Raw genomic sequence first — 71,264 nt, 5'->3', positions numbered from 1 at the left:
TTTGCAGAGAACCTGGGCTTGGTTCCCAGGATGCACACTGGGAACTCAAGTCATCTGTAACTCCAGTTCTAGGGGAATCTGATGCCCTCTTCTGGCTTGTACAGGCACTGCATACGTGTGGTACACCTAAAGACATGCAGTATGCAAAACAAAACAAACAAAAGAATTCCTTGGCCACATTTGGTAATTCAGAATTAAGTATGTGTTTCAGAAAGCTGTGATTTGATTGGATTGCATTAGATATGATTGCCTACAAATCTCTCTTAAAGGTCACCATTGTTGTGCTGTGTGTGAAAGCTTGCATGCTATGACAATGTGGAAGTCAGAACAAGTTTGTGGAATTAGTCCTCTCCTTCCACCTTTATGTGAGTTCCAGAGGTTGAACTTAAGTTGCCAGTCTTGCGCAGCAGGCCCTTTGTTTGTTTGTTTGTTTGTTTTTGAGACAGGATCTCACAATGCAGCCTTGGCTGTCCTGGAACTCACTATGTAGATCAGGCTGCCTTGGACTCATGGAGATTTACCTGCCTCTCCCTTTTTAGTGCTGGGATTAAAGGCATGTGATGCCATGACTGGCTATAAATTTTACTGGTCATCTGCCTTAGGAACTTGCACATCTCTCTGTGTGTTTAGAGTCTTCTTATGTCCTTTTGATTACATTTTGTACATTCCTGTGAAGAGATTTGTGCATCTTTGACTATATTACTGATATTTGATATTTTGTGGTGTTATTGCAAATGGGATCTTTGTAAAAAAAATCTCCAAGTAGATGTCTACCATATGCAAAGCCTTGGGTTTGATTTACAGTACAACAGAAAAGTGGAAGAAAAATCTGCTTTGTGTTGTCCTACAGAAGTGACATAGGTATTTACGTTTTAAAATAATGATTTTTTTTTATAAAGCATTTCTCTGTGTAGCCCTGTCTGTCCTGGAACTTTTTCTGTAGACCAGGATGGTCTCAAACTCATATATTCACCTATCTCTGTCTCCCCAATGCTGGAACTAAAGGTGTACACCACCATACCTGGTTGCTAAGCCTACTTATTAATTTTGGTCTGTAGATTGCTCTGATTTCTTATGCAAGCAATTGTATTATCAGTGAGTAGGGAGTTTTGGGCTCTTCACTGGTAATTCTCATCATGTGCCTCCATCTGTACAGTTCCTTCCAAGACCTCCTGTGCAATAATTAAGGAGCAGTGGTAATAACAGTCTTTGTTGAGTTCCCAGAGTGAAAGCAGACACGATTTCTATTTTACCAGGAAACATAATTTTATTGCGGGTTTCTATGACTCCTTTCAACAGTTTAAGTTCCTGTCTACACTGATTTGTCTAATGCATTAAAATGGGTTTATTTATTTTTATTTTCTGTGTAATAGCACTTCACCTGCATGTGTTTCTATGCACCACATACATGCCTGGTGCTTACTGAGGCCAGAAGAGATTGCCAGATTACCTAGAACTGGAGTTAGAAGCAGCTGTGAGCTGCTGTGTGGGTGCTGGGAATTGAACCTGGATCCTCTGGGAGAGCAGCCAGGGCTCTTAATTCTTGAGCCATTTCTCCAGCCCCCACTAAAGCATTTTAAAAAAGCATGAGTAGACAATCTCATTAAATATGTGTTTTGTGCCTATGAAGATGATTGTGTTTTCTCATTTGTTCTGTTAATGTTTTGGGTTATACTGACAAATACTTGCTGTTAAACTAATTATATATTTCTGGAATAAATCCATATGATTAGGGTATGTTATCTTTCCCAATATTGTTAGGTTTGGTTGAATAATATTTTGTGTAGGCTTTTTGTGCTTGTTTTTATTGGCCTACATTTTATATTTTTATAATGTCCTTGTCAGATTTAATTAGAAGATTATGCTTACTCATGAGTGGTTGGATAGATTCCTTTTTTTCCCCTGTTCTTTGGAAAAGTTCTTGTAAACTCATATTATTTCCATCTTAAATGGTTGGTAAAATTCTCTGATAAAGCCATCTGGACACTTGGACTAAGACACTCTTTTCCTTAATGTGAAAGTTTCAAATTACAGAGTCATTTCTTTAATAGTTATAAACTGTCAAACTGTTCTTATATTTTCTTAAGACAATTTTGTTACATTCTTTCCTAGGAATTTTTCTGTCTTACTCAGATGTTTAAATTTGATGGTGTGTGGTTATGTGTACTCTGTGTCTCCACACCCTTCTCTTTCTGTAGTGATAGCCCCTGTGACTCCTGGCATCTATAGCTTATGCTTCCTTTTGTTGTCATTGTTGTTTTTAAAGACAGGGTTCTCTGCGTAGCCCTGGATGTCCTGGCACTCACTGTGTACACCAGGCTAGCCTTGAACTTACAGAAATCTGCCTGACTCTGTTTCCCAAGTGTTGGGATTAAAGGCGCATGCCACCACTGCTTGGTGCTTCTTTCTTGATCAGATTTGCTAGGGATTTCTTTCTTTCTTTCTTTCTTTCTTTCTTTCTTTCTTTCTTTCTTCCTCCCTCCCTCCCTCCCTCCCTCCCTCCCTCTCTCTCTCTTTCTTTCTTTCTTTCTTTCTCAAGACAGAGTCTCACTAAGTAGCCCTGGATGCCCTGGAACTCACTATATACACCAGGTTGTCTTCAGTATCACAGAGATCTGCCTGCCTCTGTCCCCTGAGTGCTGGGATTAAAGACTTATGCCACTATGCCTGGCTTTATTAATATTTTTAAAAGACTATATAGTATACATTTAGTTTTCTATTTTATACTCTTATTATTTAATTTCTCCTAATTTTGGTTAATTTTTATTTTAGAAATTATTTAAAAATTAACAAAATAAGTTTTACTTATATATATGTGTGTGCCTGACTATATGTGAACCATGTGCACACAGGTGCCTGTGGAAGTCAGGAACACACAGAACTGGAGTTATAGGTAGTGTTGTGAGCTACCCAGTGTGGGATCCAAACCCAGGCCTCTGCAAGAGCAGCAAGTGCTCATAATCACTCTAGCTCCTTTTTAAATAAATTCTTGAGGTTGGTGTATAGCTTACATATTTACAGCTTCTTTCCCTCTCCCTCTTCCTTCTCCACCCCTTCAACCTTTTCGCTCTCTTCTTTTCCTCATGACTGCACATTGCCTCTGGGTTTCACCATGGTAAGTTTTGATGTATTAAATTGTCATTGTTGTTCTAGTTGAAATACGCTCCAAAATTTCCAAGCACATGTTTTTCTGCTTACCTCAATGTTAATGACATTTAGTTTAAATGGGTTGTGTTAGGAGACTGTTTGGAGCTGGGCATGGGTATGGGCATGTGCATGCCTGTAATTTCAGCATCAAAGGCAGGAGGATCAGGAGGCAAGTCTTGGCTACATAGTGAGTTCGACGACAGTCTGAGGCATCTAAGACCCTATTTTAAAGACATTCTCCAAAATTAAAAAAATATTTTATTTTTATTTATGTATATGTATGTGTGCCTGATTGTATGTGAACCATGCGTATGCAAGTATATACCAGAGGGAAAGCCAGAGGGAGAGGGAGAATCAGAGAACACCTGAAACTTTGTTTACAGCTTAAACTCTGCTCTAGTGTGGTACGTGATCTGAGTGTTTTTTGTATGTTGTTAATTTCAAACTTAGCTGAGCACAGTTTTCAGTTTCTATGTCTTGACTTTAGTCCTCTCCTCTCCCCCATTCCCCTCTCTTGTCCTCTCCTCTTCTTTCCTTTCTCCCCCTCCCCTCCCCTCTCCCATCCCTCTCTTCCCTTCCTCTCTCTCTTCCTATTAAAAATTGATTAATTTTTAAAATTTCTTAAGTGAGTGTTTGCTTGCGCCTCTGTCTGTGTACCACGTGTGTACTTAGTGCCAAGGAGGCCGGAAGAGGGCGTCTGAACCTCTGGAACTGGAGTTACTGAAGTTAGTGAGCACCATGTGGGTGCTGGGGATTGGACTCAGCTCCTCAGTAAAAGCAGCCAGTGCTCCTAACCGCTGAGCTTCTCAGCACGGCCCCTCTGTCTTCCCTTTTGTGAGGTAAGATCGGTTTACACAGATCAGACTGGATCCAAACCTACAATCTTCTTGCCTTAGTCTTTCAAGTGCTGGGATTACAAGCACGCACCGTCACGAATGGTTAGTCTGCTTGTCTTTTGCTGCTGAGAAGGGTATGCAAAAACCATCCACTGTGATTAGAACTGGGTAGCTCCTACTCAGAGTCTACCACGATGCATTACTTATAAATGTATAATTTTCAACTATAGTATTTCCCTATTGAAGTCATCCTCTATCTTTATGAAATACATTCTTTCATGAATCTGGGGAAACACTTCATGTTTTTAATATTAATAATACATTTTAATTAATAAAACATTTGTTTTCTAGGTGAGTTTTGCTTTCATTTTTTAAAAAATATTATTTATTTTATGTGTAGGTCATTTTGCCTGAATGTATGTAATGTGTGCCTGGTGCCTATGGAGGTCACAATTGGGTGTCAGATCCCCTGGAACTGGAGTTACACAGTTGTGAGCTGCCACATGGGTGCTGGGAACTGAACTTGGGTCCTCTGCAAGAACAGCCCCTGTTCTTGACCGTTGAGCCATCTCTCCAGCCTCGTCATGCTTTTGTTTTTAATTCTTCAACTCCTTTGGTTCACATTTCTTGTAAATAGGTGTGGTGATTTGAATAAGAAGGGCCCCTATAGTCTCATATATTTGAAAGCTTGGTCATCAGGCAGCAGCGCTACTTGAGAAGAATTAGTAGGCATGGCCAAGATAGAGTAGATGTGGGTTTGTTGGAGGAAGTATGTCACTGGGGTTGAGATTTGAGGTTTCCAAAGCCCAAGCCAGGCCCAATGTCTCTCTCTTCTTGCTGCCTGTGGATCCAGATGTAGAACTCTCAGCTCCTTCTCTAACACCAGGCCTGTCTTCATGCCATCATGCTTCCTGCCATGATGGTACTGAACTAATCTTCTGAGACTGTAAGGCAGCCCCAATTAAAAGCTTTCCTTTATTAGTGTCATGGTGACTCTTCACAAAATGGAACACTGAGTAAGATAACAAGGTATGTAGATATTGATAAGGATGTAAGACTCTGCGTGACCATTTTTGCACTTGAGTCACAGTATTTTCCCCCATTTACATTAAATATGTATTCCAATGAATACATTTGCCCTGGACTTCTGATGCTTAACAGTCCTGGTGCCACCCCTAACCAACCCTGAAGCTCAAGTCCAGTGGCTTCAACTAAACACTGGGGAGGATAGAACATTTTGTGGAAAAAACATGGTCACTTAGTTCATTTCCCTACTTAAGTTGACATTGCCCTCTGCAGATGTCTCCAGATGTCACTGTGGGCAGCTTCCCGACCAGGCTTGAAGAAGGCCAGACAGGACAATGCATCTTTGTCCCAGCTGGCCAGAGGCATAGGGATGATATACTACCATCTTCCTCTGAGGCCTATGCTCAGTTGATTATTTTTGCTTCAAGGACATTTCTCTGGCAGCTAGCTCACAGAGCCTGCAAATTGGGGTTAGAGTTATTCTCTGACTCTGTGGCTTTTTTTTTTTTTTTTTTTTTTTTTTTTGGCATCTCTCCAGCATTCTGGTGAGAAATCCATGGCTAGGTGGTCCTGGGCTCCCTCTGGGTGATGTGTATGTGTGTGAGTTCTGAAACATCATCTATCTTTCTAGGAGAAGCTGGGCTGACTTCAGGGTGGGCTATCTCCTCCATAATGTCCCTAGGTGAAACCTTGGCCTATATCAGTACCCACCTCTAACTTCTTGCTTTCTAGAACTAGGGTGACCCCATGGCGTCCACAAAGTCTCCCAGCCTCTTCTAAGAGAGTACATCAACTAGTGTCCAGGTGACCAGCTTCATGTTGGATCCTAGGAAATTTTGTGGTGTCTAACTGCTCTCTCGCTTTCTTTTCATCCCATGTACCTGTGAGTATGTGGACATCCCTGCCATGCAGGGTGGGAGATGCTGTGTGTGAGGACCTGTAGGGTGAGTGGCTTGACAGCCAGTGCAGTAGTGGAGAGGAGTGGGTTCAGCAGGCCCTACAGGCTTAGGACTCATTATGAGATCAGGCACCCTGAACATGGCCAAGGGCCAGGTCTCAAAAAATACTCATGGTCTTGCTTCTGCTTCCAGGGTGATCATTATGCCAAGACATATCCATCGTCCTGTGGTTACACCCAGTGTCTCACTACATGAAAGCTAACTCTGAAAGTCTGAACCACGGTGTGCTCCTTTGCTCACTCCTTTCCATCCCATGCTTCTTCTCCTTTTACTGTATAGAAGCTTTTTATTTTCCACTGCCTGTCTTTTGGTGCCATGTTCCAGGTAGTTTTTAAAAGGATAAGTGACACACATGATACTGAATGCAGGAAAAGTGTTCAATGTGATAAGTTTGATGTGTGGCTGCACCACCATATGAAGGGATGGGTCCATTCCTAGATTCCCAGTGTCCTTTGCAGGCCAGATCCTCCCAGCTCTCCTGGAGGAGTGGGATTCCCTGAACTGTGGTGATTCTTGCTTGTACAAATAAAGCTCGTCTGAAGATCAGAGGGTGGAACTTGCCACTAGCTAACCATATCAAGCAAGATGTCACTACAGGGAACAGTGAGTGGGATGGTAGCGGATGCTCCGAGACGGAGGGTGTGGGATGGTAGCCGATGCTCCGAGACGGAGGGTGTGGGATGGTGGGCAGCAATGAGAGCTGAAAACAGGGTGAGTTTGGCCACCTGTCTTTTCTGGTTTCACCTGCCCTCAAGAGGGGTTCTCTCATTAGCCCCATCCTGTGCAGGCCACGCCTCCTCCCAGCACAGGGGAACTGCTGAGGGTACCTGTGGTCATGTATTACCAAATGACTCTGTACATCTCTGACACAGAACCCTATTTCTACCAACTTGATGGAGGAAAATTTAACTTGGCTGAGTTTGAGCCTTTCTACTTCTAATCCTGGTGACTCCCGTAGAGGGTACATTCTGGTGACCCTGGGCACCTGCTCTGGGGCATCACTTTCTTCTCATCCTCAGTGTTCAGAGTCGGATTGTTTCTTCCCACCATTGCACAGTGATATTTTGTTTGTAATCTCGCAATTAAAGCTTGCCTGAAGATCAGAGTGCAGAGCTAAGCCACTAGTTAGCCTAGTTAAGAACTAAGCCACTAGTTAGTCATACACACACACTAAGAGACTAGTTAGCCACACACCTAAGCCACTAGTTAGCTATAGAAGACAGGCAGTGGTGGCCACATCTATAATCTCAGCACTCAGGAGACAGTAGCAGATGGATCTCTGTGAGTTCAAGGCCACCCTGGACTACATGAGAGTGAATCAGTCTAAAAGAGAAACAGAGCTCACACCTTTGATCTCAGCACTTGGGGTGAAACACCTTTAATCCCAGCACTAGAGAGGGATATAAGGCAGGAGCTCAGTGCAGTCTCATGGCAGTCTGAGGTTTGGTGGAGAGCCTGTAATCACACTGAGAACAGGATTGCCCCCTTTGGTCGGAGCCTGGCTGCTTTGCTTTTCTGATCTTCAGCTTGAACTCCATTATCTATGTCTGGGTTTTATTATTTGTGCTACATCTGAATGCCATCTTTCCTTCCAGGCTGTGATAAGTGACACTGGGTAGATTTTTAACAAGACTGTCAGATGCAGGTATTGCATAATTGAGTCACCCAAACTGTAACAGTATCATACTGTCTAGAAACCCTGTCCCTCATCTGCCTCCCACCCTGGGTCACCTGCCTGAAATAGCCTCTGTCCCAGATCCTCTTCTAAGACACCTCTCATGGTGATGCAGATGATGAGGATTCAGAGACTCCAGGCTCAGCTCCCAAAAGCCCTGACTGCACTCACTCCCTCCCAGAATACAAAGACAACGCGCTAGTGGAGATCACCCACTGTTCCAGGGTACCAGAAAGGTGAATAAGGTGAATTCTGATGGTGATACCCATCCTGCTGTGTGCAGGCCATGTCCCTTGTCCTGCTGGCATCCTCTCTGAACACTTTACCACTGCAACCCACCAGACTGCCTCTGTTTGTGGGAGTCTTGGTACACAGGGCTATGTTCCTGTGACGGGCCAGGAGTTCTCTTTAAATGAGACATGGGCATGAGAACTCCTCCTACTGTCCCTGGTGAGTCAGCTCTTTTTACCTTCCCTCTCCAGGCAGGTAGATTTGGTCTGAGGACAGGCCAAGGACATTTACTGTCATGCAAGGGCCTGCCATCTGGGTGTCTTGCTGCTGTGTTCTTGCTATGGTCTAGATAGGTGTGCTTAAAAGTCCATGTGTCAAAGGCTTGTTTCCCAATGAGTGCTGTTGGGGGGTTCGCTATGCATCTGTAGGAGGGGTCCTTGTGAGAGGAGGAGCCATTAAGTCATTGGGCAGGTTTTAAAGGGGATGGTGGGCCTCTGGTCCTTCTTCCTGGTGTGATCTATACTGTTTGCTCTTCCATGTGTTCCCCAACATGTCTGTTGATGCTGTCTGGTTACCCCCTACCAAGAACCCAAAGCCACAGTCTCCTGGTGCTAGATCAGATCCTGCAAACCACACATCAAACCAAGCCTTTTCTCTCTGAGTCAGTGTGTTACAAGTCACTGTCCTGTTAGAACAGCCATGGGGACTGATTCACAGGCCTAACTGTAGTGTTGTGCCCCACCCCCCACCTCAAGGGTCCATGGCTGGTTGTGGTTGGAGTTTGAATTGTGGGGAGAGGAATGCAGTATCACAGTTGTGTTTATTTATGCAGAATCTAATCATGGAGACGAGGTTTAAAAGTAATGTTGATGCTCTGAGCACCCACATCAGTACTGGGTGAGTAGCCAACCAGGGGCCCATGGTCCCAGATGACCCACTGGGACACCCCAGGATGGAGGTAATCCAGTGCATGTCTGGGCCTTGGTGAATGGAAAGAATGTGGTGTGCATCCGTGGGAGGCTTGGACAGGAATCCCACAGCAGTGGGAATTGGCTGACTGGGTGCTAACTCCATTTAAGCTCTGTGTCTGGGATCACAGGAGCCAACCCAAAGGGGCATGAGATAAAGAATGGTCCTCACTATAGCTTCACTGGCCACTGTGAAAACATCGGATACTAGTGTGGCCCCAGGGATTTGCCTTTCTCACATGCCTGGATCTCAGGACCTTCCTGCTCCATCCATCCTTCTGGCTAACTAAAGCACACGGGGCACCACACATTTGTCTCAGATGCCATTTCACTTGGTTTCTCTGTCTTCTACCCCAGAAGCCTCACTGGGTCCAGCCTCTGCCTAAGCCATGTGTCCAGTGTTCCTCCTGTCTCTTTTCTCCCTAGCTTCTGTCCCCACCTTACTGGGCACATCCTGTGCTTCCGATGCAGAGCTGGGCTGCAGTTTTTGGTTCCAGTTGTAATAGTAACATGTGACATTTTTGGTGTATAGTAAATCACACAGACCTCACAGAGGAGAAAGTATGATGGGGGATACCCTGGGGGTTGTGGTCCTTGCAGAGAGCTCTGCTGATCTCAGAGCCTATCCAGAAACACTGAGAGTCAGAGGACAGGTAGGTAGGACTTGAAAGACTGCCCCACTGTTAGGGACACCTCTGCCAGGCACTACTAAGAGATGCCTGGGACTACCTGCTCCTGCAGAAGGATCCATCCACAGGTCCCCAGCCAGGGCTGCTCCCAGACCCACACCCCTGACAGCCTCATTGCATCTTCTAGCTGACTTTTCTTTGAAGATGGAGCCAAAGTCTCCATTGTTTCTCCATGTTTCAGTCTCATCTGACTGTTTCAGGCCACTGGAATGTGTATCCCATCTCATCTTCTTTCTGGTAGCTTCAGGGGCCTCTCAGTTGCTCAGAGCCCCTGCAGAGGTGAGTCATTCCTAGATCTGAGAGGTGTTCTTGATCTGCCTAGGCAGCGCCAATACCTCAGCAGGCGGATGTGAGATTGTCTGGCTGTGGAGTGACCCATGGGAGACACAGCAATCACTGCTGGTCTCCAGGCATGCAGAGCCTCTGTAGCTAGACTCACTGCAGAGGTGATTAAAGTTATCACAGCATCTCTGTGTGGTGAGGATAGAAACTCATGAAATACTTAGCAGTGTGGGGAGGCCAGGGAGAGGGGTGGGGTGTGTCTCATTCTCCCTTTGTGAAGAGCACACACAGAGATACATGCACTACACACACACTCCATGACTCCGACGATCGCCCACTCACAACTCACACAGTAATACTACAAGCATGTGCACACTCACAGTAATGTGCACACTCACAGCACACCACCTACATGCTGGCCATGTGCATTCTCATGAAAGAAGGAAGGGTTATGACAAAGGGAGCCTGCAAAGCTAGCAGAGACAAGTTTCACAGTCTAAGGGAGGTTGGTTAGGAAGTGGGAGCTCTAAGAAGCAGGTATGCTATAAATCACTACAGACATACTGGAGTTGGCTGCAGTATTGGTCCAAGTGGACTCATGACTCTAAATCAATGTTGAAGCACAGCAAAGTTCAATATTTAATGCTGAATTTCTTTGGTTGGATGAAGAGGTGTCTCTGATCTCCCAGAGGCACCATGGAAGAAAAGATGTGACAGGCAGGCCCAGAGGAGCAGCCTGGATGGTGTCCCAGACTCTCCCGCACTGTTCTTCCCTGTTAAGACTGAGAAACACACACGAATGCTATTGACCAGCCCGAACAAGGACAAACAATGTAAAACACTGTATTTTCCTCTGGATGGTCTGAATCTACAGTACACACACAGCATGGTTGGTTCTGCACACATCAGCTACGCAAGCAGGTAAAGAAGCCCGGTAGTGAAAAGAGCTGGAACAGCCTGGTGGTCCCTGGCTACCCATCTGGAGGATGGGTGCAGAACGCTGCTTTAAGGGATAGCATCACAGAGGAGCCTGTAAATGTCAGCTCTGCCTGTTAGTCTGCTTACTCAGATACTGAGTGTCTGCCTCTAGATGGCACTGCCCACCATGGGCTGCAGAATGTGCCGCCTCCAATGCTCTAGGAACGCAGCGGTGCCATGTTCTCTGAGAGGAGATTGTCAGCAAGGCTAAGCTCTGTGAAGCAAGTCACAGAGACTTGTTCACATCCGCAGGGGCCCAGTGCTCAGGGCTATGAAACGCACTCATTATTTGTGGGTGCATATGAACACCAGTATGTCTATATGTCGGTATTGCAGTATGTATGCATATGCGTAGTGGTGTGCAGATGTGTGCACATGCATGTTTGTGGTGAGCAGATGTGTGGGTGCACATGTCTGTGGTGTGCATGGTGTCACTGTAAATGTGTATAAGTATATGTGTTTACACATGTGCAGTGTACATATATGTGTGTGCATATATGGTATGTGTGTGTGTACATGTGTCTGCATATGAACCACAAATTGGAAAGAGAAAGATAGAATGGAAAGGTGGACAGTCTTATAGGTTGGCATCTCTAGACACATGGGCTCTCACCTCTGCGAGGACCTCTCCTAGGACTAGACATTTGCTTTTACAAAAGGCTCATTGTTGACATCTATTTTTCGAGGTGGGGCTTTGTACCTAAATGTTCATGAAGATGACAAAAAAAGGAAAAGAAGCTTTCACCTGTGATAACCATCACACCCCGGTTAGTCCCTCCCTGTGGGATAGAGAACTGGATTACTACATGCTCACATTGGAACAGAATCCTCTCTGATGGCAGCTGACTTTCAAATCCAGGTCTCCACTGAAAAGTGTGTCCGTGTCTTTCCAAAGCATAGGCTCAGAGAGACTGGAGCCAGCTCTGAGGACCACAGCCATTGGCTGCTTCCTCTCCCATAGTTCCACAGCAGGCCCATTCTTAGCACCCAAGATGCCCTCAGGCTAACAGGCCAGGGCCATGTCCCTTCTGGATGCAGGTGGTGAGCAGGCAGAGGGGCCAGGTGGCCCCCAGTGAAGATGCAGGTGTGAGGTGACAGGAGGATAGCAGGGGACGGGAAACTGCCCAGTGTGAGCATGCTCTAGAGGCCACTGCTGTGGTCCCTAGAGTAAAACCTAACACACATATACCAAAGGCAGGATCACCAGCTGGAGTCTTTGTGGAGGTCTCCCAGCTTCCCTCCTAGCGGCAAGGGAAGGCGCTATAAACAGAAAGCAGGTGACAAGCTTACGGAGAGTTACCTCCCGCCTTGGAACCAGTGGCGGTATATGTGGCTCAGTGTTCTCCAGATGGGTTCTTTCTCAATAAAAGAGATATGGCTGAGGGGCAAGAACCACTTCTGAGCCACTTGGTCATTTGATGACCCTCCCAGCCCATTCAACCTCACAGAGCAGAGTATCACTCTGTGCTCTGAAGCTCCTCCAGGGACAGGACACATGTTGGCACTGGTGAGGGAGTTGTGTTCCCAACCTGGTTACACTGTAGTTTCATTTTTCCAGGGTCCTGTTCGGATGTTCCCTGTCCCATCAGTGCCATATGGCAGGCCTTCTCGAACATCACTCTGGAGCAGCCCATTCTGGCTGGGACCCCCAAAAGGCAGGGACTGTGTCCTTCGTAGCATCTCCAAGTGGGCAGGGCCTGGGGACAGCCGTGGGGGACAGCCATAGAGCCCAGGGCTCATGTCTCCACCCTCAGGCTGGGTGACCATGGGGAAGGGATCGGCCTGGGCACAGCAGGCCAATGTATGCACCCCTACTGGTCCCTCAAGAGAGCTGGGAAGGCTGTCTGTGCGTGAGCTGTGGGGGCTGCCATCCAGGCTGGAGGGGATGTGGTAGGCATATTCCCTCTCAGCTGCAGCTGCCTGGTGCCGGCTGAAGTAGTGGGGCTTAGTTCTGCCCTTGAGACACCTGTGCAGGTGAGGGTCATGCAGGTGGGGATCATGTGGGAAGGCGTCCTCCTCAGCCATGTGCATGTGGGCCTCTTCCTCCATTAGTTGCTCACAGTGCATCTTGGCGCAGCAAGGGGTGGCAGGTGACAGACAGCTGACATGGCCCTGGGCAGCCTGCAGGTTGGTCATCTTGCAGTGGCTGGCTGGTGGATGGCCAAAGCCTCTGAGTTTTCCAGGGCATGGTGAGTCCTGCAGGCAGGCTGTATGGGCCAGTGCATCCCCATTGGCATCGAGTGTAGGGTGGGCACTGGGCTTGCTGGCGGAGGTATCTCCTCGAGAGGGGCAGCATGACCACCAGCACTGCCATACATCCTCCCGCTTGGCACAGTGATGGATAAGTACGAAGAGTCCCAGCGTCACACAGAAGGCGCCATACAGACAGCTGAAGATCATGTCCAGGAAGTGGCCCTGAGACACAGCCAGGGCCCCAAAGGTCCATGTGGCTGTGAACAGGAACAGCGTGAAGGCAGCGGCACGCAGCTGGGCTTTGAAGGAATGCTCATTCTGCAGCTGTGAAGCAGCCAGGGCATCACAGGTGGGTGGTGGTGTGCCAGGGCGTACCCCACGGCGATGGCCACTCTCAGACACTGCCAGCCGCTGCTGCTCCTCAGTGCGCTCTCTGAGTTCATACCTGCGCTCTGGGTGACGTCGCAGTTGTACATATGTGAAGAGGAAGTATACACAGGTGACCAGGGCAATGAAGGCAGCTGGCCCATAGAATGCACCCAAGCTGGGTTCCCAGGCCATCCAGCAGCTGCAGGGAGAAATAGGTAAGTGTGGGTATGTGGCTGGAGTAGCTTGCCTCCCACCTGCCCATCAGGACTGAATGGGATTTCCTACAAGGGAGTATTTTAATTGTGATAAGGATACTGGAGCCTGGTCAGACATGAAATTTGGGTTGATGTGGACAGAGGTGCAATCTAGATGAGTGTTTGGATCCAGATGGTTGGTTAACTCTATGTGTTAGTCTTCAGGAGGTGGGTGGGGGTGGGGCACAGGCAGGTCTGGGGTGGATGGGGCAAGGAGGTCCACTAGGGGGCAGGAAATTGTCCTGGGTAAGGAGAAGTGGGCAGAGACAGGTTCTGATGGGTGGGGCATGGGGTCCACTATGGCTTGAGTGAGGGCTGAACATCCTGGGATCCTGAGGAGATACTGAGAATGATGAAGGTTCCCACTAGGGCTTTGGGCACCTATGGGGGAGGAGGTGGGCCTGTATCTGTTCCAGGGGTATGCCATGCTTAGCTGACCTATCTGGTCCCAGACCATAAAAAAGGAAGGCCTTTGGTGTTTGAGGAAATAGAATGGTATGCTGAGGTGTTGGGAGAAGGGCTCTGCTCACACAGAGGCTGGGGAGACATGACCCCAAGTGGTTGTCTGAGGCCTGAGGCTTTCTGTTCATCTCAAGGGCTTGCCTTATTACAGGTGTCTTGGAGGACAGTCACCAACAAAGGTTGATTATCACATGTCTGTGGGAACTTTCTCTGCCCTCCCCAGACCCAGACACATACAAAGTCGGCAAATTCCTAAAGTGTCTGGGATGACCCAGGAGGAGCTAGCTGGGCGGTGCCTCCAACTTTTCACTGGCCCACAGGTAGGAAGTACTCACTATGCCACGTCTTCATCCTCGGTCCCATAATTTCTGATGTTTGTGGCAGCTGTGACCCCACAGATGATGAAAGGAACCCCTCCGCTGATGAGGTAGAACCTGCCAGAGATCAGAAGGCTGACTTCCCAGAAATGGCCCAAATCCTCCTAGAGAAATGAGACCATCCTCCCCCTCCCCTGATGCAAAAGGGAGAGGGATTCCAGGGCCATGCCACCCTTTAGTAGACAAGCACGTGTCCAGCGGGGCGCCTGCTCTGTTCCCACTTGGTTCTGGCTGTCAGGGGCTCATGGTGAATCTGCAGACTCAGTGGGACCTTGTGGAGCCTGGGCTGGGAGCAGGACTGATATGAAGAGGAACAGCCAGTATATCCATAGGGCAAGCAGGTTATGGAAGGCGTTGGGTGGGGCATCCCTATCCTAAAGTGGTATGCTGAGTGGTGGCCCAGTTGGATTCCCTTTCGGCCTGTATTTAGCCAGAGCCCAGCTCATACCCCTCCCTGTCAGCAGTGCCCAGTGATCAGTGGACCAGTGTATTATTAGACCTAGTTTTAGGGTGAGGAGCCTGGCTCACCTTTGAGCTATCTATCCCTGGAGGGACAGCTGATCACCCTGTGGTAGGAGCAGGCTGTGACGTGGACTGACCTCCCCTCCTCGGGTCTCAGATGGTAGTTCACTGAGGTTGATTCAGCCACTGGATACCTCCTATTTGAGTTCCTTGACACAGAGCATGTGTGTCCTATGCTTAGCCTGTGCACACACTGATTCTGACATCCCAGGCATGACTGTCAGCTTCCTACTGTGTGGAGCCATGTTGGGGCCACCTCAAGGCCAGCTCAGAGAGGATTTCCTTGAGAAAGTGGCTGCTATTACAGACACCCCGAGTGGACAGTATGGCACAAGTTTGAGAACAGCCTGGGCCACCTAGCAATTAAGCTCCAGGCAAGCTAGTGCTACATAGAGATGCCTTATCTGAAAAGAGGCAAAAACAAAAACCAAAACACAGGTGCAGCAGGGTTGCTCTCTCTCAAAAGAATAACAGAGTTTGTCCTTGGGTGAACTACATAGGAAGGAAGGTCCCATGATGTTCCTCAGGGTAGTGGCATGCTACGTTGAAGGGAGCTGGTCACCAGGAAGGAAGAATACAAGGGATGCAAGGAATACTAGGGTTAAGGAAACTAGATAAGATTTGCTTTCTCTTTAATTTCTTCAGAATACAGATGAGTATCAAAACAGAGAAGTTGGACACTTTGTGAGTTCATGAATAATACAGAGGGTGATACATGTAGCATTTGTGACATAAAAGATGAGGTGGTCATGAGTTATAAGATATCTCTGGATGTTTTATGTGATGTAGCACAACTTTATTTTACTTAGCTTGTGAACAGGCTGGGCATTTTAATCTCTAAGGAGGCTGCAAGACCACTAACAGGGTAAAGCTAATATATTGAATTTGAGATAAAAACATTATAACAACACAAAAGTAGGAAGAAAGGGAGGAAGGAAAGAATAGAAACCACACCAAAACAACATCACAGAAGAGGCAGAAAAAGAAAAGAGAGTAAAACGGAGACAATCTAACTAAGTGGAAAAATTAGTTACATTTTAACAGTCTAAATATTCTCCCTCAATGCAGAATTTGTTTGAATAGAGAAAAAGAAAGACCCAGCTGGGGACAGTGTAGAGTAGAAGAGCTGGGAGTGGGGCTGGAAGTGGATGCATGGGAGGAGTCATGCCTCAGTCCTTACATGCCTGTAAGCTAACGGTGGGTCACGACCTGTTTGGGTTCAAATGACCCTTTCACAGTGGTTGAATGTCAGGTATTTATATTATAAAAATTACAGTTATGAAATAGCAACAAAAACAATTTTATGGTTCGGTAGGTGACCACAGATGAGGAACTGTAGTAACAAAGTGTTGTGGCATTAGAAAGGTTAAAAACCTGGGATGTAAATTAATTGTATGTGTGTATGTATGTATGTATGTATGTATGTATGTATGTATGTATGTATGTATGTATACTGGTATGACATGATATTTGCTTTGCCAGGGAGGCAGCATAGCTACCAAGCAGACACCAATAGATGGTTCAAAATACCAGAACAAACATTGTCAGATAGAAAGGAAAAGTAGCAGTTCCTAAATTATTAGTGCTATTAAATTTCCCTCTCTCAGTAAGAGATAGAATAACTAACCAAAAGTCTGTGAGGAAACAGGCCATGAGCATAGTATTTGAAGAAGTTGACCTCAAGGCTCCTTGTAACATATCTCATCCCACAGTGTCAGCTCCAGTGATGGTAGCTTGTTCACCATGACATCAGTGACATTTACACATTGTTATCCAGAATGTGTGGCTTGTTCACCCAAGTGAGAGTAGTGCCCACACACCTTCATTCAGGGCATGTGGCCCATGCACCATGGTGACCATAGCATCTATACATCTTCCAGTGTGTTTTCACTATGTCAACCGTGATATCTTCACATTCTCCTCTGCTCTGTGTGACCTGCTGTGTGGTATCTCTGCGTCCTCCTCCAGAGCCTGTAGCGTGTTTCCCGTGAAAACTGGCATCTACAGTAAGCACCCATTTTCCTCCACTGATCACCATGGCAGCAGTGACATCCTATCTCATTGTATGTGGCCTATTCACCATGTTAATAATGGCATTCATATACCCTCCTTCACTGTGTATGTGGCTTGTTCACCAGGGCAACCACAGTATCCATACATCCCTCTTCACTGTGTGTGTGTAGCTTGTTTACCATCACAACATTGGTACCCTATATCCTTCATTGCCTGTGGCTTAGTCACTATGACAACAATGGCATTCATTCTTCAGTGTGTTTGGGCTCTTCACTAGGTATATGCCTAGTATACGAAAGACTGACTTAAACATTCAGCAAATTTGAGACCATGCGAGTATACTCTAGAACCACGAATAAATTAGATGAAAAGTTGACAACAATATTATAACCAAGATACCGTAAACACTGTGGACTTAACCACACACTTATAAATCATTCATGGAACAAGGAAGAAATCATAAAGGATCAGGAAGTACCTTAAGCAATACCAAAGAAAATATGACATACCAAAATTTTGTGGCTGCAGATACAGCAGGGCTGAGCAGGAAATTTATAGTTTCCAATCTTCCATTAGAAAGAAGAGAAAGATCTGAAATTTGGTGATCTAAAATACTACCCCAACAAGGTAGAAAAACAAAAGCTCAAGGTAGGCCCAAGGTAGCCACATGATCAAAATGATAAAAATCAGAGGAAAATGTTGAAAATTTTCTCCTCCACAGCAAAGCCAGTGGCTACAAACTCTGAGACTAAGAAAGAAGCGCTGAGGAGATGGCTCTGTGGGCAAAGGGCCTTGCCCTGCAAGCACAAGCTTGATCTCTAGGGCCCAAATAAAAGGGGAGAGAACCAATTCCTTGTTGACCTCTGACCTCCACACACATACCGTAACTTGTAGACCCCCCCACATTGTGAACATACAATAATGATAATATTCTAACTAAAAAGACTGTTTGAGAAGATTCATTCCCAGTCTTAAGAAACAGTTATTATTATGCACCCTGTAGATATATTGCAAGAATCAAAGGTATATATAGTGAATAATTGTATGCCAACAGATTCAGTAACTTGGGAAAATACATACATTCTTTGGGGAAAAATTGATACCTGAAGGCAACTGGAAAATCAATGCTCTCCAATAGAGTGGTTCTGGGTATATCAATCATACTCAAGGCAGCCTCTTATCTAAGAATATATTGTTGGTCAACACAAAATATCATGTTTTTGTTTGTTTGTTTGTTTGGTGGGGGTGAACTTTTTGTTTAATTTTGTTTTGGCATTTTTTTACAGCCTTATTGAAGTTGGGAGGGGAAAATTATGATCAAAATATATTTCACAGAGAAAAGAAAAGAAGATCTTGTGGGGCTTGATGGCACATACCTCCTCTGGGAGGCAGAGACAGGAGGATCTCTGAAAGTTCAAGATTAGCCTGGACTAAATTACAAGATGTTGTCTTAAACCAAAATACAGCCTTCTCAACCAACCAACCAACCAACCCAACCAGCCAACTAACCAATCAATTAACCAACCAATTAACCAACTATTAACCATCTAGCCAATTGAATTAACCAACCAACTAACCAACCAACTAAAACGAAACTAAACAAACTTATTGTGCTATGTCTAAAAATAATAAGTGCTGCCTCTCCTCAGTGTGGCTGGAGAACACATGCTTCCTACTGAACTCCGATACTCAGTGGGTTTGCTGGTAGATTATATATGCTTGTTCAGATGGTAAAGTGGGAGAGGTGGGCAGGAAAATTTTCCTCAGATTTGAGGCCAGTGAGATCTGATGTCAGAATCAGACACAGACATTGAAGAGGTCAGCAAAGTACTTGTAGTACTTTGCAACTACTCTCTAGTAATGTATATATAAATGAAGCCTTACACTTTATGGAAGTAAGACTGCTCTCAAAACTCAGGGCTGGTTTGTTATTCATATACAGTAGCAAAGTAGTTCAATATATCAGCACTGTGGACAACAGAGTGAGATCATTCATGGGATTCAGAAAAATCATCTAGTGTAAATAGCTTGCATTCATTCCCAAACTCAGCCAACCCTTGTCTCTTAAAGTCACCTGGGAAAAACTTGCCCCAGATGAATTTGAAGGGACATGTTTCTGTTTGTAGATGATGAGATGGGCTACACGAGAAATCCTGCAGAATCTAAGAATGTGTGTGTACATTTAAGAAGGTGCAGGATTCACACACAGACACACATTTTTATATTTGAGTGAAAACAGGAGACCACTGAGGGGGGAAAAAAAAAGAAAGAAAGAAGTCATTAAATGGCACAAATGCATCCCAGTCACAGCCCCAGAAGATTTTCTTCTTGTAAAAGTTGGAAAATTGGGGGCTGGAGAGATGGCTCAGTGGTTAAGGGCACTGACTGCTTTTCTAGAGCACCTGGGTTCAGTTCCCAGTACCCACATGGCATCTCACACCTGTCTATAACTACAAGATCTGACAACCTCACACAGACATGTATGCAGGCAAAAACACCAATGCACATAAAATAAAAATAAATTAATTACAAAAAAAGTTGAAAATTGAAGTTGGGCCGTGGTGGCCCACACCTTCAATCTCAGCACTGAGTAGGCAGAGGCAGGTGGATCTCTGTGAGTTTGAGGTCAGCCTGCTCTGCAGAGTGAATTCCCGGACAACCAGGGCTACACAGAAAAACCCTGTCCTGAAAAATTAAAAACCAAAAGAAAAAAAGTTGAAAAATTGGTTCTAGAGTTATCTGGGTACATAAATGATTAATCAATTTGAAGGACCCAGAAGAATCCCTGCTACACTCAAATTCCTGACATGACAGATTATGTATCTATCCTCATGGGACATGAATCCAAAAAATTCTGAGCCAACCATGTCTGACTCAAAAGGCTGCACACAGTGGTGAGTTTCTTTTTCTCTTGCACTCTCTTTCTGCCTCTCTCCCTTCCCCTCCCTCTCTCTCTCCCTCCTCCTAACCTCTGTCTCCTTTGTGGTACTCTGAGGGTGGGGTACAAGTTAGGCAAGTGTTCTACTACAGTGACACACTCTAATCCTGAGTGGTCTTATTTATCCCAGGCACTAAGCCAGGCGGAGTTGATGTGTGATGGAAAAATATCCCTCATAGAGGTGCCTAGGGCCAGACATGAGAACACTTTTGGGACTTGGCTGTGAATGTTGTCAAATGCAAAGCAAAATGAATAAAAGCAAGTGAGTAGATAAATAATATAGTAGCAGGTGATTAAGGAGGGCTCACACATGTGCCTGATATGAAAGCTACCATAGCAGATGGCTAGAAGCAAGCTTGCACAGAGGTCACCACACTCCTGTGGGGATGTCCCCAGAGGCCTCAGGCAGCAACACCCTGTGGATTGGTAGCTGAAGGTCATTTATGAGTCTCCATGGATATCACCCCTTTCCTTCCCTTGGCTGCCCTTCCTTGAATATACTCATGGTTTACCATGATATACATAGTCTCCCATAGAACCAGCTCTGCTGGCCACCTAGGTAGATGGTCAAGTTCTCTGCCTGCATCTGCTGCAGCTCACTGAGCATGCGTGAGCACTACTCACTTTAGCGTAAGTTGAGTGGGGGAGCCCTGCCAACAGACACTGCTGAACAGTTTTGTTATATATGTGAGGTCTATAGCATACTAGGAAAAGCACAAAAATAAGGCAGACAGTGGAGGGCCAGGTGTGTGTGTGTGTGTGTGTGTGTGTGTATGTGTATGTGTGTGTAGTGATATATTATTTATGATTTATTAAAGCTTGCTCAAGGATTCAGAAAGCAAAGTCAGTCACAAGCCATAGAAGCCAGGCACACTTTTAATCCCAGCAGCCAGAGCTAGGAGGAGGTGGTACATGCTTTAATCCTAGGACTCAGGATTGGGAGTTAGACCAATCTCTGTGAGTCCAAGGCCACCCAGATCTACACCAGATTGAATCAGTAGAAAAGAGAATTATAGCTTACACCTTTAATCTCGGGACTCATGAGAGGTATCTAAATCGGTATCAGGGTTCAGTAGGAGGCCTTTGTCCTCCAGCCATGCTGGGGAGAGGCAGCAGTCTGAGGCTTGGTGAGAGCTCCTGTGTGGATCAGCCCTTTCAGCCTGAGCTAGAGGCAAGAGCTCGTGGAGGATGATGGACTGTAGAGGGTGGATGCACAGGTGGAGGGCAATAGCCTCGGGAGGGTGACCAGTGCAGGGTGGTACAGCGGGGGACTGGTGACAGGGTAGGATGGGGACAATTGGTTTTCAGCTTTGAACATCCGTGAAGGTTCTCATAAACTATTGGGATGAGGAGGAAGAAGGCCACTGTCCTGGCAGGAAATATTCCCTAGAGAATGTGGACCACACCTGTCATAGTTAGCTTCAGCTGTCAATCTAGACTCATGTGGGAAGAGGAAACCTCAACTAAAGAATTTCTTGGATCAGATTGGCCTGTGGCCATGTCTTTGAGGTCTTTTTTCTTTTTTTTCTTTTTTTCAAGACAGGGTTTTTATGTGTCGTCCTGGAACTAGCTCTGTAGGCCAGGCTGGCCTTGAACTCAGAGATCCACACTTGCCTCTGCCTCCTGAGTGCTGGGATTAAAGGCATGCACCAGCACAACCCAGCTTTGGTCAGTGTTTTACCACAGCAACAAAAGGGAAGTGGAACTCCACTGGACAGCAGGAGCGCCACTCTCCCAGGGACTCATTTGAAGTGGTGATAGCCAATACTGGCAGCATGGGAGAGAGCTACCTGGGGCTAGGTGGGAATCTGGTCTAGAGTGGGGTTCACTGGCCTCCCAATAAATCCTGGTGGGCTGCAACAGGTGGGCTGTGGTTTGGTCCTATCCCATCTCCTGAACCCAATTCCTGTGGCTTTGAAATTTAGGGAACTCACCAGAGTCCACATGGTCTTGTGGTCCCTGCAGGCAGAAGGTACATCTAGAAAGACTCATTCCCTTTAGCCACTAGTCCAGGCTAGACTCATTCCCTTTAGCCACTAGTCTTTTTGTCATTAGTCCAGGCTAAACTCAGCTCCACAGACTCAGCTGGGGATCCCAGCTAGCTCTGGCTCTGGCTTTTGCTCTCCTCTCATGGGGTTCTTCCTCTCCCAGTTTCCTGGTGAACACAGTAGACCTTGTTTATGCTCTACCATCTTGGAAGAGTTGCCACTAGGCAGGCAGCATTAACCATGTTGTCCCGTTTGGTGACTACCTGGCTTCCTGGCCAGCAACACTTAAAGCTTTGTGTAGCTCCTAGGCGGACAAGAGGCCAGTGGGACACCTGAGCTTCCTCCTCTCTGTATGCCTGTGTTCTTGGCCTGCATGGGGCAGGCTTAGCCCCATCTTCTAGAGATAGAACAGGCAAATTCTTCTTACAAAGACCCTGCTCTTCTTGGGAAGAAGTAGGTGGGGTAGGGGTCACTTGGTCAGAAAGTGTCAGGGTTTTTCTTAGGAAACGGAGAACCCCAAACTGTAAAGTAGTGTTTTCAGACAAATGACAAGGCCACTGAGCAGCATGCCTAATAAGCCTGCAGCCCTTCAAGGCTCAGCCCCTGACCCTTTGGAGATCTTCTACCAGCATTTGTAAAGGCTGCTCCCCAGTTGCTTTGCCTCATCCATGTCAAGCTTCCATCTCTATAGTCTTCCCATAATCCCCCTGAAGAATCTGTTCTGCCACACCACTGTTCTATATACAGGTGGAGACGAACCTCACTGACCCCAGACAGCCAGACAGTGCCTCCATGCCGGGGCTGCTAATGGGCAGGTTTGAGTCTATGGTCACATGACTCTCACATTTCTTGGTCAAATTAGTCAGCAGTGGAGACTTGCTACTGGGACTCTGCTGGGTGTGTGACCACGAGGGCTTTCTCTGTGGCTAAATGTGGGCTGGCACCAAGCTAGAACACTAGGGCTAGGGAAGATGTTGCCAGGAAGCAGCCTAATATGTACGATGCTGTCACAGAGTAAGTCTGGCCACCAGCTGAATCAAGGGTCAAAGCAAGGCCAAAAGCTGGGGAGTTGTTCTGGCTTGATGTGGAGGGAAATCTACAAAAATGACCAGATTGTAATCTCAGAAAGCCAAAAGGGAAGATGACAAGACCATGTGGGACTCCTAGCATGTTGGAGGCATCATGTTATGCAGTGACTCATATTAGTGGGCAACTTGATGATAGAAGAGCCCCCTTGTTCATAACAGCAGTAGGAGAGTGAGTGAGCTGTGCTTGGAGATCCACTCAAAGCAGGTTCTGACCACAGCATGCTACTGGGCACTGGAGGCCAGTCTCTGCCTGGCTATCTTGAGCCAGCAGCCCTGACATCACACACAGGACTCTGCTCTTTCTATGGTTGGCGGGGCACAGAAAGCACTGGTTCTGAATGTGGAAGCCTGATAGCATATTCAGAATGGAAAGGCAGTCACATCCCCCATGATGTCTACAGGTTCCGGCCACAAGGGACCACTTGATGTTGCAGACTCCTGGCAGCAATGCAATAAGAATGATAGGTTTTCTCTAGTTAAGGCAAACCTATGGTTTCCTTTGCAGATGCAGGCTTCAGAGGAGCCAGAGAGAAGCAGTGCCCGGAGTCCCAATTATTACTTGGAGATTGGAGGCCCTGCTGTGGTTCCCATTAGGGTCCCTCAGTACTGTCCACTACTGCCTTTGCAGTGTCTGTAGACCTTATCCTAGGAGACTGCTTCTTCTGCTGTCATCATGATCTGCTCAGAGGGAGACAGTATTCATAGTCAGTGGCTGGGAAGGTTGCTCCTCCCCTGCAGAGTTCTGGCTCCAAACCCTCACAACAGCCACAACTTAGTCTTTACTTCCTTCCTGGCTTGCCTGCACTACCAGGTTTTGTCAGCAGAGGGCATCAGAGCCCGCTGCAATTGCCTTTTGTCCAGGCTATGGCTGTTCTTGTTGTCCTTGTATCTATCCATCACCAGGGTGGATGCAGGACTACTGTGGAGCCCCCTCTCACTCAATGTCAGCTGACCTTTGCACCAGTGCCTGTCTTGTCCTCCTCCTGTCCTGGCCGCCATTACAGCTCATGGTGTCTGATTCCTGGCTTACTATGAGGAAGCTCCAGATGCATTCTCCTCTGGAACCTTCTCTTGTGCCATGCCATCCTGATATCATTTCTTGAGGCAGGGAGGCTTCTGTCTTCGGAATGTTTCAGCCCTGACCTACTGTGCCCCGGATGACTCTGGACTTCTTTCAAATCATCAGCCCACCTGACTGACACAGGGCAGGTGCAGCTTGAATTATCTATGGGGGGGGGGCAGTCAGGCCCTCTCTTCTGGTGACAGTTTCCAGGATGGAAGGAGGGAGCTGGGTCTCAATGAAGCCCTGATCAGATCCCAGTATGCCCAAGGAAGAGGGGGAGAGAGCCTCAGAGGGCTAACCTCTGGATGCAGTAGATCAGGGTGATACAGATACAGCCTGAGAGTGTGGGAGGCAGAGGGGCTGGACCAACCTCAGCACCATACAAAACCATTCTGTGCAGTGAGACCAGATGGTGAACCATGTTGCGAACAGTTATGGTAACGAACATTTAAGAATAGTGTGCAGCCTGGGCAATGGTGGCACACACCTTTAGTCCCAGTACTTGGGAGGCAGAGACAGGTGGATTTCTGTGAGTTTGAGGGCAGTGTGATCTACAAAGTGAGTTCCAGGACAGCCAGGACTGTTTTACAGAGAAACCCTGTCTCGAAAAATCAAAACAACCCCCCCCCCACACACAAACAAACGAAAACACAGTGTGCAGGAGAAAAACATGATAAAAAATAAATAGCGAAATCATCCCAGGGTTCCCAGCTCAGGTTCAGGCACACCAGTGTATGTCAACTTGGTTGACAAACCACAGACTGTGGGGCACTCTAAAATCAGGCCAGTGGGACTTGGGGCTTGACAGGCACAGGAGCTCCTCCTGGCGGCAGACCACACACCCCTGCCCATTCATCTCTGAAAATGCTCCCTCATATGCTTGGGGAGAAAAAGAAAAAGAAGGAAAAGATACTAGCCAGTGACGCGTTGGAGCTCCCAAAGGAGGTTTTGTTGGGTAGCTGAGCCTGTCTTCCTGCGCTGCTGAATTCCTTTGTCTTTTGTGGGCCTGTTTGGGGATATTTTGTCAGCTTGACACAAGCTAGAGTCATTTTGCAGGAAGGAACCTCAGTTGAGAGAGTGTCCTTGTTATACTGGCCTGAGGGCAAGCCCGTGGCTCATTTTCTTGATTGATGATTGATTGGGAGGGGGGAGCTTACTATGGGCAGTGCTGGCCCTGTTTTTTTTTTTTTTGTCCAGGGTTCTATAAGAAAGCAAGCTGAGCAAGTCATGAGGAATAGGTCAGTAAGCAGCACCCCTCCAGGGCCTCCACATCAGTTCCTGCCTCCAGGTTCCATATATTGAGTTCTTGTCCTGACTTCCCCAATGATGGGCTACAGGCTGTAAGCTGAAACTGTGTCCTCCCCAAGTTGCTTTGGTAATGGTGTTTTGTCACAGCAATAGTAATCCTAAGACAGCCTGTGTCCCTGCCCTTCCAGTCACCTTGCTGCCAACTGGAAATGGGGTACCTGTTGGAATAAATTTTACTGGAATTCTGAGAAACTATGGAAGAAGGCTCAGATTCAGCCACAATCTTACCACACTCTGTGTTCAACATGAGCCTACCATTTACATGAATGGCACTTGTACATCACACAGTGCACACTTGACATGCATACAGCATAGAAACACAGGCTCATATGCATGTATATATGTAACATATATATATATATATATCTGTTTTTGCATGCACATACAACTTCAACTCATATATATTTATATACTAACACTCTTGTATATTCATTGATTGCATACTTACAAGAGGCAGCAGGCCAGGTCACAAATACATTAGGACATCAGCTAACATATGAGCTGGAGGATGTGAGCAAGAGTCAGGCCCATACCTGGGACATGGTCCAGTGCTAGGACTGTGGCTATTGGGGGGGGACTGAAGGCAGTATTTGGGAGGTCTTGCTATTTGATGAACAGCTAATCCCAAGGCCTTGGAGAGTTTAGACAGGAGAGGACCACTCAGCCTGATGGTTCCATTCCTGACCAAGGAGGAGATCAAAATCCCCAGAAAGCACAAGTGATATGTTGGGGTCATGAGTGTGCTGGGGTTGGTTGTCAAGGAAAACAGCCAGGGTATGGGGTTGATGCTGCCCTGGGGAGTACCGAGCACTTCAGAGATCTTTTGTACGAGGGCAAAGGCAATGAGAACTCAGAAGCCCTAGGTGATGGTTGCTTTCCATTGTCAGTTTGGCAGGATCTGGAATCATTTAGTAAGGAAATGTCAGTGAGAGACTGTCTGGATCGGGTTGGTCTGTGCCTGTGAGAGATTTTCCTTTCATTTTTAGAAAGTTTCCTTTGTTTTTCTTTTATGTGTATGGTGTTTTACCTGCATGTGTGTCTGTGCATCACATGCATGTAGTGCCCTCAGAGGCCGAAGAGGGAGATAGCTTTCTTGGGACTGGAATTACAGATGGTTGTTAGCCATCACATTGGTGGTGGGAATTGAACCCAGCTAGTGCCCTTAACTGATGAATTACCTCCCTGGTCTTTGTGAGGAATTTTCTTAATTGGGTTAATTGAAATGGAAGAACCATGCTGAATATGGGTGGAGCTATTTCGTGGTTCAGGCCTGGACAGGATGAAAAGGAAAGAGGACGCCAAGCCCTTGTTCTCTGCTTTCTAACTATAGATACAACGTGACAAGCTGTCTTGAGCTCCTACTGCTGTGCTTTTCCCACAGTGATGGACTAGTCTGAAATGGTGAGTTAAAACAACCTCTTCTTCCCTAAGTGTCTTTTGTTATGGTCTTATCACAGCAACAGAAAAGAAATTAAGACATTTTGGCTCTGTCCTCTGGGACCTTTATGCCCCCAAGACACAGGATCCATGGAGAGATGTTGGGAAGGATTTCTACACGGCAAGAACTCAGAGAGGGAATTTGAGCTAAGGTACTGATCAGCTCACACCCACTTGTATAAGAAGGCTGATTCAAGCTCCCCAAGATGCATTCAATTCACCAGTGATGTTGGAGGGATATGCTTTAGGTAGGTAGAAGACAGGTGGAAACAAAGACATGGAGATCAAGGGTAGAGTGAGACAGATGCCCCCTGCAAATGTCACTGTGGCATCTTATTGTTTAGAAAAGCGTGTAACAAGACCTACCAAAATATTAAGACACCATTCCTTAGGATTAGGCTATGGGATCATTTTTGCATGACAAGAGCTTATACTGTTGGGTCAAATCTGCTCTAGGATGTATTTCCCATGTGTGAACTCAAGGATTGTTCCTGGATATGGGTATCTGCCATTGTTTCACCTGTCAACCAAGGTTCTGGAATCCCCTGTGTCTCCACAGGGATGCTGAGCAGGCTCTCACAGAAGTGGTGAGTGGGTCCTTGGAATCACCAGGCATCTCTTTGTGGCCTTCCTGCCCATTTGCAGACAATGCAGAGAGTAGGCCAATACCGTGGCCCTTGGACTATCTGGGTGAGGAGACACACTATGGCCAGAGTCTACAGGAGTGTGAATGTGGAATCCAGGATCCTGAAAGCCTGGCTATGGATGGGCACAGGATTCCATGCCTCTCTAACCTCAGTTTCCTCCTTTGGGAACCTGGTCCAGGACCTTTGTGGCCTGGCACCCAAGGATGTGAGGCAGGGTAGCCAAGGAATGCTTTACTGGGTGCTCATCGCCCCCAGCAGGCTCTAGAGGCAGCTACCTTTACAAGCAAGAGTGTCTAGACTCCCTAGCTCTGGATCTTGGCATCCTGTCAGCTCCCCAGCATTCCCCACAGTCTTTAGAGTAGGAGGAGGTTTAGCCACGCCTGTCTCCTGCCTGCATCTGTCTGCCTGCATGAGACCACATCTCACTGCAACACAGTTCTCTTGAAGACTGGCCTCGAGTGTAAGGTCCAAGTGTAACAGAAGCAGGTAGACTTGTGCTGTTGGCCATTTCTAGGGTCCCAAGTTCTGTGTACAGAGCAGGCCTGGCTGGTGCTTAAACATGAGAACATCACAGACCCATGGTAGCCTTCTGAATTTGCTATGGCTGCCCAAGAAAGTGTTCCTGGATGAGGGTTCCAGGGAATCATTCTACTCTTATGTCCATCCTTGGGACTTCAGCAGAGTTGTCCTCATTGGGTGGGAGGAAACAAATGGTCATTTCCCAAAGCTGGCTCTTGAAGCTGACTGCCATCTTCTTGTGGATATTGAGTTTTCTTCCAAACAAAAATACCACTGGTGGGCCTACTGTAATGGGTGCTACTGAGGGAGATGCCACAAGAAGGAGCAGACCAGACCAGACCAGTTAGGATGTAATCACATGCACTAGCCCCTAAGCATCTACAAATAACCCCAAGACATTCTATGGGCCTCAGAAGTGGCTTCCCTCAGGCTGATGGAGGGTGGGAAAAATGTGGCAAGCTGTGTCCATAGAGACATCTCTGAATGAAGGAAGACCATCAGGGTTGGGTGAGAGGTACCAGAGGTGGGCAGCAGGCCTGGTCTCAGCCACAGTCCCCCTATAGTAATAGGTGTATCCTGACAGAGTGGCTGTGTGTCAGGACTATGATCACTGGTCTATCCTTGATCTGTCCTATGATCACTGGAGGACATATGCCCCTGTGTAGGAGATGTTAGTCTCCTGATATCCAGATAGCTAGTTAAACGATGTTAACAGGGAAGTGGGTTGACAAGGCTTTAGGGACAAGGCAAGTCTTGTGTAGCTTTGATGTGAAGTCTTAAGTCTGCTGACTATATAGAAGTGGGGTCTTACTGTACCCCTACTTTGTGTAGGAAGGCACAGTCCAGGAGACAGTATCCACACCTGTATGTTTGGATATTTCTCATCCAGTCTCTATTAACTTCACTCTTCTCACCAAATTTTTAGAGACAGATGGTTGCAGCAGCTTCCTAGGAGAGCGAAGGCCCTGTGTAGTCATGTAGACAGAGATGGAGGAGAGCTGCCAGTCTTCAGGGGAGGACATACACCCTGTGCAGGAGACCTTAGCCCCCTGTTCTATGAGGATAGTTGTGGCAGCTGGCCCTTAACTGGAGTCTGGTTCCTAGTATGATCTATTTAGGGCCATCTTGTGCCCAGCACTGAGTTTGCAGAGCCAGCCCCTCCCAAGGCTGTTTATAGAGTAACAGTGTGTGTGTCAGGTAGCAGTGTATCTCCTAAGGGTCAGGGGCCTCAAGGCTGTGTTTAGACACTACACCCAGAAGAACTTCCAATGGAGCATTGAGCTTGCTTTCCTAGATGGAGACACAACATACTTCACTGCTGGAGGAAGGAGTAAGCCATGGACTCCAGGGAAATTTAGGAGATTGTTGCTAGCTGTTTCCTTTGAATTGAAACATTTCTTACTGGAGGTTAGAGGAAGGGTACTAAGACTCAGTAAGCAAATAAAATTTGCAGGGCTCAGGAAGTTCCTGAAACTGATAAGATTCACAGGCTATATAAACAGTAACAATTACTTAGGAGACTCCAAAGGGGCTGAGATAACTTCTGGTTGTTCAAGGAGGTCTAGAGACCTCCTTGTCACTTATTCTTGGGTGGGCTTTGGTGACATATTTGCCTTTGAGTCACTCATGTTCCTATAAGTAACCTGTGATTCCCCAGGTGACCCTAATAAGCCTGAACATAGGCAGAAGTCCTGATCCCATGTGGGTATTATAAATGAGTGGTGTGTGTGTGTGTGTGTGTGTGTGTGTGTGTGTGTGTGTACTGGAGGGGAGATCTTGGTTCCAGTTGGAGTCAGAAGGGTAGGTAACAGTTGCATGGGGGCATGAAGAGGGCAGTTCTGGTCCTATGTGAATAATGAGGAGGAGGGTCTGGGTCAACATTGACATATGGGGAGATCTTGGTCTCATGTAAACATTGTGGGTAAGTTTCTGTTTTCATGTAAACATCAATGGGGAACAGTCTTGGATACCTTTGGAGGATGTGGACATCCAGATATGGTTTTCTGATCCCATGTGGACATTGTGGGGAGTCTTGGTTCCAAGTAGAATGTGAGGAAAGCCTGTGCCTGAAATCACATTTGAGCTGTGTGGTGGCTTCTTAGAGGAGGCTTCATTAGGTAGCGACCTCTGTGTGTACATGGGTGTGGGAGTTACACTGTTGTGAGCCAATTAGTGTGCTTGGTTGTGGATCTGGTCACAATGCTGTGAGCCAGAGCTCAGGATATCCTGTGTGAGCTGTGGATGTCGTGTTTGGATATGCTGGGTTTCCCCACAGCAGCAGAGGCCTGATGTAGGTGACTGGGGGTGCTGGCCCAGCATCTCCCAGGAGTTGGGTGGACTATGCCCAATCCTGCTATCCCTCTCAACCAGGCAACTCAGCTTTTTCTCAGGCTTTGCATTGCCCCCCTCACCTCTCTTCTCCCAACACAACTTCTCTTCAGTATGTGCCCCATTCTGCCCATATACTAGACTTGTTCAAAGTCACCCTCCCCTCAGTGGCAAAGCCAGATTGTCCTTGTCAGAGACCCCCAGTTGCCTAGTTGAGGTCCTACAACTCTCTTCCCCAAGACTCTGTGCTCCTGGGCTTCTCTAATGCTTCTCTTGGTTGCTAGCGGCTTGTTAACCTACAGAGGCTTGAGATAGGACTAAAGTAGAGATGTGATACCACTAAATCTATAGTTGTGTTTGGACCAGAGAGCCCTATCAAGGCTCTGAGCCTACTGCATGATGCCTGGATGACTTCTGACCAGTGTCCTCAACGCCTGTACTCTCTGGAGGCTGTAGTTCCCACTGAGCACCTAACAACACAGCTCTACCCTCCATGCTCCCTTTCCCTCTCCAACAAAGCAGGAAGTGGCTAGTCTGGGCACAGCCTGGACTTACCTGGGAGGGAAGATGTGCATCACCTACTCTCAGCCCAGTTTTTACCCCTTCCCTGGTTGCAGAGCTACTGGGTACATAGAATTTTCTAAACATGATAAAGGAATGAGATTCTTCTCTTGGTTGTAGCCAAGATCTCCTCACAGAGTCTTAGAAGCTAAAACATCACTCCCCACCTCCTCCCCCCCCCCCCCCCCCCGTGACCAAGTCAGGAATTTCTACATTCCAGTCATCACTAAAAGAAAAATCTCCACAAGTTTCCAGACAGTTTCCTCCATTTTCCTATATCTAACGATCTGTGAAAATAAAGCTGCACCCTCTTAAGTAACCAAAGACCAAGGCAGAAATCCTAAGGAGAACAAGAAACTATTTTGAGATGAATGAAAAACCACACACTATGCCTTGGGGACCTGGAAACACCACACACAGGAAATCTTACAGCCATAAAACAGCCATTTTAATGAAAGATTAACCCCCAATTTCATATGATTAGGAACTAAGAAGATGGACAAAACAAATCTGTTCACACAGAAGAAAGGACAGATCAGTGGCAGGAAAAAATTAGAGATAGTGGATACACCAAAGACTGGTTCTTTAGAACACTCAACAAACATGGCAAGCATGTGCCACACTGAGGGGAGGGAGAGGGCCAATACTGGCTTGGAGTCATGGCCAGAGCAGTAGCCAGATGGGAGAAAAGGAGAGAGAGAGGAAAGGAACAACTCCAACAGGCACGGGAGAAGCACGAATGGCACAGTCATTGCATGCACTCAGCTTGTAGGAATTAACCAAAGCCACCTCTGAAACTGCCAAGAGGACTCATCAAAGCTACAGGAAACAAGAACCACACACAAAATCAGTTGTATTTCGATAGGCAAGCACGGGGTGATTAGAAATGAAAATTAAGAAAATCTCAACTATAATAACTTTAATTTTTTTTTTTTTTTTGAGACAAGGTCTCACCCTGTTATCCCTGCTGGCTTGGAATGCACTATGTATCTCACACTGGTCTTGATAATCCCCCTGCTTTAGCCTCTTGAGTTCTGGTAGTGCAGGCATGAGCCACCACACCTAGCTATAGTAATATTTAAAACGAAAAATATACTTGAGAAAAATGTAAGCAAGGAGGCTCAAGAGGTCTGTGTTGTGAACTACAGGGGATTCTGGGGGAAATGGAAGATTTTCACGCATGGAAAAGAGGCTGTGTCTGCAGAATTGAAACATTAGCCCTGGAAAATGACAAGGCTTCCTTAGAAGGTCTGCGGGCCACATCAGTCTTCACTGCAGGCTGAACTGGAAAGATCTGACAGACTGCCCAAGGCCAGCACTCTTTATCTTTGGCCCAGGGTTATGAGCTTGTGTGAGTGTCTGACCTGTCCCTTCATGGGGTTTTGACCCTTGATAACTTGCCTCTGGAATGTAAGATCCATGTCTGAACATCCACTTGCGTGGCCCCAGCCAGGATCCTGTTGGCAGGAGGGCTGGTCATGCCTTCCTCAAGACACCCCACTGTTGAGGAGACCTGGGTTGCTGCTTTTCCACATACCTAGGGGCCATTCTCTGAGGGCTTGGCTGCCATGGGTTTCTCAGTGAGTCCCTTAGTCGTGTGTGTGTGTGTGTGTGTGTGTGTGTGTATGTGTGTGTGTGTTTGTGGCCATATGCACAGCTAGAGAGTGAGGGGAGATGTCACCAGGTGAATCACCATTTAAAGTCACAGAACTCCCTGCTGAGAGTCTAGTCTTTGTTTGTTGTCATGGAAACTACCAATCTCGATCATGGTTGAGGAGCAAATACTTGGTTTCAACCTTGGCAATGAGGCCCACTCAACTGCTCTCTTCTGGGCCTCTGTGGATCTTTCTCTCTCCTTGAAACAGCACCGACACACATGTGTAGGCCCTAGGGAGTCAAAGCCTCTGTCCTAGTGTTGTCACCCAATGACCGTCTGCATCATACCCAGCGCTCATGCAGAGGGTCTCAGGCTTGCACAGTACTCATTGCCTAAGCTCTATGAATCTTCTGTGGCTGGAGTTTTCTACCAAGTTTCCCTGAGGTGGGTATGTCTCCATCAAGCTGAGCAGGGAGTATATTTAGAATACTGAGACTGTAGTACTGCCTCAAGGATGGGGAGGTTGTTGGAAATGTGGAAAGCTCTAACAGTGTGTCCTAGGCTCTCCCAGAAGCCCATGCAGGCAGCTCTCTTAGTACCTCTTCTTGGAAAACCTGCAAGCTAGGCCGGCCACATGGTCTTTGCACATGGGAAACAGAGCCCACTAGCTATACCCATGGGATATGACTGTTCTGCCTGTGGTGGCCCAGAGTCCAGTAAGGAGGCGTACAGGTATTCTTTCCTGCAGTTGAGCAGGATATACATCTGGTGGGCACTTTGGGGGTTCTTTCCTGGGACTGTGCAGTTCTTGGGACTCTAGAACTAATTTCAGTGAATGGTGATATGAGTTTGGGGACCATGGATGGATGCAAATCCAGAGAGATACCCATTGTGGTTCCTGGGAAGAGACACCTGAGTGAGATATTGGCTCAAGGAAGGCATGCTAGAGGCTTCTTCTGGTCCAGAGATGAAGGGTGCATCAGCCAGTGTTCTCTAGATAACAGCCTATATGTATATACTTAAAATTACTGTATTTGATAACAACATAAAGAGGTTTGTTAGGCTGGCTCCTATGATAGGGACTGGGTAGTCCAACAATGGCTGTCTGTCTACTAGAGCAGTGGAGGATCCCCTAGCTGCTTAGTTCAAGAGGCTGGAATCCTAAGAATAAGAGGGACCAGCGATGTCTCAGTCTGAGGCTGAAAACCTGGAAGCTTCCCTAGAGAATCCTTGGTGTGATTACACTCAAAGGCTGAAGAACATGGAGTCTGTTGTCCATGGCAGCCAAAATAGATGTACTCTCTCAGAAGGGTGAGGCTTGTGCATACTGAGTGATGTCCTCCTTTTCTGACTGCACTGCATTTGGGCCCCAGTTTAATTGGATCTGACACCCACATTCAAGGTGGGTTTTCCTTTTCATTTACTGCATCACATAGCAGTCATCTCTGGAAATGTCCTCACAGACATACCAGATATATTTTTCTGGTCCTGGACATCTCTCAAGTGAGTAAAATTAACAATGAAGGTAAAGTATCTGAGGGCCTATCATGGAGTCTAAGATGAAAGGCTCCCTCCTTCCTTCTCCTTAGCCCCTAGTCTCTCTGAGAAGGGCCAGGTACAGCAATTCCCTTACCAGCCCTAGGCCTGGTCAGAAGTCAGCAGAGGGAAGCAGGCCTTTAGTGAATAATGAAGCAGACACCCTTCATAATCCCTGAACCTACACCTCCAAATGACATTAACCCACGGAGAGTGTGAACTTGCAGAGCGCATGTATGTGTGTATATGTGGACAGCATGTATACTTGTGTTCCCATGCATATATGGAAGGCATGCACCTACATATGTATGTACAAGGGTACAAGGGTGTGCACTTACAGGCAGGTATGTATACCAAGCCCATAGCTAGTCATGGGGGAAGGGGCTTGGGAAGATAGGAAGGGTCAGACATGCCAGTGACCAAGGGCTGCTAGGGTCCTAGCACCATACCATCCTAGTACATCAGGTCCTGGTAAACCAAGAAGGGTACTCGTGGAACCTCAGTGGCCTACAGGACAGGTAAGGCCGGCTTCATATAGGATGGCACTTATGTCCAGAACCTTCTAGGCCAGCTACTCTGAGTCTAGCTTTTGTTGATTGCAGTGCTGGGGGTTTGGTGTTGAGTAAGTGACAAAGCCATGGGCTCTTATTGCCGACTTCTGTCTACTATGGTTAGAGGCATGCTTATGTCTAAAGTGGCTTTCAATTGCTCTGCAGCACTGCTCTTTACTAAGGGAAGTGAGAGGACTCCTACCATTTCCTAGATGGGCTAGTCCTACAGCTTTTCTGTCTCTGACTCTGGAAAGAGGGAAGCAACCATCCTGCTGCCTTTGTCTTTGAGGGCTCCAGCATACATGGTTCCAAGTTTGCTGAGAATTCTCCCTGAGTGAGGGTAGTGGACATAGCTTGAGCAGGGCCTGTTGATTAATCCACAGGTCCCCAACAGGCCAGTGCACAGTGACTAGGAAATTAGTACTAGAATGTACAAAGGTTATCTATTAGCTAACAGCAGGTGCCTTAGTGTTCCTGAGACCAGGAAGTAAACCAAAGCCACAGATGCCCAGTCACCATGTGTGTTCACCTCAAGGGCATGGAGGGCCTCCTACCAGTAACTGGGCAACTCAGTGTCCCACGTAGTATAGGGACACAAGTCTTCAGACCAGCCAAACTCAGCCAGAGATACCATGGGCAGTGCCATGACCTTCAAGTTGCCCCAGACCTACCTGTCTCTGTCCCTGTCCCCTGGCTGGACACATCTTACCTCAGGACTTTGCTCTGCTATCTCATGCTACTCCTGGTCCCCATATTCAGCACAGTGCCCCCCAGTTTTTACCCTCAGACCCCTCCCCACTTACTGTGCCACCTCCTAGTTCTGTCCAGCCCTCAGATCACTTGTGCAGGCCAGATCATCTCCAGCCTGGAGTCTGGTGAGAAAAGTTTACAGGACACTTGACAGGTATGTCCAGGGTCATGGGTTTCTTACGCTCAGGTGGTGGAGGGGCCCATGAACATTTCTTGGATACCTGAGCAAGGGCTGCTTGGGGTACGGTGGCTGGTCTGCACCTGGGCATGGCAGGGCCTTCTTGGTCACCTGTTTGTAGATGTTCCTGGCAGTCACTCCGATCCACAGCATGGTAGAGAGCGTAGAATAATGCAGTGCAATGCCCACCTGGGAGGGGAGAATGTCAGCCAGCCACCTCCTCCAGCCACCTGCCCCAGCACAGCACAGCAGGCTCCTTGTGTGCAGCCCAAACTTTTTCTGCTGTGAGTGTACTGAACCCTGGCAGCTACTCTGTAACTCTTTAGGGACAATAAAAAAATGAGACCAACAGGAAGACAGGTAGATGATGTGTCAGGGGCAGCCGCGACTTTTAAACTGTTCAGCTATTTGCTGTGTATGTGAACCCATGGGAAGCTTGTGGTTTCTCATCCTAGTCCCCCCTCTGCAGGATGCATATGCCATCCTTATTATGGGTCCTGGTATACACACCTACCTGTGAACTCTGGTCCCACTCTGGGGCCCCTAACTGGAAGGCAGGCACAGCTACACAGCAGGACTCCTAATATGTGTTCATTGTGGTATTGAATTGAAGGAAAGGCACCTCAGGGCTGAGGCTCTGATAACCCGCCCTTGCACGTCAGAGTGACTCATTGCTATGGAAACAGCCGCTGGAGCCAGTCCCATCTAGCACTTTTACGCTAGCTAATTACGCATTCTTCACTGCTTTATCTCCATCTGATTCCATAAAATAAAGCTACCTTTGAGGTAATAACCTGACATTTTGAAATGACAAGTAAAATATTGCTATAATCGGAAAGGACATAAATGTTTAAGGAATATGGAGATTTCCTGAATAAAGCTAACATTGCACCTTATAATGATTTATCAAATCCAGAGTTCAGTTTTTACTTATGAGCAAATGTTATAATAATTGATGAGGATATGGGGCTGGGGGTGGTTAGAAAGATTGAAGACTGTTTATGATTTCAGATGGCTTCATGGGTAAGTGAGCGTGTCCTGTGAGTCCAGCCTTCCCTTGATCTTCTGCTGCTCAGGTGAGGCGGGCCATATGGACATCCCGGACACACTGAGCTCATCCCTCCTGGATGAGAGTAGGACTGTCCTGGACCTGGGTGGCAAGAGCTGTCTGCCATCTAAGAGTTCAGAACAAGAGCACCCAGAAGAGGGGCAGGTAGCCATGGCTTGAAAGGAAGGTCTTTTGTGTGGCTGCCATTGTCATATACAAACAGAAATGTCAGACTCATCCTCTGAAGGGCTTCTGACTTTTGGCCTTGAGACACTGGCCCAGGGCCTTGAGGTGGGTGGAGGCCTGGCTGGTAGGAGAGATGGGGAGGAGGCCTGGCTGCTTCCTTCCTTAAGCTGAGTCTCATCCAGGCTGTATGATCAGGGAGTGGGAGAAGGTGTACAAAGGGCAGGCTCTGTCTCTTAAACACCAGCTTGAGGCAGAACACACAAGGGAGGTCAAGGGAGATGCCACCCGGCTTCCAGACAGCTTGTGCTATTGAAAAGAGGAAGCAGGCAGGACACCCTCCCTTGCTTCCGGACCCAGGGCCAGCACTGACGCACATTCATTATGTGGGACTAACAACAGCCGTCTGCTTTGTTTATGATGTCACTTAGTACTTTAATGAGACTCACGGTCATCTTTCTGTTGCCATGACAACTGTCTGTTCTTGCCAGCCATCCAGAGCTCTGGACCACTTCTCCTGGTTGTTTGGTGGTGATGTTGAGCTTGGATGGGGAGGGGCTGGGACTCCCGTACTCAGTCACCTGGTTGCTAGTTAAGGGGACGCATGTAGCTCTAGTGATGTAGCTTTTAGCATGCTCCTCTCAGTTATCTCCCTCTTAGCAGGTGAGGGAGCAGTAGTGCTGGGTGAGCTGGTTCAGCTCCTCATTTACCGATTAAAACCAGCCTGGCCTCTGGCTCAGGGAGGCCTCAGCAACAATAGACAACCCCACTTCTGCTTATAGGCATGGGGAATTAAATGCCTTGGTGTGAATTGTCACCTAGAGTGTGCTTCTCAACCCCCCCACCCCCCACTAGCTCTTGCTTCCCTACTGACCTAGCAGAACTTCTGTGTCTCTAAAAGCTCACCTGCATGTGGCTTATTTCTCCCTCTCCTTAGTCTGCTGTCCACAACTTCCCCCGACACAGCCTGGCTGATATGTTTCCACTGGTCCCTCATCCCTAACACTGCCTGTGCCTAGAAGGAAGGTGTGTTGTCAAGTGAGGGATGGATAGAGGCTGGCCACTGTAGGAAAAGCCACAGGGGACCAGACAGGTCTGCTTTCTGCAGTCCATCCTGCTCTAGCACATAGGGAGTCTGGAGGCTGGAGTCCCAGCATTGTTACTAAGGACTTCTCATCTGAGCATTACCCTTACCGATTTTAGCTTGGAGGATATTTCCAGGCCCACCTATCAAACCTCTCTTCCAGGTCCTGCACCAGTAGAATTGTGGAATGCCACATTTGCCTGCCTCCCTGGGGCTTCACGGGGCTGGCCTGAGCCTCTGGCCAGTGCTGGACTCTGTGGAGGCACTAAGATGATTGCAATGGACTATGTGGCCAGCAGGCCCCAGCTGTGCAGCACTTGGTGGCAGAGTAAAGACATAAAGATAATGACCCACTCAATTGCCTTTTTGATGGCTTCTGGACAGGCTTTTATAACAGGAGTGAGTGGGACTTACTAGCCCTCACTGTGGCTGTTTCTAGCTTAACAGACACAGCAGTGGAGGAAGTTGTCTTCTCTCTCTTCCATTCAGGAATGTGGCACTGCCTCTTTTGCTTGTCTGGCCCAGGCCTGGGTAGCAGCCTGGCTTCCCAGGATTGAATGTGTCACATAGTCACACGTTTTGTGCCCAGGGGATGAGAGCATGGGTTGTATCTTTCAGGTGTGAGCATGACGCTCACAAAGCACTCTTAGCCTCAAAAGATATCAGTGTAGTGAAACAAAATAGCAGTGGCGCAGTCAGTTGAAGCCTGCCTGAGTGAGGTGGGCCTGGGTGGGAACCAGGTAGGTAGGAGGGTGTGTCCTCTTAGCCAGACTGTCCTGGGAACAGCCTTTAACCCACTGATCCATAGGATCAGCATCATCTTCAGCTAGCTACCCTTGTAGGATTAAAGATCACAGGAAAGGCTGAGGAACCAGTTAGTGTGGCTATTGTCATTAACATGGGTCATGTGGTCATCAGGTATGGGCTGGAGGTCATTTCTGCAGCAGCCAACATCTATTGCCTGAATTTGCAACACTTAGGGCTACCTGAGGACCCATGGTGCAGGGAAGATGTTACCCATGCAATGACAGAAACCACCAAGGTCTTTGGTAAGTTGATCTGGATCCCTGGGTCCCTCTCTGCCTGGCCTCACTCATGGAGCCTAGGTGTGGAACAGGTCTAGGGGCAGGACAAACACAGACTCCTTGCAGGTGCAGATGGCGCTCTTCCTTGGCCCAGAGCCATAACCTAACAGGATAGTCCTGGGCTTGACTTAAAAAAGAAGGCTTTCTAGTATCACTGTAGCCAGGGGTCACAGGTTATTTCTTTTTCCTGGTTTAAGCCAGTCAAACCAGGCTACATGTGTGAAGATGATGTTCTTGTAATCTGAGCTGTTCTTTCCCATGCTGGGTGTTCAAAGCTCCCTTTTCCCTAAGAGAGAGCAGAGATGCCTCGGGATGCTCTGCCTGGTTCATGTGGGGACAGAACCTCTGCTGCTACTGGTACCTATGGCTGGAAGATCTGCTGGCAACATGAGGTTAGCACCTGGAAGGTCTCACTCAGCCCACCCCTGGGTCCTGCATCACTGGTCTTCAGGAAATGCATCATGTTCCCATTCTTGTGAAGATCACCATATGCTGGATAGTAGATATCTATGGCCCACTAGCCCTTAGACAAGTTGCTGAAGTGAAAGACAACACTGTTTTATATGGCTGAATGTTGAGCAAAACACCCTGTTTCAGATGGAGGTGGGATTATACTAAGGACCCACTGTAGAGCCTCACTCTTCCCTTCAGGGGCAAGCTGAACAAGCACTGAGGTTTCCTTTTATAATCAAATTAGCATCATTTCCACATGGATAAGAAAGCTGGCATGCCCACTTTTGTGTTTTAGCACAGGGAAGGCAGCACTCACCGCCTGGCATAGGATAGGGTGCTTGGTGCGATTGATGCCACCAGCAAACACGGTGAAGGTCAGAGCCGCGTGGAAGCAGAAGTTGAGGAGTGCATGCCGGCCTTTCCGGCTGATCCGGATGGCACTGTGAGAAAGAAGAGATTTCACATCAAAAACCATTCGTTCAGAAAAGAGTCTGGAAATATCACACCTTGTCCATGGTGGGAACAGCAGGCCTTCAGGAGGGCTGGGAGCAACCCATCCAAAGGACCAGACCATGGGGAAGATAGGCAACTGGGCCTCATCCAACTTAGCGGGTTCTCACTGGTGCAGTGCTTGGGAGGGCTTCTGTAGAGTTTCTGCCCCTTTGTCCATTTGATATACTGACTTGTCTAGGATCTCAGAGAGGGAAGTTATGCTCCTGATGCCCAGGACAGCTTCATCTCTGAGTAGATGTCTGATGCAGAGAGAGGGCTGGACTATGTGCCTAAAAGTATGATTGCCTTTGGTTGTGATAATATCCATGTTCACCAGCATGCCTAAAGATCTACCTAGCCAGCTAGGGCAGGGCCAGGAGCAATAGTGAGCAATCAGCTTATGGCTTTGACTCCATCATGGCTGTGAACACACATCTAAGTCTCCTCTTGCAGGTCCTGTGGTCTGAGTGTGCTTCCCAAGATCCCAGTTGGAATTTTACTACTAGCATGGTGGCATTAGAGAATGGTTGTTGGGGCTGAGTTCTCATGAATAGATTTAGTGGTCTTATCTAAGAGATCCATAAGGGCTGCCCTTTTCTTTATACCATTGGAGGACTCAGAGAGAGAGAGAGAGAGAGAGAGAGAGAGAGAGAGAGAGAGAGAGAGAGAGAGAGAGAGGAGAGATGAGAGGGAGATTATGAATCAAGACATAGGTTCTCATCAGACACCAAACCAGTTCAGTACCTTCACTCTTGGCTTCCAACTTCTAGAACTATGAGAAAACAATTTCTATTTTATCCATTGTTATCAACCAGACACTCTGTGGTAACTTGTTTGAGCTGCCAAAATAGACTACGAACAGTTTTGGAGCTATCTAAACCTCTCCCACAACAGAGGCCTTGTCATACCAAGCCTCCATTTGTGACTGGCTATGAACCAGGCCTAGGCATTACTCACAATTTTGGTTAGGGTTTGGCTGTGGCTGTGGCTGAGATCCCTACCTTCTATGTCCTAGTGCATCTTCTAGGGATTCAGGCAGCCAGCAGTCACATGCATCCCCATTCCAGACACAGGCAGCCAGAAGTGATCTCAGGAGTGGGCCTCTGTCTAGAGGGCCCTTCTTAAGTAAGAAGGCACAGTAGAGAAGGACTTCAAGATTCTACAAGCCTGACCATGCCTCTTAGGATACCTGAGCCAAAATGCTTCCATTTCACAGTTTTACAAGAACACAGAGGGCAGTGGTGGTGGCACATACCTTTAGTCCCAGCACTTGGGAGGCAGAGGCAGGCACAACTCTGTGAGTGTGAGGACAGCCTGGTCTACAGAGTGAATTACAGGACAGCCAGGGCTGTTTCACAGAGGAACTCTGCCTTGAACTAGCCCTCCCCTCTCAGAAAAAAAAAAAAAAAGAAAAGAAAAGAAAAGAAAAAAGACAAAAGAAGGTCCAGTGGGGGCAAAGTAGATAGCTCGGCAGTTAAGAGCACTTGCCATTTTCCAGTAGACTCAGGTTTTGTTTTCAGCTTATAACCATTCTTAACTCCAGTTCTATGGATCAGGCACACTCTACTGACCTCCTTGTGAACCACACATACACACAGAACACATACATACATGTAGGCAGAACACTCACACTCATAAAATAAAAATAAATTGATAACAAAAAAGAAGGCCAGAGGCCCAGGATGGAAGGAGTAGGTTTTCTCCATAGTGGCTGCTGTTCCAGGTAGGGCTCCCTTACCTCTGATGGAGGATGTAGGTGATGACAGAGGCAAGGAGGCACAGGAGCATGACCGCAGTGCAGGCATACACCACGGGGTGCAGGAACTCCCCTGGGTACTGGGGCAGGGAGAGGACAGTCTTCAAATCCTGGAAAGGAAGCGGAGACTGCAGTGACCAATATGGCCAGGATTCTTTCTGTGATTTGTCAGGAGTCTCAGGAGGAGTCAGGCTGGCAGCTGAGAAGGACCTTGCCCAGAACCACTCATGCAGAGTGTAGGGCATGGTATCCCAGGAGCCCACCTGGGATTGGTGTTCTCCCAGGGCTGCTCAGCTGAGAGCATCTTCCCATGATTCCGAGCAGCTCCCAGAGGTACCATTTCCACAGTGCCCACACCTGCAGCTAGTCTTCTTTCTACCCAGTCACTGGCAGAGGGCATGCAGGCAGGCACCGGTTTCCACTGCATATGTGTCTGCTGCCTTCAGAGGAGCTCTAGCCTCCCCAATCCTCCTGCACCCCACACTCATTGACATTATGCTTTTACATGGCGCCCTGGGGAGTTCCACACCCCATTCCCACAGCACTAAGACAGTGGCATTGACCTGAGTGGATGGAGAAAAAAAGTTGCGAACAATAGGTATGGCCTCAGGGCCTTTGCTACCTTCACCCACTTTACTGTGTGTCAGAACAGAAGTAAAGGGTTCAAGGTCACAGTTCAGATAAAATCATGGCTTGTCTGTGGTAGAGAAACATGGAGAAATGGATGTCTGGGATGGAAATGCTTGAAAATCCTTGGGGTCCGGGGTGAATGTCCTTGCCGCTATGTTTGGGTCAAGAAGGTCAAGTCTCTACTTTGATCCCGAAGAGACACCTGGTCAGTGGGCAGCCAGGTCTAGTGCTCACAGTGTCCTCACACTCTTCACACTTCAGGGCAATAGCTGGTGCAGGGCAGAAGCCTGAGGGGTAGCTGTAGACATGGGGCCCAACGGATGGAATGCCATGTAGTCTGTGCCTCTCCCAGATTATGATTTCCTAATGAGATATTGGTGTTGTGGAGAATTTGTTTAAACCAGGCAAACAAGTGTTACAGTTGTTCATGCTGCATTTGTTAACTATGTAAAGGTGCATTGCATTTGTGTTAAATAAAATTAACCTGGGCTCAGAGAGGTGGGATTAGGCACTGGTTAACAGGGATGCGCTTAGCTTGATTTATTGATTTATTTATGGTTGGGGTGGTGTGGAAGAGAGTGGCTTCCAGGACACCAGCAAAGAGAGTAAGTTAGCCAGTTGCTAGTCTAACTCTCTGAGCCCACAGGTTTTCACCCTAACCTTTGAATCTTCATTGTCTGGGGAGCAGAATTTCCCCAGGCTATGGCCACTCTAGTGAAGATAAAACAACACGTTGGAAAGCTAACCCTACTGCAGGCATGTTGTAGTGCTCTCCATTGGCCATCACCACACCCTACCCTCCCGACTAGGAAACTTACCACACTGGGCCCCAGGCAATGGGAAGGGGACTGGGCAAGGAGTCAGGATATCTACAGGATGGCCTAGCTGAGGAAGGATGCCGCATAGGGCCATACATCTTTGCCCTAGGAAGCCCTTAGAAGGCTGGCCAGGCAACAACTGCCAACTGCAGGAGGAGCCTGTACCTGAGTGAGGTTAAGGTGTCCACAATAGAGTAAGAGTTTCTGAAGAGGGTGAATACTGTTTGTCCAAGGAGTATGTCTTCAACTGGCCCTTTCTTCCTGAACATCCAACATCTAGTCTGATGGCTCAACTCAGCTATGTGGCATATGTAGGACATTTGCCCATGGGTATTTTTAGGAACATGGCTAGAGATTACCTCACTCTCCAAGCACAAGGGCTTCCATTAAGTTTGTCTGAGTGCCCTCCCCCTCCCACCTTCAAGCCTAAGATGTTTCCTGTAGTGTGTTGAGCAGAGGGTCCTCCAGGATGCCTGGCCTCCTTGGCAGCTCACATGTCCTTCCTTGGTGTCTGTCTGCAGGTATTTGTGTTTGCTATGGGTTGATAGAGGACACTCTGTGGCTCCTGGGAGCATCAAGGCCATTATTCTGTTTGTCTCGGCTCAGCTGCTTCCTGTCAGACAGAAGCCAACTCTTGAGTCATGGAAGGCAAGCTTCCTGGTGAGGTCAGGGTACCCACATACCTGAACTTGTGCTGCTGAGAGGTGGGATGCCCCCTGGGGCTAGAAGAACTCTGGGTTCAACAGGGTCTTTTCATGGAGGTCTTAGGAATTTGACTCAATCTGGCCATTGTTATTAGTGAGGGGGAGAGAGAGAGAGAGAGAGAGAGAGAGAGAGAGAGAGAGAGAGAGAGAGAGAGAGAGAGAGAAAGTGCAGTGCTAGCAAGCTTCCCAGGACAGTCCTTTCCTTGCATCTAGGTCTCTTCCCTGGAACTAAAACTCCACAGGATCCTGAAGACCTGTGACTTACAAGTCTTCCATAGCCCTCCTCAGGGTCATTGTCACTGTGTATATGGGGTGTGGGAGTGTCACAGGGGTTTGCCTTCCTGATGGTATCATTGGATTGTTGTGATGGGAAGGATCTGCGGATGGCCACAGAGGGCAGAGGGCTCAGTTCTGACCACAGCAATGCTTACAGTGTAACATGTTCCAAGTTGGGAGCTGATTTCCATGTTCTCATCCCCAGGCCCTACAGGAACACCTGTGTTTGGATTCTTCTATCTATGGCTTGAATTCACATAACAAAGCCTCATGGGAGGCCAAACAAAAATACAGAACTGTCTCCATATAGCAGACAGAATGCTTAGGGAGCCAGTGTGCTGTGCAGTGATGTTTTCTGAAGGGACAGGGTCACACAGCTTTAGACTGAGGGGCTCAGTCTCAGCTGGATAGTCACAGGGGTGGCCTCTAACCCTTTAGTGTCTCTGTAAGCTTGGGAGAGGAGGCCTGAGTGGGTAGAGTCATCTATGTGAAGACAGACTTGAGAGACTAGGAGCAGGATGAACCACGGGATGACCAGTGAACTTGGTAGGAAGTGAGGTTTGATTTGGCTTCCTGCTTGCTTGTATCAGAATGATCAGCAGTGCCTTTCTGCATTTTTAGAGGTGACATTTAAAATTCAAAGTAGGCAATGCAAAATGGAGATGCATTTCATATTTTAAAGTTCACACATGGGCAAGTTCCTCTCAAGGAGTCTACTGTGCAAATGTTCCTTGGGCAAGATTCCAGTGATCTGACATGGGGTCAGGCAGAAGCTGCCTGGCTTGAGGACAAAGAGTCCCTCTGCACTTGCGGAGCCAGAACATTCGTTGGAACAGTGATAGTGAGCAGTGCTTGGCTCCCAGGTCACACACAAGAGCTCTCAAATGACTGAAGTCTGTTTTCCAGCCAACTGTGTCACTTGTTCCCCAAACTACAGCTAGCTTGCTGATAACCACACGCTCCTGGCTGCTGGCTACCCAGTTAGCACTCACATTCCACAGGAGCTCCACATCAATGAGGTCTGATGTAGAGGTCATGTTGACACTCCAGAGGATGCTGCGATCATTATAATCTCATTATGGTGATACAGATCCACCCACCCTGCTGTCACAGATCTGAATATAACCAAGGCAGGGGAGAGAAGAGGCGGCACCCTGATTCCTGGAAGTCTCCTCCCTTCTCTGATGACAGCATGAAGACTACACTGTCAGAATGCAGGCCTAGTAACAAGCCACACCCCAGAGCAGCCTGGGGGCCCTCAGAATTGAGCTCCCCTTTTCTGTTCATTGACCATGGGGCAACACTTATTACCTACTTCCTAGAACTGTTGGGTGATGCTATCAGCACTAAGTAAGAAAAAGCCTGGGAGATGCAGTAACAGGGGAAGAGGGGCCATCCCAGAGAACTCTCAGAGGCAGAGTGAATTTCAGTGAAATGACAAAGGCTACTCCCAGTTATCTAGATCAAGGTGACATACTGTTTGCATTGCCTGTAGGATGGACTGATTGTTCTAGAAGCCACTGTGGCATGTCTTTGCTCACTGGGAAATTCCAGAGTCCTTTTGCCTTAAGATGACTGCTCAATCAATAGTCTCATCCCCACTGTGGTGGTCTGAATAAGAATGGCCCCCATAAGCTCATGAATGCTTAGTCACCAACAAGTGGCCTACTTGAAAATATTAAAAGGATTAGAAGGTGTGACCTTATTGGAGGAGGTATGTCACAGGGGCTGGGTTTTGAGGTTTCAAATTCCATGCCAAACCCAATGTCACATATGGATCAGAATGTAGCTCTAAACATGCTTGCCTGTTGTCATGCTCCCTGCCATGATGATAATGGACTAAACCTCTGAAACTGTAAGCCAGCCCCCAGTTAAATGTTTTCTTTTATAAGTGTTGCGTTGGTCATGGTATATCTTTAAAAAAAAAAAAGATTTAGTTATTTATTGTGTATACAGTATTCTGCCTGCCTGCATGCCTGCAGGCCATAAGAGGACACCAGATCTCATTATAGATGGTTGTGAGCTGCCATATGGTTGCTGGGAACTGAACTCAGGACCACCAGAGGAACAACCTAACCTTTAAGCCATCTCTCCAGCCCCGTGGTATCTCTTCACAGCAACAGAACAGTGATTAAGACACCTGCCCTAACACCTAGCAACAGGTATTTTGTCATAAGTCATGGCTTCCTTTCACATTTTCATTTTATTTTAGTTGATGTACCCTTTGGGCTTGTTTTGCCAATGGAATGATCCAGGAAGCTACACAGGACAAGAAGAAAGGAGGAAAGGGAGGAAAAGAATTCAATTAAGCAATAGAACAGCTCTTGGTGACTGACAAATGGAAAAAGAACCTCTTGAACCTGGGGATGCCAGGTCTGAAGGCATACTGCATTGTGACCTGGGATCTTTGAATAGAGGAAGCAACTGGATCTCTCTGGTTCTTCTTCTGGTTTGTTCCTTCACACCCTCCTCCCTCCCTGTCTTCCTTCCTTCCTTTAAATTTTCTTGTGAGTCTGTATGTCAGTGTGTATGCATGTGTGTGTCTGTATGTGAGTGTGGTGTATGCATACATGCATGCACAGAGTCATGTGTCTCTGCACCTGTGCAGAATCCAGAGGAGGTAGTCAAGTGTCCTGTATTATCACTTTCTGCTTGATTCCATTGAGACTGTCTCTCACTGAACCTGGAGCTAGCCTCTCAGCCAGTCAGCTCTGACAATCCTCCTGTCTTTGTCCCATACAGCACTGGGGTTCCAGGAGCACGTGTTATGCCTGGCTTTTTACTTGGGTGATGGGGTTTGAACTCATGCTCTTGTGTTTTGCACAGCAAGTTGTCTTACCCACTGAACCATCTCCTCAGCCTTGGTTCTTCTTTCTACTTAGTTTTCCTGGGTAGTCTTCCTGATCTCCATCTGTGGTTTTGTTTTATTTTGTTTTGTGACAGGGTCTCACTCTGTAGCTGCCACTGCTTCTCAAGTGCTGGAATCACCCTTGTGAGTCACTGCACCCGTGTGATTGTGTGATTCACTGTGCTCACTCGGTTTGGTTACTTTGTTCTTCTTGGTTCCTCTTTTCTTTTCTGGTTCTGTGCCAACCTCAGATTGGTTTTGCTAGAGCCTGGTGCATGTCCTTGCCTGTCTTTTCAGTGATAACTGGATCTTATTTGATCGATCAACCTTCCATGGGAAAAGCAGAAGGTAAGACACTCAATTGCTCAAAATACCAATTGGGTGTTACATGAATATAGTTTGTGGTGCTTTTCTTTTTTAGGGGGAATTCCTGGGATGGTGAAATCATGAAGAAAGACATTTTGAAGAGTATTATGGGGATTTCTTTCTAGGCTGATGGTTGCTTTCTTAGTGTGGATAGTTTAAGGGGAATGTTGAATAGATGGCAACAGCCCTACCTGACAGAAAGGTAGCTCTAAGATGTTTGTAGTCATTTAGACCTTGGAATGAATAAAAAGAAAGATGGAAACAAACAAAGAAACAAACCAAACCAAATAAAACCAAAAGCAAAAGCAAACAACAAAACCCCACCATACCCTGTGAGTAAAAGTTCCAAACTGCTCATAAACACAACCATCTTTTGCCAGCCCATTTGCTGACTCCTAAGCACCCCAGCCTGGCTAGCTTGAAATGAACCCATCACATTTGGGGTTATATACTTTTCATAGCTTAGAGCTACAGATGTCCCCTCACCCATGGTCCCAGAGCTGACCTCACACAGGTAGAGTGTCCTTGTGCATCTGAAAGTACCCTTGTCAGCCTTTGTGGTCCTGGCACTGTGGGGAGGAAGGCAGTGCCTTGAGTTTGTTTGTGTTCCATAGAGCTGCAGAGCCTGGTTTGAGGTCTTGCCCTTGAATACCTTTCCCGTGCCTTTGGCATTTTAAATCATGGCATGCCTTATTATGCATTTATTGATTTCATTGATCATTATCATTGTGTGTATATGGGTGGGCTATGCCCATGCCGTGGATCCTTTGTGGAGGCCAGAGGATGACTTTGCAGAATTGGTTCTCTCCTTTCACTGTAATGTGGGTTCTGGGGATTGAACTTAGGTTTTTAGGCTGTTGTTGGTCTTTAGTCCTCTCTCTTGTCTTTTTTGAATTTGGAAGTAGCAGACACAAAGGGTGTTGTGAATATATCATGTATTGGCCTTGTGTTCCTGTCAAATGTGGCTAAGGACCATTCAATGGCAGTGAGGTAACCTCTGGGCTACAGTGAGTGAGGACCAACTGAGTTCTCTGTGAAAGCTCCAACCTCTGTGGTTGCTACTGCTATTAAAAGCACTTTGAACAATGTATTGTCACAACCAACAGACAGGAGCCACAGCATTGTTGTAACCAACAGACAGAAGTAGCCCCTGATCAACTAGACTCAAATACTACAATTCTGGAGAGCCAGGAATCATTCCACACTATGTTACCCCATACCATGCCATCCCACATCCCAGTATCCAGTACCACATGTTCCCATCACAGTAATCATTATATCCCACCCTGAGTACCCCATTACATAATGCCACCTTAATCTAGCTCACCCTGCTCTATGCTATTTTATTCCAGATCATCCTATATCACACTATTTCAATGAACATCATCATAAACCACACTGTTTCATCCCATACCACACAAATCAACATTATGCAAGTCCACACCATGCCATTACTCACTAGTCATTCCACATACAGTACCCTGTGCCACAGCATTCTGTCCTATGTTATCCCACATGCTGTAACTCCACAATACCCCACCACACAAGACTGACCTTTCTTGCTATTTCACTCCTTGTCATCCACTCCACATCATTCTCCACTCCATCCAAATGAATACTATCTCAGGCAATACCACTCGAATCCACACCATTCTTTCGTTCTTGAGACAGAGGCTTGCTATGTAGCCCAGGCTGGCCTCAGATGCATGTCAGTTTTATTGTTCTAGCTTCCTGAATTTTGAGGTGATGGGGATGACTCTCAGTTTACACAACCACACCATTGTATATCACACATCTCACACTATAAATTCCACACTATACATCCTACCCCACACCCCACACCATACATGTAATGCTACAACATTCTATACCATACATCTCATACCATACAGCTCTACACCACAATTCTATACTGTACCAGTCTGTACCACACATCCCATACCACATACTTCACACCATTTAATACTGTACTATTCTATACCATACATCCCGCACTACACCATTCTACTTCCCACCACACATTTTGCACCACACATCCCATTATACACTATTCAGCACCATGATCCCACAGCAACATCCCCACCATACATTCCACACCACACATTGTATACCACATGTTGCACATCACACCTTGCACATTACACTAGTCTATATCACACACATCCTGTACCATATGGCATACCATACATTTCGTATCACACTGGTCTATGCCATATATCCCACACCACACATTCTACACCATGTATACCATATTAGATGAGTCAACACCATACATCCCAACCATACATTCTATATCTCACATCTACCCTGCACATTCTACCCCACATACACTATCACACTGTTCAACACCACATATCTCTACCACACATCCCCACCACACATTCTGTAAGCCAAACTCCACACAATACACTCCCACACCACACATCCCACACCACACATGTGCACTGTAAATCCCACACCACATCTCCTACAGCTCCACATCACACATCCCACACCACACATTTCACACAATACTGGTCTATACCTCATATTCCATGATATACATTTTACATTATATCATTCTATAACATACATCACACTCCATAACACTCTACATCACACACCCACACCACACATTCTATACCCATACCCCACACTATACATCCCCACCACACATCCCATATCACCACATATCTATACCATACATCCTACATTACATATTCCATACTACATATCTACACCACACATCCAACCTCACACACTCTATGATACACATCTATGACATACATCTAACACCACACATTCTATGCCACACAGCCTACTCCATCCATTCCTTTTTTTTTTTTTTTTTTTTTCTGGATAGGGTTTCTCTGTGGTTTTGGAGCATGTACTATCTTGTAGACCAGACTGGCCTTAAACTCACAGAGATCTGCCTGCCTCTGCCCCTTCCCCTCCCCAAGTGTTGGGATTAAAGGCGTGTGCCACCAATGCCCAGCTTACACCATACATCCTACACCACACATCTACAAAGCATATCTCACACCACATATTCTACCATGCATTCCATACCATTGTATGCCACAGACTCCAGACCACACCATCTTATGCCTGCATCCCATACCACTTATTCTGGGCCACACTAATTCATACCCCACACCCCAACTCATACCATTCTACATTGTGTGTTCTGTACCACAGTGTCCTATATCACATATCCCACACCACAACAGAATATGTCTGTCACATCAGTCTATCCTGTTTAGTTCCTCACCTCTAGTTGCCAGAAAGCAAGAGCCATGCACGTGGAATGTGCCTTAGTCAGTCCACCAAATTTGGATGCTCTCAAGGAACAGCAGAGAGAAGGCAGGTGTTGAACAACTCTCTGTCACTGACAGGTATCAGTTTGTTTTCTTGGTGTTAATGGTGAGAATCACAGGTGACGGAGGGCAAAATCAACCATATCTGGGTGTCTGCAGTACCTATTGTAGAAACAAACTGGTTTGCTCCTGAGTTTGCTATCTGCTGTGACACAGATGCCCTGACAAGGACATCTTGAATGTCCTTCGTGAACCCAGTGCTGTTTAAGCCCTGGTATGTGGCTCAGAAGACCAGGGTATGTGGTTGTGTCTTAAGCCTGGGAGCAGGCAGGTGGTGGTTCACTGCTGGACATGTGTTGGAGAAGTTCCAGTAGGCTTGGTTCAGGTAGCCATTTGAGTATCAGCTAAAGCCACACAATCTCAGGACCACTGACCATTCTGTCCCTGGGTCACAGGTGAATTGCATGGCACCTGCAACACAGCCTTTAGACATACAGAAAGTGTGGCATCTCAAATGGTTCACTTTCTGTGTCTGTCAGATACCCTCACCTGAAAACTATCAGTGGATTGCAATAAAACCCCTGAAAGTCACAAAACATTGAGGATGAAAGCCACAAACCATTCCAACCTAGGACTGACAGCCATGTTGGGTGTGGCACTTGCGGGCAGCAGGAGGGAGCATCAGAAGCCAAGGGACCCTTGAGCTCAGGCTGCTCTCCTTTGAGAGCTGCCAGTGCTTGGAAATGATAACCTTGCTGAGGTCAGGAGAGAGCATGGACACAAGCTTTGCCTCAGCCAACAATGCTGAAGTGGTGAGGCTTTGGGCATCAGGGATTTCTCTTCTTGGGCATTTATGAATGAAGCAAGAAGCAAGTGAGGCAGTGACTCAGACAGAATGTTCCTCACCAGGTGACACACAGGTCTGCACTGAAGCATCCATGCTCATGTCTGCGCTATGGACACGTTGTCCTAGTGGTCATTGGCATGCTTAGCACGCACCCCAGCCCGAGCTGTCCTGTCAGCTGTCCCTTAGGAGCATACACAATGCATTATTTACTCCGCTGTCAACCTTCCTGGAGACCGATAGGCAGCAACCACAATAAAAGCTTGTGGGAGGCTTCAGGAAGGGCCCCACCATGTCTTGGACACTGTTCTAGTGGGAGGGAACCTCATCTAGGATTAGACAAGGTTTCCCAGGGCATGGACAAGAGCCCCATGGATGGATGCCACTCTGTTGATTAAATGATTCGACATTGCCGTGTGCCTGCAGCTAATTAGTATGAACAGCACCAAGTGAGCCAGTGAGCAGACAGACCCTGGCAGGCAGCCAGAGACCCAGGGCAGCTAGACCCTGCTGCCCTCAGCACCAGCCCCATAGAGCTCTCCCACCCCAGGAATGAGCACATGCTGGACAGTTGCTAACTACCTAACCACCCCATAAGTTACTTTCCTGCCATGGCTTCTTCCACCTAACAGAGGTGGTAGCACTTGGTCTAGCATGAATGCAGGGTGACCTGAGCTGTTAGCCCCTGGGACTGTGTACTTACCATGAGCCCTGCAGAGTTAAGAGAGGCAAGAACATCGGCGGGGTTGCTGGCATCAACCACTATGTTGCGCCCTTCTCCCCTCTAGCCTCCATGGCCATCTGGAAGGTCAAGTCCCAAACTGCAGTCACGGTGGAAGTCCTGGGAAGGCCACCTCAGAGTGATTGTGACAGGATGGCTGAGGAGCTGCAGGCTGACCCACCTGCAAAGACAGTGCATGTTCAGAGTCTGAGGGAGGGCTTTCCTAGCCAATTACAGGCCAGTGCCCAGGAATATATACTCAGGGAGCACTCAGTTCCTTTCCAAGTTTGCCCCTTTCTGGCTCCTATCAACCTGGCCAGCCTGTTGGAGTCCCTGGCTCAGGCTCCATCTGAGGCATCCAGAGAGGTGGTGACAATCAGAGCTTTGGGACTTGGGAAGAAACCTGCCTCTTGGCAGCCAGAAACCATCCCTTGAGTAGTCCCGGCTCACCATCCCAACATAAGAATGAATACCACTTGGTTATTTCAAGCTGTACATGCCAGACCAACATTATCAATTTAAATCAAGAGAATCAAATAAACCTGAATAAATCTCTCAATGCCCCGGCAGACCTGGCAGGCAGAAGCTTCTGTTGCCTGATGTGGCCAGACCTTGAGGGCTAGCGTCTTCCACATGGGCATTCTTGCCTGCATTAGAACTATGTGGTCTTGCTAGGGCTCCAAGCCCCACACTTAGCCAAAGTTATTCAGAATCCACCTTCCAACAGCAAGAGTGGTCGAACCCCTCACAGCATTTCTGCTCCAGAAATGGCCCTCATGAGTGGACACTGTGCAGGGGGCCAGTAGCTTGGCCAGAAGCACCACCCCTCCCCTTCCCTTTTCAGACACCAGGAGGAAGCCACCCAACTTCTCACCTATTTTGGTAAAGGCAGCCGGAGAGGCACAGGTCTCACGCTTCTCATAGGCGAGATGTGGCATGTCCCTCGTGCTAGGGAACAGCTTTCTGTGACGATAGGCATTCGACTGGAGCGTGTGAGTGGAGTTATCAACAGATTGCAGGGCTGCAGCCTGGCGACTGGCTGTGGCCAGAGTACTGCGCTGGGGACCGAGCTCTGCACCCGGAGGGAGTGAGTCAGAGCCGAGAAGAGCAGGCATTCAATGCGCTCTCTGCAGGCAGTTTCCAGCTCTGGGTTGGGGGACGCCAGCCGCCTGCGCGCCTGATTTCTGCAGCAGCAGCCAGGGGAATGAAGGACCGGCCGGGAAGCAGGAGCTGTAACCATGGGGACTGGGGGAGGCGCGGACCGCGGCAGCGCCGTGCCCTGGCTCCCTGCGGCAGAGCGGGAATGGTTCTTCCCAGCCCGGCGGCCCGCTGCCCGTCACACTGCAGAGTCGATTTAAAGAGACAACCGACTAGGGTTTGCTGCTTGCTTCCAACAGATTTAGACAACTCACATTAAAGCATTTCCCCCAAAAAGAGGACAGGATGATGTTATTTCATTTTAAAAAGAGATCCCTGTCTGTTGAGGGCTCCAGGAACAGGAAGGTGGAAACGGAAATTGATTTTGGAAGAATCTCCACAATCCTGGTATTAAAATATTTCTCAAATCCAAATATGCCAAAACTGAGATGAAGTCTATCTGAGCATGAGTCAGCAAGGTTGGTCCTGCCTGTGGACAGGGCCTGGCTGGGCAGATAGTGTCTTTCCTAATCCCAGTGTTGAGCTCCTTCTCCCAGTCTCTGCCTGAGCAGTGTATCAGAGACCAGAGTACTGCAGTGGGTTGGCCTGGGCCAGGCTGCCTGCCTGAGGGGAGGGCCAGGGTCAGGTCTAGATTTTTCACAAGGTTAATCCCCCTGAGAGATGTTGGCATGGCACTGTGTTTGGGAGAACCTGTTTGGGTATCATTTTTCTCTCCATCCAATTCAGCCCTGCCCATCAATGTGGCTCTTCCAAGTGCCCTCAAAGCTAGTGCCTACTCCAGGGGGTCCCCAGGTCCCTGCTACCCTAGAGTTTAAAGGGTTGGAAGCTAGATTTCCTGGGGGGAGAGATAGTTAAGAATCATGAAGGTGGAATTAGATGCAGGGACATTGTAATTCTCAGTCTCATAAGTCCTGTGGTATTGGTAACCCTGTGGGTGGGGTGTGGTCAGTTGTCCTCTGTCCCAGAGTGGGTACATTGAGATGAAACCCAAACTTCTGCCTGCTCAACACCCTGTAGGTCACAGGGACCTCCATGTGTTCTGAACTCTCAGAGCAGTTCCTCCAGGGACTGGAGGCCAGCCAAGGTCCCTTCCTGATAGATCCTGGATGACGGTCATGATCAAGTGGGTAGATAAAAGGGGGCAGTACAGGGTTGGTGTGGTGTCTCTGTACCAGAGTAGACCCTGACACCTGTCTCTTGCTCAAGGCTCCAGATTCACCACAGGTGGCCCAGTGACCCAGGAGAGGCAGGATAGCACAGGCTATTTTGTGATTCTATGTACAACTTGAATGATGTCCCCCAGCCTCTTCCTAGAGTGGCCAGAACCAAGAATTGGTTCTTGTACTATGGTTGGACCCTAGCTGAAATTTCCAGAATCAAAGCTCAGGATGTGGCTTCACGAATCCTGGCACTGGATTAGTGGTTTCTACCCACTCATAGCTGCCACACATACTCCTCTGCAGCTGTGCCAGGGCCTAGGGCTGGGGCTGCCCAAGGAGGGCATCACTTCAGGTCTGATCTCTGGGGTCACACTGGAGACAGAGGTGCCATGATGACCTGCACGGTGGTCCATGTTCTATATCAACACAGAATAGTTTTTCTGTGGCAGTGGTTCTCAACCTTCCTAGTGCTACAACAGCCTTTATACAGTTCCTCATGTTGTGGTGACCCCAACCATAAAATTAAGTCATTTCTACTTCATAACTAATTTTGCTACTTTATGAATTGTAATGTAAATATCTGTTATGCAGGATATCTGATATGCAGTCCCCAAAGGGATTGTAATCCACAGGTTGAGAGCCACTGATCTACGGGATGGGGAAACTGAGGCATGGCATAGTCAGGCATATTTCTGGTTACTACTTAGCCTGTGCTGCTGCTCTGGGGGCCACCCTGTCCTATTTGCTAGACAGGCCACACTTGCCTCTTACTGGAAGCATATTTGGCTATTGGGTTTAAGGAAACCTGGCAATGTGGCTCAAGCCTCAGGTCTCCTGTCTCTCAACACTTGGAGTAATCTAAATCACCCTGCAGTTAAGAACCTGCCCTCCACATTGGCCTGGGAGATGTTTGCCATGAGCCCAAGTGTCAGTGCCTGCATGGCACAAGGTGTCATGAAGCCTGATCCCTCCTTTAAGCTGCTCCTCTTGGCACTCCTGGCTGGCTAGACTCAGTGTTGCTATGGGACACAGCCCAACCAACCTCTGGGCACTATGGACACAGTCATCTCAGAATACCTGCTAATTCCACAAACTGGTCAAAGAGGAAAGCACAGGAAAAGGACAAGGCTGGCTCAAGGAACTGAAATAACACCCAGTCCGAGGCCACTAGGATGCAGGCAACATGGGCCCTTTAATGAGGACAAGTAAAACCCCTCCATGTAGGGAAATGCCAGTTTCTGCCCCACTGGAGTGGGTCTTTGCTCAGGGCACATTCTGCTTACAAAGTTTCCCCAAGTCTAGTGCTTGAAGAGATGCCAGCAGAGGATGAGAGTTTCTGCATCTGTGATGGCCACACAGAACAACAGGGATATAAATGACTGTCTGGAATCTCCAGCACACGCTGAAACTGTTGTCCTTGGAGGTTTCTCTCACGAAGACCTCAGCTGTAGTCTTCAGGCCTGTCCACTGCCAGGCAGGTCGTCGGATCTGGTCATCCAGGGCCATCTTCCTCACATTAGTAAACAGCAAGTGATTGTTAGCATCTAAAGTCCCCTCTGTGTAATATCTCCATGTGATTTGGCTGAGACAGGATAGCAGCCCCTGTGGACACACAGCATGGACCATCCCATCAGGCTGCTGCTTGCGTAAAGGGCCAGACAGCACCTCTCTCAAGCTCCATGGACAGGCCTTTCTCACCCTGCTGGTGGAGACAAGCTGTCCAGAAAGGGCTGGCTGGGTGCCAACACTGGAAAAATACACAGTTCTCACGTGTTATCCTTATTTTTTCCCAACCTTTTTACAACTGAGAGAAAGGACATACTTCTTATGGGTTGTATGTGACAAGCTGTGGCTGTGTTGGCTCTGGGGTGTTATCCCAGGAAGCATGTCCTCAGGACTTGGTCACATTTCCTAGGTTCCCACCATAGCTGGCACGGGGCAGTACCTAGCTGCTCAGTTGCTTCCTGCTGCAAATCTTACCACAGACTTCCTCTCCAAAAGGAGCATGAGTGGACAACAAGGGTACAGAGGACTCCAGGGCTGCATGGCCTGCTGAAAGCAAATCCTGGACCTCTCCAGCAGATGGACAGTTCTAGTTCCCCTGCTGCCCTCAGGCTCTCCCTCTCTTCTAGAGAGGTCAGCTTTTGGGGCTGTGAGATCATCTGGCTGATCTCATGGACTGAGCTGGTGGCTCTGGCCTCCTCTGAAGTGTTAGGATCTCAGTCAAAGCTGTGGCCTTTGCAGCAGCCTTTGGACCTGCCTTATTGATGTAAACATGGATGTTGACTCCAGGCAGCTGGGAGTTCTCGTCAAACTCCAGTGGGCTTGTGAGTGCTGCCTGGTTGGGGATTGACTCTAGATGGGTCACAGCCCACCCTATGATCAGAAGGAGAAAGGTTGGCTGCTCTGCCGTGGTTACAAGAAACTCAAGCATCCAGAACCCAGAGCCACAGGAGGCCAGACTTTTCTCTGTATTGCCTGGCTTCAGGAATCCGCAAGCTGTTAGTGGGGGAGCAGGAAACAGTCCGATGAGGAGGCTGAGACTGAGTCATGCACCTGGTTAGTGGAATGAGACTATCTTCCCTCTTTCAGTGGGGCTGAGGTTACCAAGGACATGGCAAAGTTCTTGCAAGAAACACTTCATCTTAGAATAGGGATGGCCTTGGATGGCTGCTTGTGTCCTGGCTAGATGCACCACCTCTTCTGAGTACTGGAGGCTTCATAGCTGTGGGCTTCCCAGCCATTTTGTGAAAACCAAGAAACTGAAATGGGAAAAGATCAGGAAATGTTGGCCTCTGGGGGACGCAGCTTGGCCCCAGAGGGGGTGGGACTGTGGCCCTGGCCTCTCTGTGTGCAGCATCCAGGCTACAGAGCAGAATTAAAAAGGCTCTTGGGTTGCTGTGGAAACCAGTCATCTCCCCACTCCCCACCCCCCCACAGCATCAGCCTGAATCTGTACAGACCATTCCTAACAGATTCAAACCAACAAACTCATTCTCACCTCGAGGGAAGCTGAGTTTAAGAAGCAAATAATGAAACCACCAACTTAGAGTATGCTGCTGCTGCTGCTGCTGCTGCTGCTGGGTCTTTAACAAAGCACAGTGGACCCTTGAGAGGCCCAGGGCTAGCCCAGCCTCCGTCACAGCCTGGCGGAGGACAAGGAGATAATGTGCAGCTTCTGCTTGGTAACAAACAGATACTTTGGCATTTCGCATGCGCCTATAGGGTGTTCTGGGCAGACAGGGGGCCCTGGCTTGTCCACATTGCAGTGAAGAGAGCTCAGGCCCTGTTGGTCTGGGAGCTGTGAAGACTTGCAGGTCATGGAGTTATCGCTTTGACCTCTGATCCCAAGTGCCTCACTGAGCTCCACCTGCTGAGCTTCAAACCCTTCCCTGGGACCGGTAGGTTTGAGTGAGGTTTGGAGAGCTGCTGGCAGGAGGGAGGCACTGACAAGGATGCTCTGTGGTGAACCTGCTTCATTCTACCAGGATCAGAGGGCCACAGGGCATCACACAGCTTCATTCTGATCCACTAACTCCATGGTAGATCCAGCAGAGCTATGTGGCTTCTTTGCCCACCAAGCCCACCCACACTCCAGACAGAGAGACTGGTATACTGTACCCAGGAGCAGAGGGCTGGGCATGTCTGGAAATCTTGCTTGTCCTGTAGGCACTAGGGAGCCTTGAAATGCTGTATCTGAAGAAGAGAGTAAGAGGCAGGTTTGTTCTTAGTTGTCATGGTGATGGGTAATATGATACAACTTTGTGACTCTTAGCTCCCTCACTTTATCCATCGAGGCCCCATAAGCTTCACGTACAGCCTTCTGAAATCCTCACTGATGGGACTGTCTGCCATGACCTAGCACACGGCTGATCCGTGCCTTCCGTACTAGAGGAGTAGAGAGCAAGGGAGTAAAAGTGGCCACACCATGAAGTGAATCCATAGCCTTTTTCCAGGGTCCATGTATTCCCTCCCCCTGGTGACATATCCAGCTCCTTCAGGAAGGTAAAAAGGTAGTGGAGCTGCTTTGGTTGATACCAAAGCACACCTGTTATCCCCATCTTGAGGAACAAACTGATGTGTGTAGTCTGATCTCTGGCTGCTTGCCCCAACCTCTGAAAGCTCTGATCATGCACATGGATAGCTTAGGAAAAGCCTGATCCCTGTATACAGACTTGGGTCTCCAAAGGTAAGAGGAGATGCCAGTCTCACCAGTCATCAAAACACTCTGGTACGAGCATCTCTCATTTCCCAGGGTTGAGGTGTGGCTTGGACTTGTGGCCACAGACACAGCGAGGACACTTCCCTGGAGCTGCAGAGACCTCTGGTACTGCATAGAATTTCAATAAGAGCTAATCACAAGAGGAGATAAGCAATGCACAGAGTCTGCCCTCACAGGCTAGACTGGTAGCCACTACTGTGGCAGCTATCAAGGCACATGGACACCAGGCACTTGCAGCGCTGTGGGGTACCCCGATATCCTCCATTTTCAGGAGTTAACCTAGGTCCTCAGGAATATTTTTAAACACAGCATTTCCAGCCAGACCTGCTGGGACTTTCTGCAACAGAACCACACTCCCTACTGCTATCTTCATCTCAAATGTGAGCTAAAGATGGAACAGAGACATCCAGTTACCCAGATGGCTTTAACTTTCGGGGACCACTCTGGTCTCTCGGTAATGAGCCAACAGCATGGCTTTCATGACAAGATGGAACCTCATAAGGTGAGGGTGTTTGGGGTAGTGCTCTGTGGGCAGACATCACCTCTGTAGTCCTTCTATCAGGAGTGGATGTGGGCTTGTTATGCCTCCCCAACCATCTCAGTGGACAAGCTTCTTATACATTCTCTTCCAGCCTTCCTCCTCCTGCCCCAGTTCATCCACCTGCTCCGTCCCGACTCTCCACTTCATGCATCCTCCTCCCTGGCCACTGTCAGACATGAAGAGGACATGAAGGTCAGGCTTACATTCAGTTCGTGGGGCACCTGGCCTGCTGGGGAATATCGCGTAGTCCCTCTCAGGGCCAGGCTGTTCAGGAACTGTCCCTGGTGCTGCCCACACTGCCCGATGCCGCAGTTCCTCTTCCTGTTGCAGACCTTCCATGTAGCAGCTAGATTATAGCTGGAGCCTGGAGCCTACATCCTCTAAGCATTCTGGCTGCTGCTGACCAAACCCTACCTGGACTGTTCATCAGTGCAACACATATTTGTTAGCTGCCTGTCCCTCCCAGTGGGGGGGGGTCTGGCTCCTGCTGTGTCCTCTGGCAGTTGGGCCAGAGCAATTTAACTAAATTAGATACGGTGGGAAGCAAGTTGCTCCACCTGACAATTTTGTTAATTATTTATTTAAAAATTAGTGTTTCTGAGTCACTGGTTTTTCTAGTATTAGCAATTTTGGCACAACCCAGGGCAGTCTTCTACTTCTTTACATCGTGAAATAATTCTTCCTCTGTTTCAAAAATATCTTTAAGCCTAAAAATATCATTATATTTTTAAATTTCTAATAATTTTCCAGCCAGCCATTCGTGCTTTGAGCTCTTGGTTAGAGCAGAAGTTGGAAGATCTTGAATATCAACTCAAGGATGGGTTGGAGGTGCTTGAATACCCACTCTAGGGAGTGGCCAGCAAATCACATTCTGTAGGGCAGTCCTGCTGCTCTGTGAGCCCTTATCACAGATGCCATGGTGTGCTGTGAGTGTGAATATGCGTGTTAGTATGTGAGAAAATGTATAAGCCAGCATGTATGGGCCGACTGTGTATATGTGTTCAATAAAATGTGTGCCCAAATGTATGAGTGTGAAAGGGTGTGCAAATTTGTTTCAGAATTCGAGTGTGTACAAGTGCACCTGAATACAAGTGAGCTCCTTGACACACAAGCCAGTATGTGGGTGTGTCAGTATGCTATTGTGCACAAACATGTGAGTATGTCAGTGTGCAAATGTGCAAGCTCAGGTGGATGCGTGTAAGTATGTGAATGTATGTAGTTGTGAATAAGCAAGTATAAGTATGGGTGTATATGACCATGTGTGCAAATGTGGATATATGTGAATGCATGAGTGTGAATGTGGAGGAGCAAGCAAATGCAAAAGTGTGTAGGCATGCAAATGTGGATTTGTGCAAACATGTTAGTGTGAGTTGTATGGTTGCAGGAGTATGAACACGCACAAATAATGTGTGTGAATGTGTATGAGGGTGTGTGAGTGTGCAAATGTGAATGAATGTGTGAGTGAACATGAGTGTGAATATGTACATGTGTATGAGTGTGTGTATGAATGTATATAGGAGTGTGTGAATGTAAATGTATATGAATGTGTACAAGCATGTAAATATGAATGTCTATGAGTGTGCATGTACACATTAGTGTGAATGTGAGTATCTTAGTCAGAGTTGCTATTGCTGTGATAAAACACTATATCCAAAAGCAAGTTAGGGAGGAAAGGGTTTATTTCACCTCATCACTTATGACTCCATCAATGAATGAAGCCAGCAGGACTCAGGGCAAGAACCTGGAGGCAGTGCCTGGAGCAGAGGTCTGCAGGAGTGCTGTTTACTGGCTTGTGCTTTGTGGCTTGTTCACCCTGCTTTCTTATGGCACCTGGAACTACCAGTCCACATGTAGCATCACCCACATCAGTCACTAGGTTTTTCCACGTCAATCATTAATCAAGAAAATGTGTCACAATCTTGCCCACAGGCCAGTCTGGTGAGGGCATTTTCTCAATTGAAGTTGGCTTTTTCAAAACGATTTTGGTTGTGTCAAGTTGACATAAAACTAGTCAGAACAATTGATCCCTTGTCAGCTTGACACACAGAGAAATAACTATTCAACTGAAACCTTTCCTTTCTCACTTGTCTCCAAGATGCAATGTTAATATTATGATCATGATAGAAAACACAAATGATTGTGAAAGTCCTTCTTTAAAGTCCAGTTTCTTTAAAATACCCAGGTACTTTCAATGTTCAAAGCCTCCCCCAAGATACTCCAAGTCTATAAAATATCCATGGTCTCTAAAACTCCAAAATCTCTTAAAAAATCCCAATTCTCCCAACTGTGGGCCCCTATAATATAATAAAAAAAATAAGTTAAATACTTTCTTATTCCAAGAAGGAAGAACCAGGATAAAGTCTCAATATGAGCAAAACAAAGCCAGACTCTAGCAGTGTAAATAATCCACTATCCCATGTCTGGGATTCACTCACAATCTTCCAGGCTCCATTAGCCTGGACAGCTAGTTCTACTTTTCAAGCCTGTTATCTGAAGCACACACAGCTTCTCTTGTAGGCTCAGGCTGGCTCCACTCCATGGCTGCTGCTGGTGTCCTGGGCAGTCATTCTTTAGTATAGACAACTCTAAAATGCTGGGATCTCCTGCTGCAATTGGGATGCACTTCTACTAATAACGTCTCCTAGGATGTCTTCAGGGACTCTAACCCTGCCACACAGTGCTAATCCTCAGCTCTTTTTCCACAACTCCTCATGCCTTCAAAACTAGTACCAAGTGACTACCAAGTTCAGCTACCAGCATGAAATGCAGCCTTGGACATCTCAGACCACAGGATCTGTATGCTTAGCTGGAGCAAATACTATTGGAGGATTTTAACTCAATAAATCCCATCTCTTCTTAATTACAGTAATTCCCCAGTCTCAGCAGATCTATATCAATTGCTCTAAAAAAGTGAAGGTTTTACTCCCATGGTGCTGGTCTCTTGGTAATCACAGCAGATTATTCAGCTCCGGCTGACCAGACACATTGATTATTAATACAAAACACCACACAAATGGCCCTGGTGAAGTCTTTAAGTGGCTCTCAAATCTCCCCTCTGAAATGACATAAGCCAGGTCCCCATTGTCTCCATGTGTCTCAATATTCTTCTTTTCTAAGATGCCACATACAAGCTACTGAATACTCAAACAATTTTTACACCTCAGTGTTCAGTTGCTGCCACAATCTTCTCCCAAACATGCTCAGGTCTGTCACAGTAATAACCCACTCCTGGTACTTTTTCTTAGTTAAGGGTTCTATTGCTGTGATAAACATTATGATCAAAAGCATCTTTGGAGGAAAGGGTTTATTTTACCTTATAGCTCATGGGTCCATCACTAAGTGAAGCCAGGGCAAAAACTCAGGGCAGGAACCTGGAGGCAGGGGCTTGAGCAGAGGCCTATAGGAGTGCTTCTTATTGGCTTGCTCTTTGTGGCTTGTTCAGCCAGCTTTCTTAAGGCACCTCAGACTACCAGCCTAAGGATGTCACTGCCCACAGTGATCTGGACCCTTCCACATCAATAATTAGTCAGGGAAGTACACCACAGGCTTGTCCACAGGGCGGTCTGGTAGGGGCATTTTCTCAACTGAGGTTTCTTTCTTCAGGGAGATTCTAGTGTGTGTCAAGTTGGCATAAAACTAGTCATCACAGCAAATGTATATGTGTGTTTATTCACATAGGTGTGAATACAGATGATTGTGGTGAGGATATGAATATACTTACATGTATGTGAATGCACTCAAGAGTACAGACTTGAATGTGTATATACATGAGTCATGTGAACATGTGAGTGTGAGTACACTAGTATGAGTGTACACCATTGTGTGGGTGTGAACATTCATAACCACACAGGTCAGATTGTGTGTGGTTGGGTATTAATAAAAGCATGTGAATGTATGTGAGTGTGCAAGCATGTGTGAGAATATGCTCATGTGTCTATGCCATCAGGTGTGAATGTGTGTGGTTGATATTAGCATAAGTGAAGTGCATGTGTAAAACAAGTGGGTATGAGTGTGGATGTTAATATGCATGATTGTATGAGTGTGTGTGAATGCATGGATGAGGGTGTTAATGTACATGAGTTTGTGAGCATGCAGGTGTGAATGTATGTGAGTGTGAATACAAATTAGCTTATGGCTTTGTGTGTGTGTGTGTGTGTGCATTGAAGTCCTCTTCACTGATCATATTATCTGTGCAGACAGGCAGGTGGGCTGGTAGAAGGTGATTGCTCAACACATGCTTTGCTGCCGTATTTTCAGACATGGTTTCCTGTTCATTGTCATGTTAAAAACCCAATAAAAGTAGTTTAAACAATAAAAGTGAAAAATGTATAGAGGAGACATTTAGGCTGTTGTTTTTTTGTTTTTCTCCAGTTAACTTCTTATTGTGGTTGTTTGGTTCAGTCTAGTATTTGACCATACTACAAAGTGGGACAAGAAAAATAACTAAACTAATTACAGACAAAAAGTCAATAAACAGGGGAAAGTAAACATAATGGAAGCAGCAATTCCTGCCTTGTGCAGGAGGTTCTAACAGTATAGGGAGGTACATTCCCACTTGTTCCCCAATGCTCCTGAAAGTAGGAGTGGTCAGAGTGGAGCTCTGTGGATGGAATAGTGGGACCTACCAACATAGACACCATCTGTGTCTGCAGGTGGCACTGGAAACTATGAAGGTGGCAAGATAGGACTGAGAATGGATGTACCATTGGATGGGTGCACCTTGTAGGGTGCCATGGTGGAGGGGGGTGAAGATGGAGCAACACCAAACTCTTCCTAAGAGATCCAGCCTTCTGAGGAGCTGTACTGCTGGCCACACTGTCAGAACAGCCGTTGGCACTCCTACCCTGGAGACAGGACTGATTGAGTGTACTAATGGAACTAAAGCAGGGTACAGTGTGAGCAGGGGTTGGGATCTGAATGTCCTCAAGGGCTTGTGTATGAGGACAGGGTCCCAGTATGCAGCCATGGTTAAAGATGGGGCATCTGGGGGTGGGTGGGGACTGGACTCTGAGTGTTCTGACTTTACTGGTGGACTGATCCTTGGTAGAGTCATCATTGGCTGGTATGTTAGGAGGTGACAGAAACTTGGGGATGGATCCTGGAAAAAAAGGGAAGTTACCCATGGGTACGGCTTATTCCTAGTCCTCCTCCTCCCTTCTCTCTCTCCCTCCCTTCTCTCTCCCTTCCCATTTCCTCCCTCTCCTGTTTCTTTGCCATTGACTGTTTCACTAAGCTCCCCTTGCCATTATCTGTCTCACACATCACCTAAAGCAATGAAATCAAGTGGCCATGGACTGAAACCTCTGCAACCAAGCAAGAGCCCAATGGACTCTTCCTCCTTTAAGTTGATTTCTTAGGGTGTTTTGTCACAGTGATGGACTGCAGTACAGTGAAATTCTGAGGACTACAGGACAGAAACCAGGTCAGTACAAGCTGGCTTCACATGACTGTGAACTCTTTTTTTCCTAAGTTGGTGAAGTTTGAATTTTAGAAGTTTATAAAAGTTAAAAATCCTCATTAACAGTCAGGCAGTGGTGGCACATGCCTTGATTCCCAGTACTTGGGAGGCGTATTTCTGTAGTTCGAGACCAGCCTGGGCTACAAGAACTAGTTCCAGGGCAGCCTCCAAAGCTACAGAGAAACATTATACTAAAAAACAAAACAACCTCATTAATTTAAAAATGCATTTCACAAATTCCAAATATGTTCAACAGTTTTTTTCAGCAAGAGCCCAGGAAGCCATGGTGAGTGGCAGAGCTGCTGGGAGAGAGGTGTAGTCATTGTCTTCTGTACTCCTTCACAGTTTTGGTGAGTGGGTACCCCAGTGGCAGGGTCCCCAGGAACCCGGACACTAGGGACAACTGCTGAGCTGCTGGGAGGGGAGTGGGCAGCAAATGTAGGGCTGAGAAGGCAGGGGTGGGAATAAGGAGTAAGAGGCAAGGCTCATGGGAGGGAAGGGGCGACACTGGCCCCTCCTCCAGCACCTGAGATATCATCACCCCAAAGGGCCATGCTGTGGTTAGTGGCTGCTGCCAGCTCCCTGCCTTATCTGAAGAGGGCAGATGAGGCTGGCTGTGTCTGGGCAGGGCAGTGCACAGTGCTCTTGACAAAGCTTTGGTCACAGAGGAAAGCTGCTGGAAGCCTCTGCTGAGAGAGGCTTGGCTGGTAATCACATCCTTCTTCCTCCAGGGGAGTGCCGAATCAGAGCTCTGAAGACCCATCCCACTCTTAGGAGAGGTGAGGAATCAAGGGAACACTTCCAGATATTTGGTGAGTTCTGGGAGCTGGGATGACCTTTGAAGATTGACCCATATATAGGCTGACCTGATCTGATTGTGTAGGAAACAAATCTTTGAAGATCCACTCCTCACAAGACCACCCCACCCTGGATCTCTCCTCTACTGTAGCCCCTGGACAATGCATTACAAGTGTCTCTTACTGGGAAAATGGCCCTAGACAATTTTTTTTTTCCAGACAAGGTTTCTCTGTGTAACAGCTCTGGCTGTCCTGGAACTCATTCTGTAGACCAGGCTGGCCTCAAATTCAGAGATCTGCCTTCCTCTGCCTCCTGTGTGCAGGGGTTTAAGATGTGCACCACCACTGCCAAGCCCATGAACAGCTCTTAAATTTGAGGACTTGGTGTGAAATTATAGCTGCCCCAGACAGCCTGGAGCTCTAAACCTCTGGTGGGGTTCCCTGTGCAACCTCTGAGCTCCAGGATGGCAGCTCAGCCCCAAGTTCAGAGTTCAAAAAGAGTCTAGATGGGCCAGCTCAGGCCTCATTCCTGTTACCTTCTAGGGCCCACTTCCTCGATCCTGGGCTCACCCTTCTGTGCCTTTCTCCAGCAGGACCATTTACCTTACCATTGCTTACTTTGTGGTCTATAGGTGCTGTGTTCCCAGATGTCGAGTATCCGTGAATCTGATGAGTCCTCATCTGAGGTTCCTAAATCCCTTCCTTCCCTGCCCCCGTTGCAATGTCCAGTGCTTGAGGTCTCATGTTTCCAAATCTGTCCAGGAAACAAAACAAAACAAACAAACAAACAAAAAAGCATCCAAGAAGCAATGACTGATGGAGATGAATGGAAGGGTACTGTGAAGCCAGGATTGGAGGGCAAGATGGAAAGGTCACTGCAATGCCAGGATGTGGTGCTGGCAAGACTGATTAGCCTGGTTCTGTAGCAGAAAGTGAAAGCCGAGGAGGCTTGGCCAGAGGGTACTGGGCAATCTGTTCACCTTCAGATGTAGGGGCAAAGGTTATGATTAGTTTAGACATTCGGAAGTAAGCTTCATGCTTGATTACAAAGGATCTTTCTGGCTGTTTGAGTGTTAACTACTGCTATCATGGCTGTGTTTACAAAATAGCCATTACCTTCCTGCTATCATGCTGAGTATTTATAGACAGTGATGAAATGTCTGGGGTTTGTTTCAAAATAGTCTGTGAAGGGAAGGAGGCTTGACCGAGATTTGGGTGCCTGTGGTGTCTGTGTGTCTATATGCCTATGCTTCCTGTGCCACTTTCTCTGCCAATGGGCATCGTCCCTGAAAATGTCATGATAAATCTGAGCGTGTGTGATAGGATAGTGCACTCTTGTCTTTGAGGTATCTGAGGTAGCCTGGCCACTTGCTGAGGTGACAGAGTTGCCCCCTCCCCACTGGCCCAGCTCTGCAGCCTGAGCCCCATGCCTCCCATATCCTGCTAACCAGAATTAACATAGATTGCTTACTGATGAAGCTCTTGGCTTGCCTCTTGGAGGCTCACTGCTACCCAATGGTCCTGGGCCATTGTGGGATCATTTTTTTTTTTTTAGGATTTGTCACCAAGTGGTGGGATGAGGAGTGTATTCAAGGAGTATGGGACACATTAAAAAACAAAAAACAAAACAAAAAAAAAAAACAAAAACAAAAACAACACTGTTCCCAGGAGCTACTTTGTGGCCTCTGGTGCTAGAGATGCCCACTTCTGAGTAGTCTTCTTGGATCCTGGGCAGGAGGCTGGGGAGCATGGACAGAATGGGTACAGTAGGAAGGAGACCTAAAAGAGCTCTCCATCACTCACGCTTAATGTCAGACAGAAAATGTCTGTGAGAGAGAAGGCTTTGGGGTAAACGATATTCAACTGGAAGCAAAATTGAAAAGCATGATGTGCGACTCTGAAATGAGATGCTATGAGTCTTAAATTCTCAAGCAGGTGTAACAAACACACATGGGTCTGGCACTTGGTGTAGAAGATGATGAAGAGGTTGTAGAAGCAGCCACAGTGGGACAGTCTCCCACCTCCTGTGGGTAATTCTGAGGCCCTTAGGCTATGCTTCAGCTTTGCATTTTTGAAAATGCAAAACAAAACAAAACAAAAAACCCCTATCTATTCCCAAGTGTCCACACTGTGTGTGCTGGCTAGGTGAACTCTTGGTGATGCACACCCTTGTGCAGTGAGAGATATGACTAAAGTCAATAGACTTGGAATTCAGTCCTCACTGGCGTCTGTGGCGATGCATTTATGACAAATGCTCCCTTCTGGAGTGGAAGGGGCTACTGAACTTAGAGCTCTCTGCCTAGATCTAGAGAGTGCAGAATGAACCTCTTTTCCACTTCCTCTCCACTTTCTCCTTCCCTTCTCCTTCTACCCCCTTCTTGTCCTCTTCTCTCTGATCCTTCTTCCTACCTCTTTCTCTTTTCCCCCCTCCTCCTTCCCATTCCCCCTCTTTCCCTCCATTTTCTTCCTCTTCATTTTCTGTCTTCTCCCCTCCCCTCTCCTTTCCTTCTCATCCATCTCTTCTTTCCTCCCTCCTTCATCTTGCTGCCTCCTCTTCTTTCTTTCCTCCCTCTGTCCTCTTCTATCTTTCCTCCCTGGGCTCCCTCAGTCTGGTCCCCTGTGTGAGAGGGCTTAGTTCCCACCAACTAGCCCTATCTGAAGAAGGGAGATGAATCTTTTGGTTACTCTATACAGCCAGTGCATAAAAAGGGGCTCAGAAAGACAGACTCTATCTTAATGCCAGGCTTCTGCACTGGCAGCTGCCTGCCCTTTCAATACATGGTTCTCCACTGGTAGAACCAGTGGAATTCTCTACTCTGTAGTGGGTAATAGAAACACTTTTGGCCAGTGCATCTGGGAGCATTATAATCACTCAGTGATTTGAGAAAACTTCCAGTGTGTTTCTTTTCTTTACTTGCTTAAGGTTTGAGCCATCTGTGATGGATTAATCTACATTGTTGACTTAGGGTCACCTAGGAGACACATTCTTGGGCATGTCTGTGAGAGTGCTTCCAGAGAGGATTAAATGAGAAGAGCTATTTGAACATGGGTGGGTTGGGGTCCTAGACTGAACAAAAGGGAAGAAGAAGGTGAACTGAGCATCAGCATCCCCTTATCTCTGCTTCCCTGTTCCTCAAGTAGTGCGAAACCAACCTTGTGCTCCTGCAACCACAGCTGTGAACAACTTCTCCCAACATGCGTTGCACACTATGAGGATCAATCCCTTCAACTGTGAGCCTAAACTGTTCTTCCCTAAATTGTTTCTATTTTGTGTTTGGTCATAGTACTGAAAAAAGTAATGAATACGCCATCCACCTGCCTAGGTAGGCATGGTTAGTGTAAGCCCTGCTCAGCCTGCTCAGGACAAACCATAGGTCACTATGTCACTATGTCTCAGCTGCAGACATCGGGATTGGGGATTGGAATAGAATTCAGACTGCTGTCTCCTAGATTAGGTCAATGAAGGACAAGGCTGGGCTCCTCCAAGTTTTTCTATGTCAGAATATGCAGCACACTGGGTTGGGCCCCTTGGATGTATGTGAACTTGTTTATTGGTTTTGGTCTGAAATGATGAAAAGTCACTGAAGGGTTTTATGATAATGAAAACCAGCCATCCGGCTGCAGTGCTGTGGAGTGGTGATCCGGCAGTGAGCCACTTTCCTGAGCCTCCTGAGGGAACACCCGTTCAGCTTCACTAAGTGACAGAAGGTCGTAGTAGCCATGTGTTAATTAAAAGGATAAAGTGCCAGAATTCCCAGGAGCCTCAGAGAACCCGGGCAAGTGGCAGGTGTGAAATGCAGGCCCAGGCTTGGGCTGCACAGGGCTATGATTTGTTCCCATGCCCAGAAAGAGGAGGCTCCTCTGCATTCTGATCTAAAGGAGCTGTCTGGGGTGGAGAATGGCTTGTCAACGGCTACACAGTGCAGTAGAATACAGGACTTCCTGTTAGGTCACACCTGAGTGGTCCCCACCCCAGACAACATCTTTTGTGCCCAAGGGAGGATCAGGTCAGGAACTGTCACCTTGTGGTCTCCACAGATCATCATCTGGCTGACAATCTTTAAATTGACACACGTGAAAACTCCTCATTGGCTGTTCCCAGGGAAACAGTGAGAACTGATACATGGGACCAGTTAGGTCTTCTGCCTGTGAGGATGAGGGTAAGCACCCTTTCTCAAACCTTGTCATTTACTCCTGTCATTTCACCTACCCAGTTCCTTGTAAACAAAGAGAGAAAGCTATGAGCTCTGGGCTTTGTCTTGATGCCCTATTGCCCTGGAAACAGCCTCACCCGAGTTGGATCCAGTAGTGATATAGACACCTTCCAGAGGCCCTCGAACCTGCCTGTCCCAGATTTAACTGGGTTCCCTCAAGTCTGATGGCCCACACGATTTGTGGCCTGGTTCAGACCCTCCCTGTTCCTCCCTCCTTGATACAGGAATCAAAAGGCATTTTGTCCTTGGATGCTGTGAACAGAGTTGCAGTAATCTCTAGCTTATCAGTCAGTCCCTTGGTCACATGATCTAGATCCTCACCATGGCTTCTCAATGTCAGGTTTATATGTCCAAACCTAATGGCCCTTGAGTCTACAGTGCCTCCCAGTGTGTCCCTGTGTTGCCATGGTACATAATACCCAAGGTTAAACAGTGTCAATGGTTTAAAGATCCCTTCACATCATGGAGCTAAGGCCCCTGATGATCCAGGAAAATTCTCATGTCTGGATATCAGGGGGAAAGAGCCCCAAGGGGTTGGAGTCTTGAGTGCTGGAGACTGGTCCTGCAATTGTTCCCTGTAGGGACCCTAGCACCTAAATGTCATGCACCTAAAGATCATTCACAGGCTCAGGAGAAGACCCGAGAGGATCCAAGTCACTCTACAGCATCTACTCTCCACACATTCAGCATCCAGTCAGCTTCTGCAGGCTTATAGTGGTATGGGATCTATATAGCACATGTCTTCCTGCCAGATATCAATTTTAGGCTGAGGCCTCTGTCACATGTTTGCTTCTTGTCACTTCAAAATGCTGTCTGCTACATGGAAAGAGTATGCCACTTGGGTGCAGAGGTTGGGGGTTTTGGTTTCTGGCAGGTCTCCTCTCTGTAGCACCTTCAAGGCTTTACCTGAGTCAGTCCCCTCACTGGACTGTAGCACCAGCTAGAATGTGCCATTCCAAGAAGAGGTTTTCACGGAGTCCCAGGTGTTTGCAAAGCCCCTTGGCCTTATTTCTTCTGATGAGTACATTAGTCACAGCCTCAAGTGACTGTTGCTCTCCTCCCCAAGCTCAGGCTCATGGCCTTTTCTGGAAGAACCCTGCAGACACCTCAGACTTCTCATCCTTTCCACTTAAGTCTGGGCCAGAGCTGGAGATTACCAGTGGTCTCAGCAGCCTTGTAATGAAGGTCATGGTGAGGTGTGTGGGGTATATCTATGTAGTGATTGAGCATGTGAGACTGATTTGCATTGGTTATCACTCCCTGACCTCAGGTAACATGGTCATCATCCAGCCTGGGTCTAGCCAAAGGGCAGAGCCATGGCTTCAGAGTGGGACACTGAACCCAAAAAAAGAGGATGCCAAGCCGGGCATGGGGACACACACCTTTAATTCCAGCATTTGAGAGACAGAGGCAGGCAGACCTCTGAGTTCATGGCCAGCCTGGTCTACAGAGTTCCAGGACTACACAGAAAAACCCTACCTTGAAAACAAAACAAGCAAGCAAGCAAACAAACAAACAAACAAACTCCAAAACAACAACAACAACAACAACAACAACAACAAAAGGAGGATGCCTTTGGACATCTCAAGAGTAGGGTGGTACTGATGAGGTTGTAGCTCATAGTTCACCCAGTGGTCTGT

At 47.5% G+C, this 71,264-nt stretch overlaps 1 protein-coding gene across 2 annotated transcripts; it reads right to left on the bottom strand.

Annotated features, from left to right (window-relative positions):
- Positions 1 to 12,164: 12,164 nt before the first annotated feature.
- Positions 12,165 to 53,561, bottom strand: Adgra1 (adhesion G protein-coupled receptor A1). Of its 2 annotated transcripts, XM_051193281.1 has the most exons (7): positions 52,949 to 53,561; positions 52,057 to 52,255; positions 41,554 to 41,681; positions 39,640 to 39,763; positions 35,514 to 35,659; positions 14,405 to 14,503; positions 12,165 to 13,552 (listed from the first exon to the last, which is right to left on the bottom strand). In XM_051193281.1, the coding sequence occupies exons 2-7, from the start codon at positions 52,057 to 52,059 to the stop codon at positions 12,325 to 12,327; spliced, it is 1,728 nt and encodes a 575-aa protein (XP_051049238.1). In that variant the 5' UTR covers positions 52,060 to 52,255; positions 52,949 to 53,561; the 3' UTR covers positions 12,165 to 12,324. The 2 variants fall into 2 exon arrangements, with proteins under 2 accessions (XP_051049238.1, XP_051049239.1); XM_051193282.1 differs by lacking the exons at positions 52,057 to 52,255; positions 52,949 to 53,561 and having other exon boundaries at positions 35,514 to 35,790; positions 41,554 to 41,573.
- Positions 53,562 to 71,264: the final 17,703 nt, after the last annotated feature.

Source organism: Phodopus roborovskii, unplaced genomic scaffold (genome assembly GCF_943737965.1).
Source record: "Phodopus roborovskii unplaced genomic scaffold, PHOROB, whole genome shotgun sequence".
Classification (NCBI taxonomy): Eukaryota; Metazoa; Chordata; class Mammalia; order Rodentia; family Cricetidae; genus Phodopus; species Phodopus roborovskii.
Note: the sequence above shows the minus strand (reverse complement) of the source record. Positions and strands in the feature narration are given on the sequence as shown.

Bases quoted from the DNA above. Each gene is read 5' to 3' on its own strand.
- Adgra1 (XM_051193281.1), bottom strand. The intron at 35,660-39,639 runs GTGAGTGCTGCC...CTCCCCTCCCAG, and splicing joins ACCCTATCCTATGCCAGGCG to GTGGGCATTGCACTGCATTA. The intron at 14,504-35,513 runs GTATCCAAGAAA...GATCTCTGGCAG, and splicing joins CCCAAGCAGCCCTTGCTCAG to GTTCTACCTCATCAGCGGAG.